The sequence below is a fragment of the Capricornis sumatraensis genome, chromosome 18, assembly GCF_032405125.1.
Source record: "Capricornis sumatraensis isolate serow.1 chromosome 18, serow.2, whole genome shotgun sequence".
NCBI classification, from domain to species: Eukaryota; Metazoa; Chordata; class Mammalia; order Artiodactyla; family Bovidae; genus Capricornis; species Capricornis sumatraensis.
In genome coordinates this window covers 9,013,192-9,084,204 of record NC_091086.1, presented here as the reverse complement: position 1 = coordinate 9,084,204, position 71,013 = coordinate 9,013,192, and the positions used below count along the sequence as shown (strand labels likewise).

At 50.3% G+C, this 71,013-nt stretch overlaps 1 protein-coding gene across 1 annotated transcript; it reads left to right on the top strand.

The window, feature by feature from the left end:
- The first annotated feature begins 25,760 nt into the window (after positions 1–25,760).
- Positions 25,761–33,531, top strand: KCNMB1 (potassium calcium-activated channel subfamily M regulatory beta subunit 1). The gene is made up of 3 exons (XM_068990743.1): positions 25,761–25,894; positions 27,242–27,413; positions 32,615–33,531. Exons 1-3 carry the CDS (start codon positions 25,761–25,763, stop codon positions 32,882–32,884), a joined length of 576 nt encoding a protein of 191 aa, XP_068846844.1. The 3' UTR covers positions 32,885–33,531.
- Positions 33,532–71,013: the final 37,482 nt, after the last annotated feature.

The window sequence follows — 71,013 nt, the reverse complement described above, 5'->3', positions numbered from 1 at the left end:
CGGATTCCACTGTGCTGATGAGACGTGGGCCCTAACTCGAGCTAGCAATAAACCCCTTTATGCTTTTGCATTGCTGTGGACGTCTTATTCTCTCAGTTTTGGGGACTCGGACTCTGGGCATAACACAAACATTGACAAGGTTTTAGTCCACCAGGAAATTCTGAAACAGTTCTGATCAGTGTTTGCACTCAGAACCTGAAGACAAAGAAAATAGTTACAGAAAGACCAGTTGCATTGGTCATTGTGGACTGAGATTAAAAGTTAAAGTCCAGGAAGCGTCCCCTCTGTCTGTTCCACATACCACTCTCCCTTCATCCTCACTGGTATCAGACGCACCCTCACTCATAAACTAGTTATGGTACAACCTGGCCTCATTCATATAATAATCACATACTGTTTGGTTATATTTGTGTGATGTTCTCAAATCTATATCTCATTTCCGTTTACTCCTTGATCTTCACAACACCCTGCAACATAGCTCCTAGTATTGAAAGGTTGTTGCTGAACCACCAAAGACGCTGGGATTCTTGGCCTCCAGAGGAGAAGAATTCAATCCAGGGCCAGAAACGAGGCTTGATAGCTCAGAACTTTTGTGTAATGAAGTTTTATTAAAGTATGAAAGAAATAGAGAAAGCTTCTGACATAGACATCAGAAGGGGGCAGAAATGGTACCCCTGCTAGTCTTTAGCTGTATATTATATAGCTACTGCTGCTGCTGCTAAGTCACTTCAGTCATGCCCGACTCTGTGCAACCCCATAGACGGCAGCCCACCAGGCTCCCCTGTCCCTGGGATTCTCCAGGCAAGAATACTGGAGTGGGTTGCCATTTCCTTCTCCAATGCATGAAAGGGAAAAGTCAAAGTGAAGTCGCTCAGTCGTGTCCGACTATTTGCGACCCATGGACTGCAGCCTACCAGGCTCCTCTGACCATGGGATTTACCAGGCAAAATCTGCTAATTAAAGAAAGGAGATGTCTCAAAACTCAGAGAATGGCACCAGGCCCCTCACCCACAAGATGCGTTTTGAGATAAACTTGGGACCAGGTGAGTCTTCCTGGGGCCATAAAACCATAAAACGATTGATAAGAATCTTGAAGAAAGGCAGATTTCCGTACAAACATATTGTTTCATTAGCATAGATTAGGAGAACAATATGAGTATAACGTACTGGCTTGTCAAGTCAGTTCTGATCCTTTAGGCTAACTGACTTGAAGACAGAGTAGGGTAAATACATAGCACATTAACATAGCTTAAGACAAACATTTCCGTAAGAAAACTCCATTGGCTAGCTCAAGGTTTGAGAAAAGTTAAGTTCAGGTGGAACCAGGTGTCATTAAGGTAACACAGAATTTTAAGAGAAACCTGTTTTAAAATTTGTATGAAAGTGAAGTCGCTCAGTGGTGTCCGACTCTTTGTGACCCCATGGAATGTAGCCTACCAGGCTCCTCCCTCCATGGGATTCTCCAGGCAAGAGTACTGGAGTGGGTTGCTGTTTCCTTCTCCAGGGGATCTTCCTGACCCAGGGATCGAACCCGGGTCTCCCACATTCCAGGCAGACGCTTTAACCTCTGAGCCACTAGTTTGTTTCCTCCTGCCGCTTAGAGAGAGATAAAAAATATCTGAAACTGCAGCCCATTTCCTCCATTTGGAGACCCCTGGCCTTCCTGACTGTTACCCTGTCTGTATTATTCCGCTTTCACAGATGAGAAGACTGAGGCTCAGAGAAGTGAAGGGCTTTGCCCAAGAGAGACATGGGCAGATATTTGGGATACCTTCTGGCTTAAGGTCTGGAAGCCTCCTTCTGTGTTCTGGCCACTTGCCGGACTGCAGGGTCACAGCATGGGGAGGCTGGCCTGGGCACCTCAAGGCCCTGCTGGCCGGGGGTCAGGAGGCGGAGCTGCAGTTGCTCTCACTTAACACAGCTGCAGTGTAAGCGCTGGGGCATCTTAATTGCAAGTGGCTATGTTTTCAGTTCAGTCGCTCAGTCACTCTTTGTGACCCCATGAATCATAGAACGCCAGGCCTCCCTGCCCATCACCAACTCCCGGAGTTCACCCAAACTCATGTCCATTGAGTCAGTGATGCCATCCAGCCATCTCATCCTTTGTTGTCCCCTTCTCCTCCTGCCCTCAATCCCGCCCAGCATCAGAGTCTTTTTCAGTGAGTCAACTCTTTGCATTAAGTGGCCAAAGTATTGGGGTTTCAGCTTTAGCATTGTTAGGGGAAGTACACTGATTGAAACCCTGGCTAGGTGTCATAGTAACCATTTGCATAAGTTGTTTTATGACAGGAGATCCTGATACGGAATATGGAACTAATAAGCCACCACCAACTGGAAGAGTTCGGGAAAGGTCGAAAGGAGACACCGCGTGTCTGTCCACTTCCCAGAATCTCTCTCACTTGGCTGAGCGATGTGTGCACTACCAGGAATGACTCTGAATTAGAATGATTGGCCAAAGACCACCCGGAAACTAATCCCATCACCATAAAACCCGAGATGCGAGCCACGCAGCAGAGCAGTTCTCCTGGGTGCCCTAACCCTACTGCTCTCCACCCGGGTGCCCTTTCCAATAAAATCTCTTGCTTTGTCAGCACATGTGTCTCCTCGGACAATTCATTTCCGAGTGTTAGACAAGAGAGGGCCCTGGAAGGGGTACCCCTTCCTGCAACAGCATCATTCCTTCCAATGAACACCCAGGACTGATCTCCTTCAGAATGGACTGGTTGGATCTCCTTGCAGTCCAAGGGACCCGCAAGAGTCTTCTCCAACACCACAGTTCAAAAGCTTCAATTCTTTGGCACTCAGCTTTCTTCACAATCCAACTCTCACATCCATACATGACCACTGGAAAAACCATAGCCTTGACTAGACGGACCTTTGTTGGCAAAGTAATGTCTCTGCTTTTCAATATGCTATCTAGGTTGGTCATAACTTTCCTTCCAAGGAGTAAGCGTCTTTTAATTTCATGGCTGCAATTACCATCCGCAGTGATTTTGGAGCCCCCCAAAATAAAGTCTGACACTGTTTCCCGTTTCCCCATCTATTTCCCGTGTTCAGAAAGGCTCCTTATGACAGGGGATGACCCCCGAGTGCCCACATCAGGCCTGATTCACTGAAACTGTCCGTGGCAGCTCTGGGCTTCCCTGGTGGCTCAGTGGTAAAGAGTCCACCTGCCATTGCAGGAGCAGCGAGTTGATCCCTGGGTGGGGAAGATCCCCTGGAGAAGGAATATGGCAATTGACTCCAGTATTCTTGCCTGGAAACTCCCATCGACAGCGGAGCCTGGAGGGCTACAGTTCATGGGATTGCGAAAGAGTCGGACATGACTTAGTGACTGAACGACAGCAACTGCAGCTCCGCCTCCTGACCCCCAGCCAGCAGGGCCTTGAGGTACCCAGGCCAGCCTCCCCATGCTGTGACCCTGCACTCCGGCAAGTGGCCAGGTGCCGCCCTGGCCCACTCCCTGGTGCCCAAGTTGCACTCCTCTGCAAGCTGCACACGCACAGATCCACTCACCCATCACTCATTCATTCACTCATTCACAAATCTTTCTTGAACACTCACCCTGTGTGCCTGACCGAGCGACTAACACTGCACGCTGCTCTGTGCCAGGTACTGCTCTGCACCGGGGGCAAAACAACAATTCCACTTGGTCCATTTTACATGCTAGTGGGCACATGAGTAGGGGGTGGTACAAACAGAGAAATAAGCAAAATGCAGAGTATGTCAGATGGTTATATGTGATGGGAGGAAAACAAAGCGGCAGGCTAGGAAGATAGAGTAGGGTAGTTAGGGAGGTGTCACTGAGAAGGGGGCATTTGGGCAGAGATGGGGAGGCGGGGGTTACATCCCCAGGTGAGGGAAAGTATCTTAGGCAGAGTGAACAGCTGGTGTGCGGCTCAGAGGCTAGAGGGGAAGAGAAAAAGCAAGGATCCTTTGTGGGGGCTGGCTTGCCCGCTGCACCTGTAGAGCTTGCCAGTGTGGTCTATCCTCCACAGCAAGGTCCTCCAGAAAGTGTTTTGGGACAAATGTCCAAAGGTCTGGAAATAAAATTTCTGGATCAGAGGATCTGCACATATTAAATGGTAGGAGTCGCTTTCTGAAGCCCTCTCTCACAGCATTTTCCTCTTTCCTTTCTCCCACTCAGCGTGTTTTGCTTAGAGCCAGATGAATCTTCCCTGATTTTTCTTACCTTCCACTACTTGAATGCTCGGAGATCTTGGTGGCTCCTGCTTGCACACAGGAAAGCCCCGGCTTCCTCCCTCTGACCCCACAGACTTCCTCTATCAAACCCCACCTTTTCTCCTGCTGCGCCTCAGCACAGAGCCGACTCACTTGTCAGCACACAGCATGTGTGTCTGGCTCTGCTGCTACTGCTGAGTCGCTTCAGTCGTGTCTGACTCTGTGCGACCCCATAGATGGCAGCCCACCAGGCTCCCCCGTCCCTGGGATTCTCCAGGCAAGAACACTGGAGTGGCTTGCCATTTCCTTCTCCAATGCATGAAAGTGAAAAGTGAAAGGGAAGTCCCTCAGTCGTGTCTGACTCCGCGACCCCATGGACTGCAGCCCACCAGGCTCCTCCGTCCATGGGATTTTCCAGGCAAGGGTACTGGAGTGGGGTGCCATCGCCTTCTCCAGTGTCTGGCTCTGGAAAACCTAAAAAGCTGAAAACTGATGGGTGGGGTCACAGGTTAACTGAACTGCACATCGTGGGTGGCTAGAGGCTCAGTGGCCACCATCTCTAAGAGACCCTAGACACTCAGTCACATCTTACCTCTTAGCCACATCTCCTTTGTTTTCACTGGACACAACCTTGATCCATTCAATAAGCACACATCAGCACTTGCTAGAGGCAGACTGTCTGCTAAACACTGGAGATCCTGAAATGGAAAAACTAGGTCTTAGCTCTTTCTGGGTCCCAGGTGTCTTTCCCGTCCACCTTCATGCGGAGTCTCCTTAATCAGCCCAGAGTGTAGTTCACTCCCCTCTCTTATCTCCCATAGCACCTGGTCTCTGCTTGATACTTGGCATAAATTTATTAACAGTATCACTAATTCCTTTTTAAAATATTTCCTTGTCTCATCTTTCAAGCTAGACTGAAGCTAGAAGGCAGGGACTACATCTTATATTAGGTCTTTGCAATTCTCTCTGCCTAATAGAGTATCTGGCACATAACTTTTGCTAATTATATATGTGTTTGTTGAGGATATGATCATGCCTCACCTCTGCTCTAAAAACACTTGATAAAATCCCCCAGCCTGGCTCTCAAGCCCTTTTCTTTAGGACTACACGAGACATCACCTCCTCCAGGAAGTCTTCCAGGAGTGCTTATTTAAGGTAGACTCAGAGCTATTGCCACACACACAAGCACATATGTACATAGATACAGACACAGACACAGAGACAGACAGACACACACACATTGCTCCTTTGCCCTCTTCCATCAGAACAGCTGTTTGCAAGATGAGTGAGAACTTAGTCTTCAAAGTCACAACACCCCTGGGTTCTAACCCTGGCTCTACCACATACTGGCTGTGTGGTGGTTCCTGCACGTCTTTGTGCCTCAGCTTCCTCACCTGTAAAATAGGTATTGTAATCACATGGCTGCTGGCAGGGGTGAGGGAGATGCTAGGAGGAGAAGTGAGCAAATGCTGCTAAGAACTCCAGCACCAGCACCCACGTGGAGCACAGGAAATCAGCCTCATCCTTTCACTGGCCACACAGTGGGTCTGCGTGTTCCCCGAGGGCGGCCCAGAGCCAGCTTTGCTCCCCTGAATCACCAGCTCCTGTTGGGGTCGGGGACAGAGAAGATACTTCATTAACACTTGTTGGAGACTTCCCTGGCAGGCCAGTGGTGAAGACTCCAAATGCAGGGTCCACGATCCCTGGTCTGGAACTAAGAGCCACATGCCAAGTGGTATGGCCAATATGTATATACACATTTTTGGGGTGGGTGGCCATATACATTTGCCTTGAGAGAAAGCCTGATAAATGCGATTATCTGTCATCCCCGAACAGCAGCACTTTAGCCCATGGATAGGACTTTGGGAAGAGGAATGAGGCCAGCTGGGAAGCTGAACACGATTGCATTCGGGGCCCCAGGTCACCAGCCACCAGGCACCTTTGTGGAGCTGTGCTGAGCCAACCTCAATATCCTGCCAACGGAATTTCTCAGACTCCTTTAGACCCCATTAGGTTCTTCCTTCCTATCTTCATTTGAACAGCATATATTTTCCCATTTTAATTTTTCTCCCTTCCTCTCAAATCAGAGCACTTTGCCCACAGAGATACGGGCTACTGCTTGCATTTATAGCATCCTTGTTAATCCCGTCTGACCTCTAGGCTGAGAGAGCAGCCTGGGGAAACAACGCCAGTTCCCTTTCCACAGGGCTATTAACATGCCTTTCTTTTCATTGGTCCAACACAGAAGATGAGCTAAAAAAAAGAGAGCCAGATTTCCTTTTCCGTCTCAGGGTGTGGGAAGGACACGCAGGCTCACCTGCACTTTTGGCAGTGCCCTATGTGAAGGACTCGGGGGACCTGCTTGGGGCAGGGGCAGGCAGGGCTCTTGGACCTGCTTGTGGTCTTTCTGGATTTCTGGTGGGTACACTGGGACTTAGAACAAAAATTGTAGAATTGGATAATGCCACGGAGTCTTGGCCTTCAGCAAAACTGTCTTTCAAAAATGCTGGTCAGGTACTGCGGCTAATCGTTTGATACTTCCCGCATGTCTTTGAACATTTCCTGTGCGTTAGACACTATTCCAAATGCTCTGCAGGTATCCACCGCTCGAACTGTCACAACAACCTGCTTACCTCTGAGAAGTGTGTTATTTTTTCCATGTTTCAGATGAAGATATTGAGGCACAATGAGGGAATGAAGCTCAGCCAAATAACCTAGCTCCTGGCAGCAGACAGCCATAGCTGGCACATGTGGGTCTTTTCTAGAAATGATGTAAGACCTCCTGTTCTCTGGGTAGGGGCCCAGTGGCCACAGGTTGGTGACAGGAGCACTGAGTGCCATCCCCTGAGTCCCCCGGGCTGGGTTATGCCTTGCTCAGGGCATAACCCACCCACCTCTGCCCCCCAGTGGCTCTGGTGGCAGAGGCGGGTCTGGCATCTGTGTGCATAACAGCTGCCGTCTCTGCCCTGCCCAGCTCAGTCCCGGGGCTCTTTTATCCCCGAGTCACCGGAGCTGAGAAAAAAGTGGGTGGGGATTTAAGGGGATGGAGACTGGCTTAAAGTTGCAGGTTTGCTAAGAACAGTGGGGCAGGGAAATTGATGTATGCCTTGAGGACCTAGATTCTAAATCCTAAGGATGACCCACTGGGGTCTCAAGACCCTGAAGGCAGGTCCTCAGAGAGTCTCCATAACGATTTGTATGGGCTAGGAACCTGCTCCCTATCAAGGGGGTCACTGAATAATGCCATCCTGTTTGAGATGTCAGCTCCAGGAGATGACATGGTGGGAAAGGAATGGCATGGTCTTGAGCAGCAGATGGACTAGGGTGTATGACCTGCCTCTCACCTGACCTGGGCGACCTGGGTGTGTTAGCGACAGCGCTGAGTCTAAAGATGAGCAGAGTCGTGATTGCTGGCTGCCTAGAGCACAGGCTCGCCCCGCTCTGCGCCTCTATCTCTTTGGCTGTGCGGGTAGCTCATGCCTCAAAACCTTCTCGCCTCACCAGCCACCCCCTGGGGCCCCCTCTGCCACCCCTTTCCTGTGCGTCCTGGGCAGGGTGCACTGTTAGAGATCAGGCTCACTCGCCTTCCGGAGCCCAGATGTTCCGGGAGTGAAACGTTTCAGAGCAGCCAGACTCTCCCCATATCGCCTTCATCTTTATTTAAAATTCTCACGCAGAGCCCCACAGGCTGAGCAGAGCTTTCTGCTTCTCTCTCTCAGGGGAGCCTTTTTGACAAGAGCTGTGGGGAGAGCGGTGAATGCATTCTTCAAGAAGCCGGGGGCAGTGACAATACACTATTTCTGGTACAGATGGACCTATTTGCAGGCAGAAATAGAGGCACAGATGTAGGGAAAAGACCTGTGGACAGAGTGAGGGAAGGAGAGGCTGGGGCGAATCGCGAGTGTAGCATGGATATGTAGATACACCACCAAGTGTGGAGCAACTAGCTAGCGGGAGCCGCTGTACCACACAGGGAGCTCAGCTCAGTGCTCTATGAAGACCTAGAGGGGCGGGATGGGGGCGGTGAACGGGAGGCTCAGGAGGGAGGGATCGTATGTACACAAAAGCTGATCCCCATTATGGCACAGCAGAAATTATCACACCGTTGTGAAGCAATGATACTCCAATTCAAAAGAGAGAGAAAATACAAATTTTCCTTTGCCCCAATAATAATCAGCAAACCAAACCAAAACATTTGGGATTTTACTGCTTTTTCCTTGGCTGGTCCCCATGGCAGGCCTGGGGTCATCACTTGGGGACAAAGGTGGTTTTGCCAGGGCCTCCTGTACTCTTGGAGTTTGGGCACAAAATAATTCTGCTCACACACTTGATCCTATTGTGTTACATGACAAAGAGCTCATTCTTTCAGCTTTGGGCGAGAGCAGGTTATAGATGAGGGTCTGGCTGAGCCCTGCAGATGCCTGGAAGAATAACGAGTGAGCTCACAGCAAGTGACTCATGCCCCTCCACAGTAGCCGCCTATTCCACGGAAGCCCCACCAGCTGGTGACTCCTCCATAAGCTGCTGTGTGCCGGCTGATAATTCTAATCTCCTTCCGTCACCCAGTAACCATCTTTCATCCAACAATTTCCTCCTCCAATTAATACCTCCAATTAATTCAAGGATTTCAAGATGACGATAACAACCAAATGACGGCAGCAGCTAGCATCTGAGCTCTTATCTCTTGAGTGGTTGCAAGAGCTTTCCCTGTATTTTCTCCCCTAATCTACCCTAGAAGCTAGACACTGTTCTTCCAGTTTACAGATGGGAAAACCAAGGGTCAGAATGATTAAGGAACTTGCCTGAAGTTATGCAGCCAAACAAGTGGTGATTCAACAAAGCCCTTGCCTTTGAAGGGGCACCTCCCTCCTGGTGATGGTCGCTCTTCACTGCCTTGCTGAGGATGAGGCAGTATGCTGAGCAACAGTGTAATTTTGGGTCATCACTATTCTTATGAGTGATTTCTATGAAGATTGTGTGTGATCTAGGCAAGAAGGCAAGATTAGCAAATGTGAAATGATCGGAGAAACAACACAAAAGGTAAATCCTAAAATTTCCATAAATGAAAAATATTTGGGGAAATTCTTTCCAAAATGCATTTTATAGAAGTGTAGTTTGTTAAAGTGTTACCATATCTTTTAAAAAATATCCAAGAGTCAGCTTCCATTTGTGAAGCATGGGACCCAGTGATGCTAATTTGTTCCTTGGCTGCAGGACTTGTCAGGAACTTTACTCTCCTAACCTGCATGGCACGCTCTACACCACGTTTCCTTCATTACGAGATGTCATCAGTAGTAAGATGCCCCATTTATTCCCTAATAACTTTCCCAGAGAATAAAATTTTTCACATTTGTAAGGCAGGTGCTCATTTCCAAAGCATTAGTAGGTGGAAATCAAAGAAATAGGTTATTAGACAGTGTTTCCCAAAACTTCCGACCAAGGAACCATTTTATGCAGGACTGTTGCTCTTCAGAAAAGTCTCTGTGAATCGCTGGTTGGAGGAGAAAGCTGCTTCAGATTGAGGGAAGCCAAAGAGACCTGGGAGGAGGCAGCCTGGAAGTGGGTCTCACAATCCGGGCAGGAGAGGCTGAGTGGAAGACAGAGGCAGAAAGGGGTGGGTCCTGGAGCCCATTAAAGGGCTGTGTCTCACCCCCAGGACTGGGTCCCACCTGGCACCCCATCATAACAGGAGGAGAGCTGGATGTCTTAGAACAGGCTTTCCCTATAGCATCCGACAGTGCAGGGAGCAAGACTCCACATGTCACAGTCTGTAATGGAGACAGCGCAGCCAGCAGTTTCAGCCCAGGCCGGGGTCTGTGGAAGAGGGAATGTGGGCTCTGTGAGAGCCCAGAGGAGGGCTCCCCTCCTTTCTGGGGAGCAGTAGGAGAAGTCTTCCTGGGGGAGGTGGTTTTTAAATCGGTGCTTGAAGGGATGGGAGGAGGTGAGCATGACTAGCAATAGTTACTAGATGCTGGGTTCACGAGCAGGGCTCTGGAGGACTTGAGCAGACTTCAGTTAGTGGGAGTGGGGGCCTGGTGGGGAGTGGGGAGCAACATGGGAAAAATTGAACTAGGGCCAGCTCGTGCCGGACCCCGGAGGCCATGAGAAGACACGGGGCTCGCACAGCGCCAGCAGGCAGTGGCGACGCGGCTGCTCAGCTGTGATGCTTCTGCGACCCCATGGACTGCTGCCCACCAGGCTCCTCTGTCTGTGGCATTCCTCCTTGAATCTGGGCTGGTCTTTGATGAGCTTGGACTAATAGAATATGGAATAAACGAGACAGCACAAGCACTCACCCTGGGCCTTGAGAATGTTTGCAGCGTCTGCTTTTCCCATTGCTCTTGGAACCAGCACCATGAGAAAAGGCTCATCGAATCCACTAAGAAACGCATGGCACAGTCACCCCCTGTCACCGCAGCTGATAGCCAGCCAGCTATGGGGAGAGCCAACTAAGTGGGCTATAGAGAGGCCTTCCAGGGGGGCACTGACGTCAGATAACACGAGTGATGTTAGCATCAACCAAGCCCGGACTAGACCAGAAGAACCACCATATAAACTCTCTTCTTATTTGCAGCCTCCTCCATTGTTCTTCAGCACACCTAGGGAAGAGCCATGCAATCAGAAGCACGCATGTTGGACTTTCCAAAGATAAAAAATGTACTGTTATCGGTAAAAGCCATTAAGATCTTGAGGTTGTTGCAGCAGTTAATTTATCCTGGCTACTTCACCTCTGTCTTGGGGTTGTTCAATAGATTAAATAAAATGAATGTAATGGCTTGAATATTACTCCTGCCCTGCAGTGATATATCTATGTCCAAACCCTAGGATACTGGGAATGTGGCCTTATGAGGTAAAAGGGTCTCTGTAGTTGTCCTTAAGGATCTTGAGGTCATCCTGGATTACCTGTTACATGTGTGGGCCCTAAATCCATTGATGACTGTCTTTATTTTTTTAATAATATTTATTTATTATTTATTAGACTGCTTTGGATCGATCTTAAGCCCCGTTGTGGTGCGGGGGCTTAGCTACCCCACGGCATGTGAGATCTTGGTTCTCCAACCCAAGTCCTCTGCGTTGCAAGGCGAATTCTTAACCACTGGGCCACCGGGGAGGTCCTGATGACTGTCTTTATAAAGCAGGAGAGTTTTATAAGCCACAGATAGACAAGGAGATGGTCATGTGAAGATAAGAGGCAGAGATTGGAGCGAGATAGCCACAAACCAAGGAAAGCCTGGAGCAGCTGGAAGAGGCAAAGAACAGATGCCTCCATGGCGCCTACCTGTCATGGCCAAACGCTCCAGGAAACACTCACTCAGAAGGACAGCGTGGATAGTGGAGTGCAGTTTATTACACCGTGGGTCCGAGGCAGTTTCCTCCTTAGCCAGGGCCCCCGACCGACTTCCGTGAAAACCTTATAGACCTTAAGTGTACTGCTCAAGCCCACATCCCCAGATTCCTTAAACCTAGCCTGGAAAGTGTTAAAGGGAGATACGATCAGGTTACAGCCCCGATTCGTGATCAGAAGGGTCAGCTGGTTATACACTGTAGCCTACACCAGTGGGTGCCACACAGATTACAAGGGTGACTGACTACACCGGGGATTATCACATTCTTTTTGGTGACAGGAAGTCTTGGTATGGAATCTGGTGTTCATCAGTCCGGGAGGCCAGTTTGGCCGTGGGTATGTTATCGCCATGGCTACCAGGCACACAGCCCAAAGCTCACTGAAAGTGCAAGATGGAGTTTCCTTCATTTTCAAGATGGAGTCAGCTCGGCCTGTCCCTTCCCTCCCTCGTTCCTAGGGAATAGGGCCCTGCCGACCCTTTCATTTTGGATTTCTAGCCTCCAGAATTGTAAGAGAATAAATTTCTGCGGCTTTAAGCCACCCACCCAGTTTGTGGGCATGAGTTATAACAACCCAAGGAAACGAATAGGGTGAGATATGCCCAGGGCTTAGCACGAGGCCCAGCATGAAGAAGCACCCAGAAGATGGTGACGAGAAGAGAATCAGCCTGTAACGCCTCCACAGTTCCCTCCCTAGAGACAGGGTCTTCTGGAAGCTTATGTCCCCTGGGAGCAGGCAGAGTTCACGTCTGTATTGTTAATGCTGGGAGAAGCTTCTCGGTCATAACGGTATTGGTACTGAGATTAAATGCAGACCTGGGAGCAGGCATTTTCATTAATGTGTAACCAAAAAATGAAAAAGCCTTTCTCTGCAGTGTCTCTTTTTAAATGCCTGTGGAAGCAGCTCCTGGGACCATCTGCCTGGGGCAACCTGAAAACCAGCCTCAGGCAGAAGGGGTGTGATCCCTGGCCCTTCAGGAAGGCCACCCTGAATCCCTCCCCAGGCCGAGGTCCAGAGGAGTTCAGGAGACCTCTCATAGGATCAGTGCGAGGCAGCAAAAAAGGTAACGCAGACTGAGCGGGGAGGCCAGAAGCTCCCTGCTGCTGCTGCTGCTGCTGCTAAGTCGCTATAGTCGTGTCCGACTCTGTGCGACCCCATAGACAGCAGCCCACTAGGCTTCCCCGTCCCTGGGATTCTCCAGGCAAGGACACTGGAGTGGGTTGCCATTTCCTTCTTCAATGCATGAAAGTGAAAAGTGAAAGTGAAGTCGCTCAGTCGTGTCTGACTCTTAGTGACCCCATGGACTGCAGCCCACCAGGCTCCTCCGTCCATGGATTATCCAGGCAGCAGTACTGGAGTGGGGTGCCATTGCCTTCTCCGGGCCAGAAGCTTACGGCTCTGGAAACGTCTGTCCAGTAAGGTAGCATCCATCAGGTGTAGCTATTTAAATTTAAATTCTTTACAATGAAATAAAATTTTAAAAACTTAGTCCCACAACTCAACTGCATCAGATGACTGCAATTTACAGAACATTTCCGTCATCACAGAAAGTTCGATCAGGCCGTGCTGCTCAGCCAGGAGGTTCTGTCGATTGCCAGCACTGTGACCTCCGACATGTAGGTCTCCGCTTGTTTCAGACACCATCTCTGCCTCAGTGTCCCCATCTATAAAAGGAGGGTAATGACAATACTTACTTTGTAGGGTCAGGATCAAATGAGATACTAGATTTCAGGTACTCAGCTCAGTGTCTGACATGTGTTAGTGCTCTTTATGGGTAGAGAAATAATGTATGGTAGAGGAGTGAGGTAAGCTCACAGCTTGGGAGTGAGGAGGCCTGGGCTCCAGGCTAGGTTTTCTGATATTTACCAGAGGCTGTAGAGAAAGTTCCAATTCCTGCTCCATCAAAGTTGTGTGGCTTTGGGTAAGTCACTTCACCTCTCTGAGTCCATATATCTTAGCAATCGAAGGGAAGTTCGAATTTTATTGGATCCTACGCTTCCAGAAAAAGAGAGGATTTTAAAAGCCTAATATTCTTTGACCCTGATCCCTGCTTTTAGAAATCTTTCAGAAGAATCAGAGAAATAAGCAAAGATTAAAGTTCAAAGATCATCTTTGGAGAATTAGCAAATAGCGACAAAATCTTGAAATTAGTTTAAATTTCTCCTAATAAGAAAATAAACACTTTATGGCATATCTGCATGATGAACAATTATACACATGCAACATCATTTTGTAAAATATTACTAAAAGGGAAAATGTTTCTATTTAAAACAAGCAGAACTTATTTAAAGTTATACAGTGTGTTCGTAAATTTATTTTTTGGAAGCATTTGCCTCTATCTATAGGCTGGAATACACCAATATTTTGAACAGTGACTTTTTTTCCAGGATGCTGGACCTTGATTGCTTCTATTTTCATCTTTCTGTATTTATCAGATTCTCTAAAATCTAGTTTGCCTCCACTAGTTTGCAAATGGAAAACCTTACACATGCAGAAAGCTGATGACCTAGATGGTCTCTAAGGGCCCTTGGAGGCTCTGACAATCTACGACTCAGCAAAGAGGTGGGGATAATCTGTTTACAGCCTCGAAACCTCTGCCATGCAGGGGGCAGAAGACTGGGTGAGAGAATGTCATTCAGTCTTTGGGCTCCGTCCTGACAGGTGTCACTGAGAACAGCTGATGCAGAGTGAGGCCCTGAATCTTGCCAGAAGAAAAGTCCAGACATCCCATTCACCCCGACCACACTCAGGGCAAAAGCCGTGGATGCACCATCGGTGACTGGGAAGGTGTGAGCTGTAAACAGACAGTGACAGGAGCTCGTTACGCGCTGGGTGCTGTGCTAACTGCTTTCACAGGTTCTTTTCTTTCAAGTCTTTAGAAAAGGAAATTTGGGACAAATAAACTTTTCATTTCCAATAAGCATGCAAAGAACAGTTCAACCTTGCTGGTCATTTAAGCAAAGCAAATTAAAACTGGGACTAAAGATTTTTTACCTAGCCGAGAGGCGACTATTGCTAAATTTAACAGTGCCAAGTACTGGTGAAAACGCGTGCAATCAGTCATGCTGATTATACACATTTATCAATTGGCAAAAATGTTCTGGAAAAAAGAGTACCATAAATATCAAAATCTTTAAAAATGTGGAAACCCTTTGTTCTAGAATTTTTGCTTGGAGGCCTGGTCTTTATCCTAGGGAAATGGAAGTGGGAAAGAAATCATACACAAAGAATATTAAGTGAGATCTCATCAACCAGAGGGTGCAAATGAGTAGCACTCACTGTGAGATACTGAAGTTTCAGCTCAGAGGCCCCATAGGCATTTCTGGGGTTTTCAGTGGGCCCCGCATGTGCTCAAGCACTCTGCTTCAACCTGCTTGCTCTTCTTCTGCCCAAAGCCACCTAAGGGAGACGGCATCGAACCCTCCCATGTGAGCCCCAGACCGACTCCCACTCTTCTCCAGACTGTTCCGCACCCTGGAGGCTGACCAAAGGGCTGTATCTCCTCTACCAACTGGATTCAGCTAGCGGGGCTGTGAAGCTCAGAAGACTGGTCTCTGGACAGTGAGGTCAACTCTTCATTCCCCAGCTGCCCCCTTAAGGGTCTCTGGTTGGAGGCAGCCCCTCTCAAGGGAAGTCTATTTCTGATGCTGGCCCAGCCCCCCCTGCCCTGCCCCAGCCCACCTTGGCCCCAGGGTACTGCACCCCCTGTGTTTCCCTAGTCCCTAAAACCTCCTCAAATCTCCCAACCTCCTCTGAAGTGGTGTGCTGGGAAACCAGCTCTCCAAAAAGCAAAAGCCCTGATTTGCAGTGTTCGTAGACCTCCATGGGAGAAATACCCCCACCGGGGCTGTGACCAGCTTCCTGTAGTTTAACAACTGGCTTACAGAGGCTCAGCACTCCAGGGCCCTGCCTTGCAGGGGGACTCTGGCTGGACCTGGAGTCTCGGGCCCTGCCTCTGCTGCAGCTGCTGTCAGCGATGATGCAGATTCCCTTTCCAGAGGGCCACTGAGTCACTCCGAGCCCTCCGTTCTTATCACTCCTGAGCCTGAGTCACACAAGTTATGGCATACAAAGAGCTCCATCCGCCTACATCCACCTCTCTCTCTTCCCCTCCCCCTCGCAGTCTTGAATCAGGCTGAGGCAGGGCTAGGAAACTCACAACCGGCTGCCATCTTCCACTTCTACGGCTCTCTCTTCTCTCTCACCAAGTTCTGATTCCTAAACTGTGTCCTTATAGATCCAGCCTCCTCTGTACCTATCAGTTTAGGGAAAATGACGTTGCCACTTTGGGTGAGGGTCAAGGTGAAATACATCTGCGGACCAGCAGAGGGCGACTCTGAGTCCCATCAAACAGGCAAACACGCACCATTTCTAAACATCCAGCAAAGGCATAGTTAAATATATTATGGTTTACTCATTCAATGGAATACTGTACAACCTTTTAAAAAAAGTCTTATGGTATGGTAAAATGATTATAATATTGCGCCATAGTTAAAAGCAAGATTTTTTTTTCTCATCGATGCTACAATATAAAAGAACCTTGAGGACATTATGCTAAATGAAATAAGCCAGACACAAGAGGACAATTACTATATGATTCTGTTTAGACGAGCTATCTAAAGGAATCACACTCATAGAAACAGAAAGTAGAGTGGTGGTTGCCCTGACCTGGGGGAGCCAGAGAACCGGCGTTCTTTAATGGGTATCACGTTTCAATTGATGCAAGGAGAGGACTCACTGGAAAAGACCCTGATTCTGGGAAAGACTGAGGGCAGGAGGAGAAGGAGGGGCAGAGAGTGAGATGGTTGGATGGCATCGCTGACTCAGTGGACATGAGTTTGAGCAAATTCCTGGAGATGGGGAAGGACAGGGAAGCCTGGTGTGCTGTAGTCCATAGGGTTGCAAAGAGTCGGACACAACTGAGTGACTGAAAAACAACATTTCCATTTTCCAAGATGAAAAAGTTATAGAGGTCTGTTTTATGGCCATAACAATCTAGTTAACTCTACTGACTGTACACTAAAAAATGGCTAAGATGGTAAAACCAACTTTTTTAAGTAAGGGTTTTCTTTAAGCCAAATAACAGAAAAACCCCAAGATTCTCTATTTACTTGAGTGTTAGAGATGTGACAGTGAGTAGGAAGCATTCTTGCCCTGGGTCTCAGGAAGCTCACATCCCCACGGGGAGGCCTGTCAAAGGAGAAGGCGCATGAATACATGTGAAGTTCAGAGAGAGGCAGTGCCGTGGCGGCGGTGCCGGCAGCGCTCTGCCTGTGCCGAATCAGAGCGCTGACCGGCCGCAGAGGTGAGGGGCATGGCTAAGGGCGCAGGAGGTGAGGTGAGGTGAGGACAGCGCACTGGGAGCCTCGGAAAGGAAGAGCTCAGCAGAGGAGGGGGCGGGGCGCCGTGCCCCCCGGAGGGAGAGCGCCTGCGCCCTCTGTGAGTGTCTGAAAGCAGGCGCGCTGCCTCCCCGCACCAGCAGTTCCCTCCGCGTGGCGAGTGGTGTGGCAGGCTTACCTCTGTGCCTTATCTTCCTCCTGCCCCTCTGAGTTGTCCATCTTGTCCATGGTGAGCTTAGGTGATTTTACAGAAAGCAAGCGGCATAACCCCTCCCCAACCTGACTGCTCCGACAGACGGCAGGGCTCTTCATGAAAGCTCCTCCTTGTTTCACGGAGCTTCGCAAACTGCTTACAATGATGCAGGCTAGAACACCTTGTCTCTAAACAAGAACAGTGAGGCGAGGGGGAAACGTCGCTGGAAGACTCAGAGGAAAAAGGAGCGCGGTGTATTTTCACTCACCCGTCCTGTTCCCCTCGGGACTCGCCTTGTCAATTGCTTTGAATTCTAGCCCTTAATCGTCCTGGGTTTGTACTTGGTCTTCTCAGCTTCATAGAAAAATCTTTTGTTGTGATTTCTTCTGCTCCTCATTATTCTCTCTCCCTTAAAATATATCATTTTTTCTTTTCTGTGGTGATTTTTCGCAGTGCTAAAACCCCCCCCCCTTGCTCCCCCGCCGGGGAGGGGCTCAGTCTGACCACCTCAGCACAGTGTCAGATCCAGAACCTCTGCGCAGCAGGTCCTCAAATATTTGTGAGCCAGAGGCTTAGCCAGGGCGAGAGTCACTCACACGCTCCGCCGTAGCACTCGGCCAGCGACACACCCTCAGCAGGGACTCAGGACACGGGTTGCCAGTTTGATTTATGGGGCTTATTATTCCAAGTGGCGGCAGAGAATAGATATTGATTCACAAGGGTTTAAATACGTGAGCGGATGCACAATCCAGAAAGCGCTACAGATGGAGGAGAAGGGGTCTGTAAAGCCCTGAAGCAGACGTCATAAACGCTGGTCCTCAAGGGAGCCTGGGGGAGCTGTGGGGCCAAGGCCGGGTTGTGGAGCCAGGTGCACATCCCGCGGCATCACCTCACGTGCTGGGGGAGTGCCCTTGGGCAAGCGAGATGAGAAGGCCTCCTGTGAGCATTGCCCAGAGGAGTGTGTGTGTGCGCGCTCGTATGTATATGCGTGCAGGTGTAAACGTATACGCATGCGCGCGTGTGCCTGTCTATATGCATATGTGTGTTTGTGTATGCATATGTATGTGTGTGTGCATATGGATATGTGCATATGTGCACACGTATGAGCATACAGTTGCACGTGTGCCTCCTAGTCGCTCAGTTGTGTCTAACTTCTTGTGACGCGCCAGGCTCCCCTGTCCATGGGATTTCCCAGGCAGGAATACTGGAATGGGTTGCCACTTCCTTCTCCAGGGGCTCTTCCTGACCCAGGAATCAAACCGAGGTCTCCTACATTGCAGGCAGATTCTTTGCTGTCTGAGCCACCAGGGAAGGCCCTGCACGTGTGCATATATATGTACGTATGTTTATGTGTGTATATATACATGAATGTGTTTGCATATGGGGCTTCCCAGGTGGATCAGACTGTAGAATCCACCTGCAATGTGGGAGACCTGGGTTCGACCCCTGGGTTGGGAAGGTCCTCTGGAGGAGGGAAAGGCCACCCTCTCCAGAATTCCTGCCTGAATGTGAATATGTGTGCACATGTGTGTTTGTGCATATATGTGTATGTATATGCATGTATGTATATTTGCATACGAATGTGGCTCTGTCCTGGCACATAGTGGATGCTTGATGAGTAGAAATGCTCTCCTATACTGCTGCCCTTCGCTCTTTTTGTGCGGCAGTGAGTAACTTCATAGAAGAGTTCACAGAGGATTTCTAATTCTCCCCCATACACGCCACGCAACAGTCTCAGGCTTCTTAATTCTCAGTTCTGCAATACCACCATCACCAGCAACAATAACAGTTCCCTCTCTAAGTCACTCCCAGCTTGTTATGGCTGCATTACAAATCTTCTCAAAACACAGGGGCATAAAGCAACCATTTAATGTGTTCATGTATTTTGTGGATGGGGAATTCCTAGAGGGTACAGGAGGGGTGGGTGATGTCCGAGGCCTCAGCTGGGGGACTTGAAGTCTGGGGGCTGGAGTCGTCTGCAGGCTCCTTCACACACACATTTGGGAGGTGCTGTCCGTTGGCCGAGAAATGAGTTGCGCTGTCAGCTGGAACACCTAAGCGTGGCCTCTTGGCTTCTTCACCGAGAAGAGTGTCGAGAGAGAGCGTCCAGTGAAACCCGCCCCCCTGTTTACCACTTAATCTTGGGAATCACAGTGTCACTTCCAGCACATTCTGTTGGCAAGGCAGTTACAATCTTTGCCAGATTGAAGCGGGGAGGACAAAGAAGCACCCTCTTGATGGAGGTGTGTTCATGGCACGCTCAGAGCAGAGTGCACAGGATGGGATGTGTGTTGGTATACCATCCTGGGAAAACGCGATCTGCCACGTTGCACGTCAGGCAGCTTAGATGATCTCTTATTCCTCAAAAACCACTGAGGGACTCACCATACATATCTCCATTCTAGAGGTGGACCAACTGAGGCTCAGAGAGGCCAACCACTTGCCTTGGGCAGTATATTTAACGCCTCTGAACCGCAACGACCACCCTCCCCTCTATAAAAGGGGTAGGACGAGCCCTACCTGAATATGACTGTGAGCCTGCAGTGCTTATTACCTTATGGGGTTTTTGGAAGGTTGAAGTCAGGCAAGCAGTTTTGTGATCTCTAACCCTCTGTGCCAACGCAGAGCACCAGCCTTTATCAGTGTAACATCATTGTTTCCTTCCTTCTTCCTACAATCATCTGCCCCACACAAACCCCACAGCCAGCCAGGGAGCAGGGTTTCCACCCACATACCCTCAAGAGACAGGCATGTCAAAGAATTTTGGCAAGAGTTTGCTTCAATGCAGCAGAAAGATATACCAGCCCCTGTCTGTTCCCATTTTCCAAGGGGAGAATACTTGGGAAGAAGGCTTGTTTGCTTATAAAGTCCAAATGTGTAACTCTTAACACCTCTTAATACCTTTAGTCAGTTACAAGCATGTAGCCCTTTAGCCATACTTTTAAAAGGCTGTCTGTTGTACTGAGGGTCTCTCCCCCAGAGGAGAAAGAAGGATTTTTGCACTAGATCACAGGCAGGAATCTTCTGGCTCCTGCGTGGGCCAGGACCATCTTGGAAAATCACCCCTCTGGGATTCATTCTGGGCCATGTCCTTCACTGCCAATGCTGCATCTGCAAGGTCTGAGGCCTTTAGACACCCCCTTGGCTATGGTGCCCGTTAAACAGACGATTTACTCTCCTGTTAATAGGATTCAATTATGAAAAGGGGTGGGGGAAGGGAGCTCACTGCTGGGGAAAGTTTAGGGGCCTGAGCACTGCTCTCGTTTTATGGCCCGATAGGCTGGTTGTCTCACAGCAACAGAGGCAGAAGTGAGGAGGGGCCAGAACTCTTACAGTTGGCAGGACTGAGCTGTGCCCACCTCCCCAGGAGCTCTAAAATATCAAGTGGCGGGTGTCTGCACAACAGAGGTGAGCTTTCAGGTCTTAAAGCAGCACCAGGCTCAGGAGAGAGAGCCCAGCTCTGTAATCTGGCAGGACCAGCTTTGACGCTGGCTCCTGCACTTGGGGAATCCCCAGGTGGCTCAGGGGTGAAGAGTCGGCCTGCCAATGCAAGAGACCCGGGTTCTGTCCCTGAGTCGGGGAGGGCCTCTGGAATAGGAAATGACAGCCCACTCCAGTATTCTTGCTTGGAGAATCCCATGGACAGAGGAGCCTGGCGGGCTACAGTCCACGGGGTTGCAAAAAGTCGGATGCGACTGAGCACACACACGCATGCATGCATACATGCAGCCCGCACTTAGAGCAGCCAACTGTGGAAGAGCAATTTAAGGCTTCTGAGCTTCAGATTCAGTTTCTTCAATTGACCGTTGAGTAAACTGAGGGGCAGAGATGCTAGGATCATTCCTGATACTTAGGGAAGGCCCTATGCTCGTGTTTATTTTTGTCACTGCTTTTTAATCCTTCCAACAACTTTAAGGATGAAAGAGTAGAGAGAAGTATGTTTTTGCCTTCAAATGTTATTTCTCACTTGTCTCTTCTATTGATGAGAACAAATCTCTGCCCATGCGCCCAAACTGTACAGTTTGACCACCGGGAGGTCACTGGGCCAAGCAGGCTCTTCTTAGATCTGGCTGGCTGGAAACAGCCGTGAAGCTCTCACTGCTCCCCGCTTCTCCTTGGTTGGTCTTTAAAAGGTGAGTTTCTCTTTTCCTGCCCCAAATCTCCACCATTTCTAACTCTTATCACTACTCTGTACAAAGTAAGGTTTAAAAACCCCAAGAGGCTCAGAGAGGCATCGTGACCTGCCTGGGGTCACACAGTACACAGTTGTCAAAGGCTGAGGGTTTTGGCTGCTGGGCGGGTTGGAAATGCCAGCCCCTCCAGCTGCTGACGAGCCCCACCCCTTAGAGCCTCCACTCCTCCTCCCTCCCCTCCGTCAGCAAAAAGAAACTCATTTCCCATCCCAGACTTCTCTGCCAGCCCAGAGAGATTAAGTGAAGAAGAAATATCTCCAAATATACCGAGATGGTCTTTCCTGGCTTCTCAGATTTGCTGTCTGTGGTTTGAAACCTTTTGCCCAGTAGATTCTGGGAATTGCAGGGCAGGGGCCTGGGTAACAGCTGCCAGCCCCTGGGCTGGGTACCTGCCCTCTCAAGTTTGTGTCCTGGGGCTGTGTGCTCAGACTTGACCATGTTTGGGCATGGAGGCTCGTCTCAGACGAGAACCAAAGGCCGCTTCCCCAGAGACGGGCTGGGAGCCCAAACTTCCTGCTGCAGCTCAGGCAGCTTCTTTTGGGTGGGGGCTGGGGACCAGGCAGAAAAGGGTCTGCCGAAGACTCGCAGGACACCCAGGAGACTGTGAGTATTGAGGTCAAGGACACTGGGGAAGTGGTTTCTCCAGAGACTGGGGCTGGGGCTGGACCTTTGCTGAGGGGACCGGCAGTGGGAACTCCCTGCCTCGAGGGGCTGGCCATCAGGACTCTGGGCTCCAGAGGAGCTGGTGTTAAGTCACACAGGACTAGAACTGCCGGACCCATGGTCTGGTGGCCTGCGGGGGGCTGGAGGTGGGAAGGGGGGTCCTTGGCCCCGTCAGTGGAGTGGCTCAGTGCCCTGGCCCTTGTCTCAGCCTGCAGAGCAGCCAGAGGGCAGCAGCCTGGAGATCAGGACCAGCCCTGGCCCTTGTCACCAGGGGAGGGGTGGGGCAGAAACAGGCCCAGCAAGAGCACTGGGGACTTCTGATCCAAACCTCAGGGTTTCTTTCTTAATAGTAGCAGTTAATATTTATCAAGGGCTTGCACTGGGCCAGGCAATGTGATGTTTGGTACATCATTTGATCTTTATCAGAATTCTCGAAAGTGGGCACTATCATGCTTGTTTTACAGTCACAGGTTGCTAGGTGACAAAGCCAGGATTTGATCCCATGCCTGATGATCTCAGAACACCCCCTGTCCCTCACTCCATTGGACCCTTAAACAGTGTCTTCTATGCCCTGAAAAGGATGTCAACTCAAACATCAGATTACTGAGGACCCCCCCAAATCCCACCTTGCTTGGCCTTTCTTCACCTTTCCTCAATCTACCCCAGACCTCCAGTGACATTTCCAAATGGAGAGCTATATCTCAAAAGTTCAGAGATATTTAGCAGTTCTCAACTGAGGAGTTCTTCTTCGAGTCTAACTGAAATCCCCCATTTTACAGCTGCAACCCATTTCTTCCTGTGCAGACCTCAGGGGTCTCAGCGGTTCCCACCCTTCCTGCTGCCTAAAGGTTCTCACTATGGATGTTGAAACTTAGGACTATATCTGTATTCATATCCTCACCCTACGCTTTTATCCTGTGTGGTCTTAGGAGGATTTATCAAAACTGCTAGCCCCCTCCCTTGGGCTGGGTGACAGTTTCACTAGAGCTTTGCAGACAGGAGGGATCTGAACAAGCGGCCGGGTCCAGACTGCTTCATTTGCTTTCCTCCTGAGTGCCCAGACCTGGTACACTGGGAGTGCCCGGGGGAGGGGATGTTATGATGGGGCAGACGGGCCTCCCCGGTCTCAAGGATGCTCTGACTCTCCCAGGGAAGGACTGGTTCTGTTGTGGGCACTCAGCCTAGGTCCTCCCTCCGAGGCATGATTCCGTGTTGACCCTAGAACCTTGTGTTCCACAGTCGCAGGGCTAGGGCCAGGCACCAACGACCTCAGACAGTCCTGGGAAGGAAGGCTGTGTAGGATTTTTGCCCATCCCTGGGTGGCTGTATTCTTTAGCCTGCAAAAACATGTGTGGGCTTGTTAGACTGGCCCTAGGTAAATCATGATGTGGGCTGCCCTATTTCCCACAAGATGGAAGGACAGGACAAAAGTAATAGGAAAAAGAGGTGAATAGCATGTCTCTCATTGTCAAGAGAAGATTTTTTCCTTTGTGACTTTGTAGTGTCTCTGTTGGAATGTAGGGAAACCACACTTCTCAGTGCCCCAAATGTGGGAGAAAATGTCATCATTGGGTATCATCCCTATCAATCACCTTGGAGGGCATGACAGGGCTGTAACCTTGGCATCTGACCCTGGAGTCTCCTTTTTAGGATAGTGGGGGGCCGGGGACACCTGGAGTGGGGAAGAAACAAGGCGGAGATCTCTGACTGGACACTTGAAGCAACTTAACAGAAGAGAAGTTGAGTAGAAAATAAGACACTTTGTTGAAAATCCCTTTGAATTAATAACGCCTATCTTGGGAATACTCACTCATTCAAAAAAATAATGTTTATTACCTTGGGGACCTGGCAGGGAAAATAAAATCCCTCCTGATAGCTCACTAACATTTCCCCTAATTCAGGGGTCACAGAGAAAGGCCCCACAGCCCTGTTATCCTTGGTAGAAATGTTACCTTAAGCAACAACCAAAAAGCAACAACAAAGGAATTTACTGAAGGCTGTGGGGCAACTCTGGAGAAGGCAATGGCACCCCACTCCAGTACTCTTGCCTGGAAAATCCCATGGACGGAGGAGCCTGGTGGGCCGCAGTCCATGGGGTCGCAAAGAGTCGGACACGACTGAGCGACTTCCCTTTCACTTTTCACTTTCATGCACTGGAGAAGGAAATGGCAACCCACTCCAGTGTTCTTGCCTGGAGAATCCCAGGGACAGGGGAGCCTGGTGGGCTGCCGTCTACGGGGTCGCACAGAGTTGAATAGGACTGAAGCGACTTAGCAGCAGCAGCATCACAGGGCAACTCACTGACTGCACGGGAAATCCATACCAGGACCGAAGCCGGGACGCTCTGGCTCCAGGAGGTGCCTAGGGGACAAGAGTGACCCTCCTGGCGGGGGTTCAGGGAGGAGGGGCTCTGCTTGCTCTGGGAGAGGCAGGTCCCGGGAGAAGGATGAAGGGCCCCAGGCCCAAGACACAGGGAGGCAGGAAGCCGCCCGTCACTTGCGCCATTCTGCTTGGGCTCAGGGGGGCTCAGGTCCCCAGGTAAGAGAGCATCTGCTGAGGCCACGTGATGCCACCTGCCCTCGCGGAAAGCAGGGAGGCGGCCGTTTCAGGATCCCCACGGCTGAAACCCTCCTGTCACCCCGATGTCTTGGCTGCCCTCTGGCGGACCTGCTGCCCCTTCTCTGCATGCTCCCCCTGCCCAACCAGCCCTGCTGTGGGAGTGGCTTTCATTTAAGTTAATTAAGCTTTGACGTGCTGGGTCGTTGTTGCTGTGTGAGGCCTTTCTCTGGCTGTGGCGTGAGGGGGTTACTCTGGTTGCAGCGCACAGGCTTCTCATTGCCGCGGCTTCTCTCCTGGAGCGCAGGCTCCAAGCGCGTGCGCTTCCGTAGTTGCACCGCGCGGGCTGAGTAGTTGTGGCTCACGGGCTTCGCTGCTCCACGGCATGTGGAATCTTCCTGGACCAGGGATCGAACCCACGTCTCCTGCATTGGCAGGCGGATTCTTATCCAGTGCGCCACCAGGGGTGTCCTGTGAGACTGTTTCGGCTCCAGGTTTCTCTGAGACAAGTGTCCTCGGAGGACGTGCATGGGTATTCCCCCTCTGCTGATTACAGTGAGTTTATCTCCTGTGTTAGTTTCCTATCGCTGCTGTAACGAATTAGCACAAACTCGGTGGCCCCAGTAGACATCTACGCATACACAGTTCTGGAAGGCAGAAGTTCAAAATCAGCAGCACGCTGGCAAGGCTCAGTCAAGGTGTCGGCAGGGCTGCACTCCTCCAGAGGCTGCGGAGGACAACGCTTGGTTCCCTGCCTCTTCCAGCTTCCGGGAGCTGCCAAACGTCTGATACATGACCGCATCACTCCAGCTTCAGCCGCCCTGGTCAAAGCCCCCTCTCTTTTCTGCCTCATCTCCCTCCGCCTCCTTCTTGCAAAGATCCTTGTGGTTATCTTTAGGTCTGCGTGGATAATCCAGGATAATCTCGCCATCTCAAGAGCCTTAAAGTCTTTGCCATGTAAAGTAACGGTCACAGATCCTGGGGCTGAGAACATGTGCATCTTGAGGGCCATTACTGAGCCTGTCACACATTGTGTGACCTTGCGCAAGTCACTTTATCTCTCTGAGCCACAAGTCCTTCATCTGTGGCTAGGGGATGATAATATTTGCCTCTCAGAGCTGGTGGAAGGCTTACATGGGGCCCAAAAGCCCTCTGAGTTTTCCAAGCTCTGCGCTGAAAATAGAGACGATGTTGATGGCTGATCACCCTCTCCTCTCGAGTGTCACTTGTGCTGATTTCGCGTCTGTTTGCCTCTCTGGTCCTAGCAATGTCTGCAGTCCCCAGTGGCCATGGGAAAGAAGCTGGTGATGGCCCAGAAGCGGGGAGAGACTCGGGCCCTCTGCCTGGGAGTGGCCATGGTAGTGGGCGCTGTCATCACCTACTACATCCTGGGCACCACTGTGCTGCCCCTCTATCAGAAAAGGTACCGTACTCCCAGGCCTGCTCCCACCCTCCAGTCTAAGGGTCTGGCATCTATCGTCGTGTTGTGTATCTCAAGTGACAGGGAGCTCACCACTTCAACTATACACACCGTTTCATTTGAGGGCCTTTCTGATAAGTAGGGGGCTTTCCAGGTGGCACCAGTGAGGGGGCCCGCCTGCCAATGCAGGAGACAGAGGTTCGATCCCTGGGTCAGGAAGATCCCCTGGATGAGGGCATGCAACCCACTCCAGTGTTCTTGCCTGGAGAATCCTGTGGATAGAGGAACCTGGCAAGCCATGGTCTATAGTGTCGCAAAGAGTTGGACAAGACTGAAGCGACTTAGCGTGCACAGGTAAGTAGGAAGTGTCTACACTGAGCTAAACTCTGTTCCCCTGGAGCTCTGCTCTGGAATCTCAGAGAATGTCCCATGCCTTTGCTTTCCAACATGTCAACCACATGAGCTTTTAAAGGAAAGACTGGGAAGTTCCTGATCCGTGCTCTAATGAGAATGAATACGCTCCGTTTTCTCAGCCTGATCTTAGGACAAATCTCAGACCCTTGCCTCTGGGCACGTTCCAGCAGCCAACAGCTCCCTTCTGTCTGGCAGTGTCTCCTGCCTGATAGATGGAGATGAGTCACGATTGATTTGCTGGTGTGTGGATGAGCCCGTCAGCCTCTCCGGGGTCTGCTCCTGCCCCATTTTTACGGTGCTTGAGCCTTTCCAGGCCGGAATCCTACCGAGTGAGGCACTGCTCAGCGTGGCCATGTGCCTCCAAGACATTTCCTCCAGGTTCAGCGCCATTCCTCCCATCTTCCCCACCTGGGCACAAATCAAGCTCCTCCTCCATCTGCTTTTTCTAAGGGGAGGGGCATAGATTCTGAAACCATCCAGACCTGACTTCAGAGACTGTGAGCCCTTAGCAAAGTCACTTGACCTCTCTGAGCTTCTCTTCCACTCTCTGCAAGATGAAGATTGTGTGGACAAGGGGTCTGAGGTCTGGCTGCAGACCAGAGTCACTGTGAAGAATGTTGATAACACATCAACCCATCTTAGAAAATCTGATTCACTTGTCCTGGAGTGTGGCTTGGATGTGAGGATCTTTAAATCTAACCAGGGTTTGGGGTGAGCAGTGGGGGCCAGGCTAGTTTATGTAGATATTGGCCAAGAGGCCAAAAAACCGATATTCTGAGTTTATGATAGCTCCCCGGGACCCAGGGACTCGGGGGTCACGCTCCGGCTGCTAACGGCAGATGGGTCTTGGTCCTGAGTCTCTCTAAATGGGTTCGTGCTGGGCGTTCTGTGCCACCCGGGTTCTGAGATGTGTTTGTGTGTGCACGGTCTCCCCAGCGTGTGGACCCAGGAATCCACGTGTCACCTGATTGAGACCAACATCAGGGACCAGGAGGAGCTGGAGGGCAAGAGGGTGCCCCAGTACCCATGCCTGTGGGTCAACGTGTCGTCCGTGGGCCGCTGGGCTGTGCTGTACCACACGGAGGACACTCGGGACCAGAACCACCAGGTACTGACTGGGCGGGGAGTGAGGACGCATCCTTTTAACCCTGGCAGGTGTGTGCTTGTCCCCAGCTGGCTCCCGAATCCCACTCTGAAGGGGAGCAAAGACTGGAGAAAGATAAATCCAGTTGACCAGGGGCCACAGCTGGTCTGAGGCCCAGCCAGTCTTAGCCCTTCTGTGCTGAGTCCAACAGACCTGCCACCGACTGGCTGTGTGACGGGGGCTTGGCCCCGCCAAGCCTCAGTTTCTGTTAATTGAAAATTGAAGTGCTGCTATGAAGTCAAGGACTGTGTATAATGTGCCAATCTTGGTGTTGGCTGGATAGCAGGCACTCAGAGGAAGCAGCTGTAGTGTTCTTATTATTCTATAATGTGGGTCAGATGAGAAGCCAGACCCAGAGCTGAACCCCTGTGACTCCTCGACTCCCCACTCTAGGAGGCCAGAGGCCCAGGTTCAGAGCAATCTTTAGAGGCCAACACTTGCTTCTCAGTGCCCCCCTCACACCTCCTAATCTACCACTGCAGTCCTTTCTGTAGGAAACACAAGCTGACCCATTTTCATTCATTCATTCATTCATTCATTCAACCATCACTTCCTGTGTTAGGGGTTGGGTTCAAGAGAAGAGAGCTCATACACGAACAATACCTAGCAGAGAGGGCCAGTGCCATAGAGAAGAACAGTGAGGTGAAGGTGTCAGAAAGGCACTGGTGTTAAAAATCAGGCAGGTACTGGTCACACAGAAATGCAGAGGTGGGCGTACGTGTCACGAGGACACAGAGAGCAAGGTATGGGGAAGGAAGGCGGGGAGATGCAGCATTCCAACCCCCGCAGAGACAATGCTACAGGGTAGGGTATAGCGAGAAAAAGCTTCAGAGGCAGCTTAGGGTCTGATCCACAGACCAACGTGTGCACCAACGTGTGCAATTAAAATGGGTTTTTTGGGTAGTTTTTCTCTTTTGTTGTTGTTTTTTGAGAGAAGCAAAACTTTAATGAGGAATGCTACATGTTATTGAAGGTAATTAGCTCTCATATTAAAAAACTATTACTGAAAACATTTTACTAAAATTTTTTTTTTTGCTCAAAAGACAGTCTTCAAAGATGTCTGAGAGAAATAGCTTGTACAACACAGTAGGAGAGAAGGAGAGGAGGTTTAATTCCAGCATAAGACACTGACACCACACACGTAGGGAAGCAACCATTTTAGAGAGAATGGGATTGGATGTTTATATTCAATCAGGATTTTTTTTTTTTTTTTCTTTTTTGAGCTCTAACAGCTCAACCGAAGGAAGGAGATTGGGAAGAAAAGACGGGGGAAGGGCTAAGCTCATTCACAATCACCATTTTACAAAACACCACACTGATTCAACCACATGAGACATGGAGGTGAGTTGTAGCTGTGTAGCCCAGCAAATACGTAGAGCAAATGCCAAGGACACAGGGTTGATGTAATAGGCACACGGTTTTAAAGAGACTGGTTCTGTCAGGGTGGTCTCTCATTGACCTGAGCCGGGAAGACATGAAGCTCCTTCACATTTTCATCAAAGGCCAGAGCTTTGCTGGGAACTAAGTTCACTCCAAATAATGCTCCTGGCGCTGGCTTTAACAGGAAGTGAAGTTATTTGCAACTAATAGAATTCACCATTTCCTAGGGGAAGTTCTACTGATTACGAGGGAGTTAAATTCATGCAAACCATAAAGAAAGGGAATACTAATTATATTCTGGCGCTGTACGAGCTGTGTGTCTGTTTTCTGCCAAGGACTACCAAACTGTGGAATTAAAATGTGGTCAGGGAAGCTGGGGCTCCTCACCTCTGGGTGTTAGGTCCTCCTGGGGGTCCTAACAAAACCAGGGTCCTACACCAGACCCACGGAAGCAGAATCTCTGGGCTTTCCAGGTCATTCTAAGTTTCCTTGGGAATTACTGCTGTGAGCAACTGGAGCCTTTAAAAGGTGTGGAGTGCTGGCAGCATGATCGGAGTGATATGGAGGAGTGTGGGGTCCAGTTACTAGGGAGAGAGGTGGGGGTCACCACAACTGGGACAGAGCTGGGACAGAGCTGGGACAAGCATGGATGCTGACAGTCAGAACTTGGCAGCTGATGGGGTGGTAACCGGCAGGGTGCCTGGGGGGATGGTGGGATCGTGAACAGGGCTGGGGGCTCCTGGTGAAGTGGGCCTGGGCAGGCAAGGCGGCCTGGCTGTCCTGTAGTCACTAGCATGACTCAGCCACACCGGATGCAGCTAGGGCCTCCGAACCCGCCTGAATCAGCTCCTCCCAGGACCCCTGCCTCTTCCTTGGCATCCAGGGCCTCCTGATTTATCCCCAGGATCAAGAAGCAAATTTTCAAAGACAAACAGAAGTGGTCACTGGTGCGATGGGAGTTGGGAGCAGGCTGCCAGCTCGGAGGAGCTCGAGGTCAGATCCTCCCCCGAATGGGCTCCCAGCAGCCTGAGGCCTGCCTGCTGGGTTCGGAAGGACAGCACAGCCACCACCACATGTTCAGTCTTTTCTCCCAGAGCACCCAGGTGCCCCAGGAGTGGTGCTGAGGGCAGGCTGCTGCTCTGGTGTGACGGGGGAGGGGCCTTCATGGCTTTGCCATGCAGCAGGGTGGTGTACCAGCTGCTCTTCCCACCTCTGTTCAGCTCTGTGGTGCCAGGACCTGATGCTTCAGGATGGCTGGGTGTCTTCTGGAGTGGCATGTGCAAGGCTGTCTCCCTCCACCTCTATTCTGAGGAAGGAGGTCACCAGCTCACTCTTGGTTTATCTCATGAGATTTAGCCTGAGAGGTTCTAAGCTCCTTTTCACTGTCTGCGCTGAAGACAGTGACACCATGGGGCTTGGGAGAGAGGCTGGATCATTTAAGATCCTTTAGACAACTGGCGCTAATGGTAAAGAACCCGCCTGCCAATCCAGGAGACATAAGAGACGCAGGTTCGATCCCTGAGTCAGGAAGATCCCCTGGAGGAGGGCCTGGCAACCCACTCCATCCTAACTCAATTGGCTAGGTTAACCAAGGTCACAGTCAGTGGCAGTGGGGAGACTCGGGCCAGGCCCTTTCAGCTCAGGATTCAGCATCCACTTGCTGCTAGGACCCTGGGCTTCTCTGGTGGCTCAGATGGTAAAGAATCTGCTTGCAATGCAGGAGACCCGGGTTCCATCCCTGGGTTAAGAAGATCCCCTGGGGAAGAAAATGGCTACTCACTCCAATATTCTTGCCTGGAGAATCCTGTGGACAGAGAAGCCTGGTGAGCTACAGTCCATGGGGTGGCAAGGAGTCAGACACGACTGAGCAACTAAGGCAAGGCTAGGACCTTAGAGTCCCCAGCAAACCTGAATGCCAGATTCCTCGGGAGACAGCGGCTCCCCAGCCTCGGCTGCTCCCTGGCTGGCTGGGGATGTGGGTCTGACCTGGATGCAGCTCCGCCCTCTCTCCAGGCTGTCAGAGCTGCAGCGTAGCCATCTCCTCTACTGCTGGACTGCGTGCTGTCAGGGCAGACAGCCTCGGGGCAGGACCTCACTCAAATCCAGGGAAGAACCCAGGCCTGGGGAGGAGCTGGCCCGACACTGTCTCTCATTTTGACTCGTGTGACATGATTATATAGGGCAGTGGTCCTCAAACCAGTGCCTGAAGGAGTCCCCAGGTTGCTGGACCCTCTCCTCAGAGATTCAGAGTGAGCAGGGGGCCTGTGCTTGTGGCCAGCCCTCCAGGTGGTTTGCTGTGGGGGCTGCGGGGGGACCACCCTTGCTGAGCATGTGCTGGAAGCTCGCATAAGCCACGTGCAGACCTCCCAGGATGGGAGAGAGATAAAGCCAGGATTCTCCTTTCTGCCTTCTCTGCAGAGCTTTCCAGCCAGACCTCATCTTTCCAGGCTGCGAGGTTCCTAATCACAGTGATCAGTGTCAGAATTAAACATATACCAGGCTCTGTCTGCACAAAGCTCTTTTGAATGCATTCTCTTTTTCCTTTGAATCCCAGTGTCACATACCAGCTGGCCATCTTGGGTTTTGCTCACACAGAGTTAGACCTCATAGAAGTTTCAATTCAAATTTTCGCCAATATTTTAAAATTGTGAGAGTCCACATTAAAATCCGGTATTTTGGCCTCTCTTACTGTTTTGGAGGCCTGGCTACAGTCAGCCTTCTGGATGGCACAGCATCCGTTGTCCAGGTGGAGTGATGACTGCCAGGCTGGGTGTGTCTGGCTCTCTCCATCACCCCAGGCCCCACCACGCCCTGACAGTTCCCCCTGGCACCAAGGCGAGTGTGCATCGGCCCCTGTCATCTTATTCCCTCGCTACTTCACTTGCGGGTGTTACCTGTGTGAGCTTTGTAGGCAACTGAGCGTATGGCCTCTGCCCTGGATCCAAATACAGAGCCCACTCAGCCTATGTCTCCCATTGGTCTTCTTAGACAGATAAGTTTGAAGTTCTTTAGCAAACTCCTTTGAAAAAGATACTGCTATTAATCCACTTAAGTGATGAAGACATCAAGGCTCACTGTGTGTGTTAATATCTTAGTCGTGACAACTCTTTGTCACCCCATGGACTATAGGCTGCCAGGTTCCTCTGTCCATGGAATTCACCAGGCAAGGATACTGGAGTGGGTTGCCATTCCCTTCTCCGGGGATCTTCCTGACCCAGGGATGGAACCCAGCTCTCCTGCATTACAAGCAGATTCTTTACCATCTGATCCACCATGGAAGCCCTGTTAAGCAATTAGCCTAAGGTTCCTCAGCGGCTCAGCTGTAAAGAATCTTCCTGCAATGCAGGAGATACGGGTTCGATTCCTGGGGTGGGAAGATCCCCTGGAGGAGCAAATGGCAACCCACTCCAGTATTCTTGCCTGGAGAATCCCATGGATAGAAGAGGCTGGCGGGCTACAGTCCATGCAGTGACACAGGGGTGGACATGACTGAGCAACTGAGCTCTGCATGTGATGGGAGCAGGGCCAGGGCTCCAGCTGGGGTCCCCGCCTCCCAGCGTGCAGTGTGTATCCTGGACAGCTCCAAGGCCACCACCCTCCCAACCAACACCGTGTAGGCATCCCCTCAAACACTGTGTAGGCTGCTGTGTGCAGCCTGCTAAGCTTTGGACAGTCCTGAGTCGACCCAGGCGCGCGAATCCAAAGCTGCTGTTTTCTCTTATTCCACACCAAGCCCTGAGAAACAGGGATTTCAACCCCATGCGTGCTCTCGATTCTCCCCACAGTGTTCCTACATCCCAAGCAGCCTGGACAACTACCAAGTGGCCCGGGCCGACGTGGAGAAGGTCAGAGCCAGGTTTCACGAGCACCAGGATTTCTTCTGCTTCTCCACGACTCGGGAGAATGAGACCAGCGTCCTGTACCGGCGCCTCTATGGGCCCCAGAGCCTCCTCTTCTCTCTCTTCTGGCCCACCTTTCTGCTGACCGGTGGCCTGCTCATCATCGTCATGGTGAAGATCAACCAGTGCCTGTCCATCCTGGCGGCCCAGAGGTAGGTCCACGTGGGCCCATCACCTCTCGGGCTGTTCCCGCTCGTGTCCCGTGCTCCCCCGCCTGCCTTCGCCCCCGCCCCCTCCGGCCTTCTGTCTTCCACTGCACAGATGGTCTTTGGGAAATCCCTTAGTTAAGTCATTTCCTGCTCAAGACTGTTCAATGGCTCCTCTGGACCCAGGAGAACTGAAGGTCAACCTGTGGTGGTTCTCCATCCCTGACCCCACTCAATCCATCCATTTAACTCAAATCTGTTTTCTGCTATTCCACTGTCCACTGGACTGATGCCAGTGATTCTCACTTCTGTGCCCGCTGGGCCCTCCCAGGAAGTGCTCCCCGACAAGCCTCCATTCCTTCTTGGAATTCCGAAGTGAAAATGGTAGCAGCCGCATAGACAGAGCACGTTCATTAGTGGGACATCGCTTGTTTGCAGCAGTCTCAGATCTGTATACATTCTTATACCAATATTAACAAGTACAGGTACAAACTTCCAGTCTTGAAGTCATGGGGATATAACTGCAACATGGTAACAATAATTAGTAATATTTCGCTGCATATTTGAAAGTTGCTAAGAGAGCAGGTCTTAAAAGCTCTCATCATAAGAAAAAAAACTGTCACTGTGTGTGGAGATGGGTGTTAACTAGAAACTTTTCTGGTGATGATTTTGTAATACATACAGATATTGAATCATTTTGTTACACACTTGAAAACTAATATAATCTTGTATATTGATTATACCTCATATACCTTATATACTGATTATACCAAATATATACAACATATATAGGCTATAAGGAAACGATACTAACATATATAAAAAACATTAACAGTGGGATTTATTAATTGTAATTTTCTTCCTTCCTTTTATTTTTTGTACTTTTCTAAATTTTCAACAATAGGCTTGGTTTCACTGTGTTTATTTTTAAACAGAACAGTAACAACAGATGTAATTTTGGAAAAAAGTTTGAAAGGGTGAGCGCCCCATCACCAAACAGATGGAAGTGACCTGGTGGACAGGTTGAACTCCAATCAGATACAGGCTTTTTTTAATATTTATTTTTAATTGGCAGATAATTGCTTTACAGAGTTGTGTTGGTTTCTGCCGTACATCACCATGAATCAGCCATAGGTATACCTAAGACACAGAGTTTTGAGAACACACAAGTTTAAGAATCCTGGACAGAGGGAAAATAAACAGAGATGGGGATTCATGGTTTTCAATGCAGATTAAATACAAGGTACCTGGGACTGCCCTGGTGGTTCAGTGGTTACGCGAGTGGTTAAGCAATGTCAAAGCAGGAGACACAGTTCTGATCCCTGGTATGTGAAGATTCCTTATGCGCTGGGCAACTGAACCTGTTCACCACAACCACTGAGGCTGCTTTCCAGAGCCCATAAGCCAGGACCACTGAGCCCAGGCGCCAGAGCCGGTGCTCACAGCCAGAGAAGGCACTGCAACAGGAAGCCCCTGCGCTGCCCCGGAGAGCAGCCTCCACGCGTTACAGCTAAGGACCTCCACGCGCAGAGATGAAGAGCCCACACAGCCAGAACAAAGGGGAGACACAAGCCACTGGGATGCAAGCCACTGGCCCTGCGGGGGAAGCCGGCCTCAGGCTTGGGAAGGGATGACTGGGGGAATGGCACCCCACTCCAGTGTTCTTGCCTGGAGAATCCCAGGGATGGGGAGCCTGGCGGGCTACCGTCTGTGGGGCTGCACAGAGTCGGACACGACTGAAGCAACTTAGCAGCAGCAGCAGCAACTGGGGGAAGCTGTCATAGATTCACTACCACTACAAAAACTTGTCCTAGAGCAGTCCTTCTCAAAGTGTGGTCCCTGGACCGGCATTCCTGGAGGCTTGTGAGAAAGGCATGCTCCAGGCCCTCCGCCCAGCCCCACTGAGCCGGAGACCTCGAGGCGGTGGGTGGGGAGAGGTTGGTGGGGTAATGAGGAGCTGGGCAGTACTCCGTGTTTTACCAGTGACTGCAGGGGGCTCTGTCGTGTGCTTGAGCACGACAGCCGCAGGTGTAGAGAACCACGGTCCTGTCCGGGACTTTGGGGAGGGAGTCAACGCCTTTTTCAGGTCTAGTCCTCAGCTGGGCATGAAGTTAGGCTGGTGTCTCTGAAGGTCCCCCTGCAGCTGATTCCAGGCGCAGCCCTGGGGGTGAATCTGCGTCTGCTTCCACCAGACTGCATCTCTCTCATTCTCGGTTATTTCGTCAATAAAAGAGAGAATGCCCCTTTTGGGTGGTTGGGAGAGCTGAATGAGGGTTTGACACATACTGGGTGGTGAAAATGGAAGCTGTTCTTAGTAACAATAATAAGGAATGAATATTCAGAAACTTCCAGAGGAAATTATACCAACAATAATGTTAACTAGCATTTTTTGCTGCTTATTTATTCCATGCTGGACACAGAGCTAAAAAGTTTGCCTCATAAAAATTCAGTGAGCATTACTGAACCCACCTCATGGATAAGGAGAAGCAACTTAGGATAGAGGTTATATACATGGACTGGCTTCAAATACCCAACCGTATTATTCCCTAGCTGTGTGGCTTTGGACAAATAACCTTTCTGTGCCTCAATTTCCTCACTTGCAGCATAGGAACTAATTATAATATTTCCCATTTGGGGGTTGTTAGTATTAAATGAGTTATTGTATAATGTTCCTAGAAGAGTGACTTACACACAGTGAGTGCTGTATATTATGAAAAACTGAGGCTCTAAGAGGTCATTGGCCACGGTCAACCAGATAGTAAGTGAGGAACGGGACTTGAGCCCTGGGCTGTGTGATTCCAGAGCCTGACCTGTGATTCTTTAGCTGACTCAGTCACCGGAAGCCCCAGGGTCCAGGTAAGGAACAGTGTTGCATCCTAAGATGCCCAAGGTGTTCTCATGAAAGTCAGGCATCTGGGAGGAGGGCCACCTTGAATCTGTACCAACACCTGTAGCTTGCAGCCAGGGATCCCTGATGCAACTTCACACCCTCCGGGTTCTTACTAGAGACAATCCTTCCAAGGGGGAGTAACACCCCACTCCCTGGAGCTTCTTCCTTCTGGGCTTGGGGACATCTTAAGAGTCCCGTGAATCTAGCAAGTCTTGTTGGGATATTGTCTTATAGTTTGGTAAGATATTTTCTTTGGGGAAATTAGGTAAAGGGTACATAGGATCTATCTGTGTATTTCTTTACAACTGCATGAGAATCTACAATTCCCCCCAAATTTAAGTTTAATTTTTAAAAAAGAAAAAGAGTATCTCCATCATGAATCTCATTTATAGGGTTTTTTTTGCATATGGTTTTCATGCACCTGCATTTGGGACTGAAATACACCAAAATGGAGACTATCCCAACAGCCCCTACAGGGGAAAAAGCCACCACCCTCTAGCAAGAGGTACCTGGGGAGGCCCAGCCCTCACTGCCCCATGCATTATTAGCAATCAACTTTCTTTGCTTGAGACAAATGCCTTCTTCCTGTCAATGGAGTTCTGTAGCCTCCACAGCTTCCTGTCAATGGAGCCTACTTCTATCAAATCCTGTATCTGCCTACTGTTCGTGGAACTTCAAGCCCAAGATGAGCATGAACTAACGGGCATTTAAGCATGATGGAGTTAGACACGGAGGAAAAATGTTTCTGGAACAAGGGCGGCCTGGGAGCAGAGAGCCCTCGTTAGCTCTTTAAAAAATCACTCTACTAATAAAGTCTAGTGCTGGCGCTGTTTTTGCCTTTTCTCCCACGGGCCAGTGAGTCTCGCCTGGAGAGGTGTGCCTGGATCACTTGCCCAGAACTCGGATGGCTTGGTGCATGGAGATCAGTGGCAAGAGGACAGAGAGGGGCAGAGATGAAGCAGACACAGCGCCTGCCTCAAGGAGCTGATCATCCTGTTGCTTTCTCCCTCCTTTCCCACCGTTATCAAGGGCTTCCTTCTCCACAGCGAAGAACCTGATTTATGCAAATTCAAAATAATGCAATGAAAAATATTACTAAAACCTCAGTTTTGTGACTTCCTGAAATAAGGCTAGCCTCCCCCACCTCTGTCAACAATTCACCTAAAATTCCTCCTAATTTCAAAACCCCTTGGGTGTGCAGATTGTAGGCTGCGTTCACTCTATTGCTACTTGGCAGCCCAGGCTGGTGCAGAAGAATAGCCAATGTCTTTTGCATTTAGAGGAATTTGAATTGTATGCTTGCAAAGATACTGTTTGATCACAGTGCAGCTATCTTATACCTCATCAGCCACTGCCCTTTCATATGTAGGGAAAAGAGACCAAAGCAAAATCAGAAAGACATGAAGAAATTCACCATGGTCTAGGATAATGGTTCTTAAAAATATATATATATATTTTTTAATGTGGACCATTTGTTAAGTATTTTTCTGTTTTTTTAAAAAATATTTTTGGAATTGATAGACTTCAAATGCTGCTTCTAGAGAGGAGGCAAGGTATTTGAAGATGTGCAGCTGTATCCGTAACGTTAATATGAAGCAAATGTGACAAAATGCTAACACATTAGTTTTGAGGGGTGCTTTCTGAGGAGCATATGGGTGTTTTATATCATTTGTTCTATTTTTCTGTGTTCAAATGCTTTCTCTAAAATAAAAGAGTGAATGGAAACAAAAATATTGTTGGTTTTTTGGCCATGTGGCATGTGGGATCTTAGCTTCCCAACCAAGGATTGAACCCTCACCCCCTGCATTGGAAGGAGGAGTCTTAACCCCTGGACCACCAGGGAAATCCCTAGGGTAATGGGTCTCAAAGTGGAGGCCTGCAAGGTCAAAATTATTTTCATAATAATATTTACATACTGCCTGCTTTTTTCATTCTCAATCTCACCAACACGTGCGGAATTTTTCAGAGCTTATGTGTGTGACGTGTGATATCACAAAAGACTGAACACAGACATGAGAAACCTGTTGTCTATTAAGCCGAACACTAAAGCAGTTTGCAAAAAAGGAAAACAATGCACCCTTTCTCAATAATGTTTTGAAAATGCAACTGTTTCTCATAAAATATAATCTTTTGTTAACCTGGAATGGGTTTATCATTGTTTTAAAATAAATTCATTTAAATGAAACATTCTGAGTTTTCATTCCTAAAATGGTAAACACTGGTTAATATAACCCATATAAACCCAATCTCTTTTGGAGTTCTAAGTGTGTTTTTAGACTGTAAAAGGACTCTGCGACCAGAAAGCTTTGGCGCTGCTGACCTTGTGCGTCCAGAGACCTTCAGGGTCCTCTTGCTCTTCCCCACTGAGCCCTGCATGCATTCAGGGCCTCCTCTAAGTTTCATATGATCCCTGGTTGGAGCCAGGAGGAAAGCTTCACTTTTCCCCATCTCCCCTGGCTCCAGGGTCTCTCTTCCAGCAACGGATTTGTTCATGAATTATCTTCCTGTTCCTTAACCTTCATCATGTCGATTCAGACAGAATTCATCATCTTCCTAGATTTCCACAGCTCTCCCTTCCCACTCATATAAAGCACATGCTCATCAGACAACTTCCTTAAATGCTAAGGAGGATGGGGAAGAGATGTATATAATTGCAGAGCAATCAACTCCGGCTGAATGTTGGACAAAGTTTGCGCCTCCCTTCTCAGATACAGAGACTTCAACTTCCCATAATCTCCCTCATCCCACACCAACTGCCCTCCAGCTACACGAGCTAAAAACAGGGGCTTCTGTAGCCTCCACAGCTTTAAGACACGTTTTCTGTCTCCAGTCCCAGGGAGACGGTTGCCCTGAGCCTCGTCTGTCAATTCTGGAGCCCTTGCTCTTTGACACTCCTTTGTTTTCTTATATGCAAACATAAACTCATTTTCTCTGAAGGTCAGCAGTTCTTTAAAGACCATTTAACTTTCCCCACATTCCAGTCTGCTGCTTGAGCCCTCCCTATAATGTTTCTCTTGATCAACAACTTATGTCAACATCTTTGACACATAACTCACTGTATGGGGAGGCAGCTCCTTCTATTTCAGGATGTATTTAGCAAATTACTCCTGGGACTATAATCTATCATCTGCAATAATAAAAGCTAACATTTGTTGAGCACCTAGGCCAGGATCCAGGCTAAGCTTTAGTAAGTGTGGTTCATTTAACCCTAACAAGGGTTATTAACGCTAACAAGGCTGTTATTATCTCGACTTCATAGATGAGGCAATGGCAGTACAGAGATTTAACTTCCTGAAGGTCAAAAGTTAGCTAATAGCAGAGCTGGAATTCAAACCTGAACAGTATTTTTTCAGACTTACGCTCTAACCACTGTGCATCCTTCCCCTTGTTGTTGTTCAGTCACTAAGTCGTGTCCAGCTCTTTTCAACCCCATGGACTGTGGCACGCCAGGCTTCTCTGTCCCTCACCATCTCCTGGAGCTTGTTCAAATTCATGTCCGTTGAGTTGATGATGCCATCCAACCGTCTCATCCTCTGTCGTCCCCTTCTCCTCCAGCCTTCAATCTTTCCCAGCATCAGGGTCTTTTCTAATGAGTCAGTTTTTCACATCAGGTGGCCAAAGTATTGGAGCTACAGCTTCAGCATCAGTCCTTCCAATGAGTATTCAGGTTTCATTTCCTTTAGGATGGACTGGTTTGAATTCCTTGCTGTCCAAGGGACTCTCAAGAGTCTTCCCTAGCACCACAGTTTGAAAGCATCAATTCTTCAGTGCTCAGCCTCGTTTATGGTCCAACTCTCACATAGGTACAAGACTACTGGAAAAACCACAGCTTTGACTAAAGGGACCTTTGTCAACAAAGTGATGTCTCTGCTTTTTAAAACACTGTCTAGCTTTGTCATAGCTTTTCTTCCAAGGAGCAAATGCCCTGCCTCTTAGTCTCTGCCCGATGTCAAAAATGGAAAATTCTTGACAGGACTGATAGCTTGTTGGGTGCCTCTGTAAACCTTCCCACAGAGCCCAGGCTCTCAAATGGCTCCCTGGAGCCACATCTCTGAGGAGCTCACAGATGTGGAGTGACATGCAAGCATAAGCATCTGGAAGTGAAGTGAAGTGAAGTGAAGTCGCTCAGTCGTGTCTGACTCTTTGCGACCCCCTGGACTATAGCCTACCAGGGTCCTCAATCCATGGAACTCTCCAGGCAGGAATACTGGAGTGGATTGCCATTTCCTTCTCCAGGGGATCTTCCTGACCCAGGGATCGAACCTGGGTCTCCCACATTACAGGCAGACACTTTACCATCTGAGCCACCAGAGAAGCCCCAAGCATCTGGAAAAGCCCTGCAAAGATTCAGATGGAGAGCTGCCAACATGGACAGGCAGATGGCGTTAAGCTATGCTCTGCCTGATGCTGTGATAGCCCAGCCCACAGCCCATCAAACACCCGGCAGCAAGCCAGGCATGCTACAGCCACAGCAATCGGTGAACTGGTCACTGTATTAAAAAGCAGAGAGGAAGAGAGGCTGTGCTGACTTGTCTCATTCTTAGGACCTCACACTGCTCTTGGTTAACTCTGCTTTCTTCTCCAGGTGTTCCCAAACCACTGGTCCCATACTTCATTCCAGAATTTGTCCAGGAGTGGGTAGCATGCTTATTTATACAGAGCTTCAGAATTTTCTTTTGTGATCATCAATAAACATTGGGCCATGTGCTGCCCTCTTGGTATCTAATTTTTCTGTGACTCTGTCGGCCATGCACGTGGTATTCTTTGAAACATCTTGTGCACATGTGTCTTTAAACACTGTTTTGTATGCTCTCTGTTGGTTCTTTCCAACTCCCAGAACTGAAATAGTCTGAGTCACAAGCCAGGACCTCGTTGGTCTGGAGCAACCTGAGCCTCTGACTTCCTGTGAGCATCTTAGCCACACCAGTCCGTCACGCTGCAGGGAAGATGTGAAAACCAAACAGAAACTGGTGCCATTTGCCCCTCCATCGGGTCATGTACCCCAAGCAGACTCAGCTATTTTACTCTCTCTTTCAGAACATGTTTTAAAGCCTTTTTCTTATTCTTAAATTTTGGGGGAGGTAAGTTTCAGCTTAGTGTAACCTTATTCTTCTTGTTCTAAACTATGTGTTTTATTTATTTTTGGAAAGGGGGCCTGCAGGGAGGAATGTTCAGAAAGGTGAGAGTTCGAATCTAGATTGTCTGTGAATCTAGGCAGTTGAGACTCCATTTCCTCAACTGGAAAATGAGGGACTTCCCTGGTGGTCCAATGGTTAGGAATCTGCCTTCCAATGCAGGGGGCATGAGTTCAGTCCCTAGTTGGGGAACTAAGGTTCTACATGCTGCTAAGGTGCAGCCCCCTAAAGAAAGGAAAATGAGCATAGCATCCTTTGTCTGACAATTCAGTGCAACGCTGAATGTGAAGTGCTCAGCACAGCCCTTGGTATACAAAAGATGCTCAGCAAATATTCACTGTCCGTTTGAGCAAAGGTGTCTCCTTCCTCTGATGATATAGATTCTTCTCTGAGCTCGGAGAACTTCCCACTGCCCTCTTTTTCTCACAAGCAACTTCCCACCTTTCTTTCTTGTGAGCATCAAGGACCATTTTGCTTCTCCCTTTCACTCTGTTAACTGTGCTCTGTCTTAAAATTTTCTGCTATGGATAGTCTGTTTTGAACTTTCTTGAATCTACTTGTATAAACTCAGTTCCAGGGGAAAAGCAGTGCCTGGTTGAACCATCTAAGGGCCAAAGGACCAGTTTCCATGACAGCCTACTTCATGGCAGAACCACCAACATTGACAATATATCTGGCTGGAATAATCCTCCCAGAGTGAGGCAGGCAAATCCCTCGGCCCAGAAATCAGGCTTAATTGGAAATTAAATTGCATCTCCATGCCAACTGCAGGAAGCTTATATCCACAGCTAATTTATCAAGGTGATGCCTTATTTCTGAGAAGCACGTGGGAATAGGGTGGCTACATCAGCAAGGTTACAAGCTTGTATCTGATGACATGAGCTTTCTTTAAAGTGCAGATTGAACCCTTCCAATTCTTCATTTTGGGATTCCTGCCCTTACTGGCTGCCTCCTCTGTGCCAGGCACCGTGCCAGGACCTAGAGATGTTGATGCTGTGGGAACCCGCACTGAACGCTCACTGCTCTGAGCCAGGAGCAGAAGGATCCCCAGGCCACAGCGCTTCACTCAGTTATCCAGAGGTGAGTGTTAAGGAAGGTAGAGAGCATTGCAGATAACTTCATGGTTAAGAATCATTGTTTAACACTGAAACTAGTAGTCCACACTGGTCAGGGTGACCAGACTCTTCACTAACACCTTCACACCCATTTATTCCATTTATACAATTCTCCAGGAAATGGTAGTAAATAAACACATGATTTCATTATCACCACTTTAGTGATGAAGAAACTGGGACCGAGGAAGTACTTAACTTGCCTGAGGTCATTGTCACTCAGTTAACAGGTGGCAGAGCTGGGATTTATTTATTTAGGCTGTGCCCCACAGCGCATGGAATCTTAGTTCGTTGACCAGGAATTGAACCTGTGCCCCCTCCATTGGAAGCATGGACTCTTAGCCACTAGACCACCAGGGAAGCCCTAGAGCTGGGGTTTAAACTAGGGTCACTTCTGGGTAGAGCCAATGCCTTTAAACACTGTGTGATACTGCCCCTTTGTTTCCCCCGACTATGAGGTTTTTAAAATGTCCAACTATAGAAGAGCTTCCTTGGTGGCTCAGAAGGTAAAGAAACTTCCTGTAATGCAGGAGGCCTGGGTTTGATTCCTGGGTTGCGAAGATCCCCTGGAGAAAGGAATGGCAACTTGCTCTAGTCGCCTTGCCTGGAGAAACCATGGACAGAGGAACCTGGCAAACTATAGCCCATAGGGCGCAACTGAGTGACTGACATTATGGAAGAGCTGCAAAATTAGGATCTAGGAGGTGCATACCCCTCACCTTGGTTCACAAATCATTATCAATATTTTGCCATAGTTGCACTCCTTCTCTGTGGTTTTTTTTGTTTTTTGTGTTTTTTTTGACTCATTTGAGGGTAGTTTCAGGGATATAAAACACAAGTCTGGTTTGGAAACCAGGTGGGGATGAGTGTGGCTGGAGGAGAAGGTGTTTGTGTTGGAGGAGATATGAATATGAAGTGAGGTGAGACCACAGGGTACGGGCTTTGAGCTCCAGGCCCGGAAGTTCGGCCATGCTCTAATATGAAGAGGACAGGCAATGACATAATGCAATGAAGACATAGCTTTTACTGAAGCTATTGGGAAGAATTAAAAAATTAAAGACGTGTATTCGGTGAATGACATTTTATGGTCTGATTAAATATACATGCTTATTGAAGACAAAGCAGAGAATATAGTTCTTCTATCAAGAACTTTAAAAAATAACCATGTATCTCAGCTAAAACCCAGGATTTCTGTTTGTGTCTTTTCTGTTTTACTTTTTCTGTCCATTTATCTATTCACAGTTTGGAGTCTCATTGTACATATAGTCTTATAATCTGATTTTTCTCCTGATATTATGTCAATAGCATTTCTGCTTGTTATTAAGTAGTCCTCAAAATAATTTTTCAAAGCTTTAATATTATTGCACCAGATGGATGAATCAAGTTTCATTTAACCCACTATTTTTTGACAAGTTGAGATCATCTCCAATTTTTCACTACTGTAATGCAGTACCCTGAGGCACACCCCTGAATAAAAGTCTTTGTGTACATCTCTGATGATTTGCTTCGAGTAAATTTCCAGAAGTAGGGCTCCTGGGTTAAATGAACTGTCTCTTTGTCTGCCCTGGTGTGGAGGAGACAGGAGGGGAGAATCGAGAAGAAATCCGGCCTGCCAGCTGCATCAAAGCAGTGAGACATGATGAGAGCTTGGACTCTGGGGACAGTGCTGAGAATGGAGACAGTGGTAGACCAGAGAACCACAGGGAAGATAATCAATGGGACTCAGGGAGCAAGATAACTGAAGGTGCAAACTGGAGATGTGAGAGCTGGACTATAAATAAGGCTGAGTGCAGAAGAATTGATGCTTTTGAACTGTGGTGTTGGAGAAGACTCTTGAGAGTCCCTTGGACTGCAAGGAGATCGAACCAGTCAATCCTGAAGGAAATCAGTCCTGAGTATTCATTGGAAGGACTGATGCCAATACTTTGGCCACCTAATGGGAAGAACTGACTCATTTAAAAGACTGTGATGCTGGGAAAGATTGAGGGCAGGAGGAGAAGGGGATAACAGAGGATGAAACGGTTGGATGGCATCACTGACTCAATGGACATGAGTTTGAGCTAACTTGGGGAGATGGTGAAGGACAGGGAAGCCTGGCGTGCTGCAGTCCGTGGGGTCACAGACACAGATGAGCTACTGAACAACCGCACACTGAGGACATGTATGGAGAAACAGTGAAGTCAGTAGCGAGACGTTTGCTTGGCTTTCACGAGTGTTGACTAGAGGCCACAGGAAGACACGCAAGCAGAAAGACTTGTGATCTAGCCTCCCTTCCTTTCTTCCTTTCTCCATTCCATTGAATTAGGATCACTGGCACCTTGCTAAGGAGTAAATGTGGGTAGAAAAATGGACGTGAGAAGACAGAATGCAGAAGCAAAGGCTTTAATGGGCATGCAGGGCAGAGACCACCAGGAAAGGAAAGCAGACTCAGAGGCCTAGGTTCCAGAGCCAGCTTTGCTTCCCACTGCTTTGCCCCTTCCAGGCAGAGCATCTCACCTGCCTGGTGGTCTGCTCACTTTCTCTGGCCCAGGTGCTGGGAAAGCAGCTACAGCCTGGACAGCCCCTGCCCTTGAGGAGCTGGACTGTCAGTGAACGAACCAGGGCAGAGACAAAGGAATAAACGTGTGACGGAATTGCAGGAAAGGGAGAAAGCCTCAGAGGGTAGAATGTGCCATTGTGTGTAGAGGGAGGTGAGGACCTTAGGCAGGAAGGGGTTTGAATGGAGTGCGGGAGACAGGCCCAGGAGAGCTGGTAAGCGTGTCCAGATAGAGGGCAGAGTGACTGCCAGGACCCGGGGGCTAGGACCTGGTGTTCCAACAAGAACAGCATGGCCCGGTGGTGGGAGGAGAATTTCAGCAGAGTTTAGGAGGCCAGAAATGCAGGGACAGATCATGCAAAGGCCGTAGGGATTTCCCTCGTGGCCCAGTGGTTGAGAATCTGCCTCGCGACGCAGGGGACGAGGGCTCGATCTCTGGTCAGGCGCAAGCTGCTGGGTAGCTGGGTCTGCATCCCGCAGCTACGGAGCCTGTGAGCCTCAACGCAGACCCTGCCTGCTGCAGCTTGTTAGGATCAAACAGACGCCATGACAGGCTTCAGGGGGCCAAGGTAGGCCTAAGTCTCCTTCACAGAGGGGCTGAGTTACTGCCAAGGAGGAGCTGAGATCATCCTCTGCCGGCGCCAGGACTCGACCAATCAGTGTACTCCCTGTAGCCTGGTTCAGGCTTATCAGGACGAGGATGAAAACCCCCTGAGGAAGCCCGCGCACGCGAAAATCTAGCCAATTAGTAGATGCTAAAGAATCCTTGCAACCAATCCGCCCCTGCCAATTCCCTGTCTTTGTCTTAACCCTATAAATACTGCTGTAATTCAGGGCTCGGGGCCCTTGTTCCACTCCACTGCGTTGGATGAAACTTGGGCCCTGGCTCGAGCTAGCAATAAATTCCCTTTTTGCGTTTGCATTGCTGTGGATGTCTTGTTCTCTCAGTTCTGGGGATTGGGACCTTGGGCATAACACAGCTAAGGTCTGCCGCACTCAAATAAATAAATAAATACAAATAAAGTCAACTCTTTATTAAAAAAAAAAAAGAAGGCTATAGACCACAGAAGAAAGTCTGCATTTGACTCTGAACCTGGCAAGAAATCACTGGAGGCAGAGTTGTGAGGAAGCGGATTATGTATTCTAAAAATATGGGAATGGATGAAGAACGATGGTTGAATGGATAAAAAAAATTATGATTAATCCCTCCTCTGGAGTATTATTCAGCCTTAAAAAGGAATGGAATTCTGACACATTCTACATGGATAAACCTTGAAAACATTATGCTAAGTGAAATAAGCCAAGTACAAAAGGGCAAATACTGTGTGACCCCACTTACATGAGGGACCGACAATAACCACATTCATAGAGGAAGTAAAGTGGTGGCCAGGAGCTGGTGGAGGAGGCGATGGGGCATCATTGTTGAATGGAGACAGAGCTTCAGTGTGGGAAGCTGGAAAGTTCTGTAACTACGTGGTGATGACGGTTGTACAACAATGTGAAATATAATTGATGCCACTGAATTGTACACCTCAAAATGGTAAAATTTATGCTACATATATTTATGACAATTAAAAAAGGTGGGAAAGAATGCTATGTAAAAAATTGTCTGTGGGGCATATTAATTTCCTAGGGCTGCCTTAACAAAATACCACAGACTAGGCAACTTAAGCAATAGGAATATTTTTCTTCATGGCTCTGGATGCTGGAAGTCCAAGCTCAAGGTGCTGGCAGAGTTGGTTTCTGGTGAGGCTCTCTCCTCTGCTTGCAGATGGCTGCTGTGTTCTTCTCGCCATGTCTCCACATGGCCTTTTCGCTGTGCGTGTCTCATCTTATAAGGACACTGGTCTCATCAGATCAGGGCCCCACCTCATTTAATCTGAAATACTTTTTTTAAGTTTTATCTCAAAATATAGTAAGTCCCCTGGGTACTAACGAGTTCCTTGTTGAAAGTGTGTCTGTAAGCCCAATTTGTTTGTAAGTTCAACAAAGTTACCCTAGGTATCCAACTAACACAATTGACTATATGGTACTTTTCCGTAATAGGTTTATAATGCTTTTCACATCAATAATATTTTAAAAACGAACACAAAAAATAAAGAAAGCGTTTTAAATCTTAAGTCGCTAAGTCGTGTCCAGCTTTTGTGATACCATGGACTGTAGCCCGCCAGACTCCTCTGTCCCTGGGATTTTCCAGGCAAGACTACTGGAGTGGGTGGCCATTTCCTTCTCCAATTTCAAACCTTATAGTACAGTCTCTTGAAAAGCACAGCAGTACAGTGCAACCGCTGGTGCTTCTTAGCAGTAGCAGCTCCATCGCCACGGCTTTTACACTTGCTTCTGAACGTCCTGGGCTTGAGATAAAGATACTGTATTACTGTACTCTGTACAATATTGTCCAGTAACGGGCACAAAGGCACAGCCACTTGCATAGGATGCACACCTGTGCCAACCGTGACACAGGACTCAACTTACATGACCGGGCATGCGGACGCACGTTCGCATCTTTGAAAGCTGGCAACTTGAAGGCTGCTATGCAGGGGACTTACTGTATAGTCTGAATGCTGTTAGGGCCTCAGCACGTGAACGGGGGTGGGGAGCATGAAACCGTCCATAATGGAGGACGTCAGTGCTGAGGGATTTGAGGCAGAGCGTGCTTCTTTAGTACTGCATGGGGGCTTCAGAGTCATAGCTCTGGCTTTGTCATCTTGGGCAAAGTAATCAACCTTTCCCAGCCTCAGGGTGGGAATAACAAAAGTAGGTAACTCATAGTGCCAGGCTGGATTGACTGGAGGGATCCTTGTAAAACCTTAGCAAACAAATAGCATACAATGACTGGACAGCGGCCATTATTATCCCTCATATGGGGCCTGTTGGGTTTGGCAGGACAGGCTGCTGCTTTTAGAGTGGTGAGGCCAGGACAGGGTTAATCAGTGCAAAGACGGCAGGAGGGTGCTGCAGTTCAACACGCCCGGTGGCTGTGGTTTAGGAGTATCCCCGCTCCAAGGCACAGCCGGTTCCCAGCTGATGTTTTCCGATAGCGAGCTGCAAGCCTGGGCTTGGCTTTGCCTGCCAAGCACAGATGGTTTGAAAAATGCCACCCCAACTGGCCCAAGGTTAATCAAAAGATTACAGAAAGAAAATTGGGTAGGCTAACCCCCGCCTCTCAGACACAAGCCTCTGAATCGCAGCTCCCTTTCTGACTCCTGCTCCATTTCTGCCTCTGCTTCTAAACCACCTCATTCCAGCAAGAAATGAAAACGGGCTGGGCTGGAATTACAATGGGAATGCTTGCTGTGTGGTATTTCTTTGCTTCCCCCTCTGTGCAGTCTCAGCTATTGGGCTCGTTCTCCCATATGTTTTGTGGTGGGCTGGGGAAGGGGAATCTGCGCGTGAGGATTTGGGGTGTAGTGGAGGGGAGGGGTGAGTCACAGATCTCAGGGGAATTCTCCAGACTGGTGCTGCTTCGGTCAGAATGGAGGCCTTCAAACATTTTGTCACCTCTTTGTTAAGCTGGGCAAGAACCAGTTTTGTCTTTATTACTTTCCTACACCAGATCTGAGTTTCAGAAATGAAGGGAGTGTCATGTAGGGAGTAAAACCGGAACTTGGAGGCAGACAGCCTGATTTCTAAGTCTGGCTGTGTTCCAAGCTGGCTGTGTGACCTGGAGCCAGACACTTCCGCTCCTGAAGCCCAGAACTTCTCAGCCGTAAAGAGGGTTAGTGGGAGCTCTCCACCTCCTAGGGTTCTTGTGTGTATTCAGTGAAACTGTGTGCAGTGCTCACAGCGATGTCAGACATAGAGCAGATGCCAGGCACAGGGTTACAAGGGTTGCTATGAAATCTTAAAATTCTATAACTGGAAGGGACCTTTAAAACCAGCCACTCCCTCATTTTAGTGATGACAACACTGAGGCCCAGAAGAGGGAAGGATCTGGAATCAAACCCAAGCTCCCAATCAGCTGCTCTTTGTAGCTCTAAGACCACAAAATGGAACTTCATGGCTTTAGGAAGACAGCACCACGGTTGGCTTTGCATTCATGGCCCTCCTGCCATCATCCCAACAGGAAGAAGGCTTTCTCGTGGAGCGTACAGGGAGGGCGTTGATGGCAGTGATAGACATCTTCACTGGTGTCTTTTCCTGGAGTCCTGGCTTCCATTGCATCCAGCTGGCCTGGGGAGCCTGTGTGACCTCCCCTCTGTGCATCTGGCCAGCCTCCATGGACGGGCAGCAAGGGCAATCCCACAGAGCATGCGAGAACTGGGGTGGAAGGGTGGCCAGGCCCTTGGTCTTGCTTGCACTGACCCTTCACCTCAAGGTCACTGTGGCTGGTGACTTCAATCAACCTCCTGCACAGAAATTCAGAACAGGAAGATGGGGCATGGGAGGCCCCCAAACTAGCCTAATAAAGCCCAGGCCTCAGGAAAGGACTCCAGTCACACTTTTCTGAGTGTTGCTGGGCAGGGAAAGCAGTCGGTCATCATTTATTCAACATCCATCACAGCTCAAGGCATCACCAATAAGGCCCATGCAGCGACTGTGCCTGCTCTCAGAGGGACAAGGGGATGGTCAATACAAACATAAAACCACCGAATAAAAAGGATAATTTCAGCTGTGGACAAATTCTTGTTTACAAAGATGTAATTGAGAGCGGCTGAGGGTGGAGGTGGCAGCTTTGGAGAAGTGTGTCTGGAGAAGAGCCTGCAGAAGACTTGCAGGGCTTGTTTCTTTGGCCTCTGCCTCCTTCCTGCCAGCTCAGAGTCCAGGGTGTAGCCCCAGGAGAGGAAAAGAAGGGTGGGGATGTGACTTCTCATGGGCAGCGGGTCCGTGCTTTGTACTGGGTGCGCACAGGCGCCCTCTCCTTGCAACCCCACGAGGAGAGAGAGACTGGCCCCATTTTTCACGGGAGGACACAGACTCAAGGTGGGACGTGGCTTGCCCTGGGCTGCCCTGCCAGGCAGTGGCAGGACTCGAAGCCGGGGCTGCCTGGCTCCAGAGCTGTGCGTCCCCTGCGTCTTCCTGCCTTCTGTGGCTGCTTCGCCCGACCACATCTGTTCTCACAAATCAACAGTTCTCTGGGACGTGGGACTTGAAGTCTGGTGGGAGAGGTAATCCAGGGAAGATTCTGCCGCCTGAGCAGAATGGGGAAAGTGAGGGTCACACTGGCATGGCCAGGGACTGCCGGACCTCCCAACACTAAGACCTGATTTGAGCCACTGTGTCTTTGCGCTGCAGCCTCACACCTGCCAGAGGGGCCCACTTCCAGCTACTTTTAATTTGAAGCAAACTAGGTGCTCCCCCGTGGTCTTCAAGTTAATAGGATGTCTGCGCAGCTGGGCTGGGATAAGCAGCCTTGAACAAATCCGTCCTGCCTGGTATCGGTGTCATCTGGACCAGAGGCCCGGGGGCCCCAAGAGGGACAGCCTGGGCAAGGGGAGGAGGTCCCACCCTCCCCTCTCCTCTGCTGTGGGCCTAAGGGGACCCCTGAGTCCCAACCCCTGTGGAGAGCGCCTGGCCAGCAAAATGAATCAGGGAGTGATGCGTCTGCCACAGAGGGACAAGGATAAGAGACCTGGAGGCTGGGATGAGGGCTGCTGCACAGGGGAGAGCCAGAGCAAGCACACTGCCCACCCTGGCAGGCTCTGGCTTGGGACTGAGGAGGCAGGAGTGGACCGGAATGATGGAACTTTCTGCTGATGGCAAGGTACAAATGCTCAGAGGTTGCCAGCTGCAACCAGGAAAGAGGGTGTGCTCACATGGACTCTGCTAACCTGCATGGCTGGGACAGCAGGCTAGCTAGGACTGGGGGTGGTGGGGACCTTAATGTTCCCAGCTAAGATGCGTGCACACAAGTTGAGCTTCTCAGGAGGCAGGTGGTGTCCTCCTTTTGACAGAGGGCATTGCCACATCTCACAGGTTCCAAGATCCCCAGAGTCAAGGTCATTGCTTTCCTCAATAATTCTAGTAAAGAGTGGATGTCTCTCTTCTGGTCTGTCTGATGACCTAGAACTTGTGTATTTCTCCATGACCTGTGTATTTCTCCTGACTTGTGTATTTCAGGCATGACCATGTCTCACACTTGCCCTCTGAGAATGGAGAGTGGTGAGGGAGGGCCCCTCATGGGTGCAGAGTTGGCTCACCACTCAGTAGGTGCCCAGACCCCAGAGATGATGATAGGGAGGCCAGGTGGGCACACGTGCATCTGTCTCTTGGCCTGTGGGGGTGTTCCCTTTACCCATCAGTGTTCCTTAATCCAGGCCATGCCACATTATGGAATTTGCCCCAACTCCTTGCAAGACAGGTGGCTGTCCTGAGTTGATCCAGCAGGTACAATCATTTCCGACAAACACACCTACAACATTAATGAGAAGAGGGGGAACTCTCCTGGTCACAAGGTGGGGAGCAATGCCTGCAGGGGCGTCTTCCTCAGCCCTGGGGACAGGGAAGCACCTGGTCTTGACTCCACTAGAACCCAGCTTCTAATTCCAGCCCTGCTACTCATTGCCAGCTAGGCCACCTGGCTTAGCTAAAGGTCAGTCTCCTTAAAATTGTAAAGATGGTTTGAAATGATTGCAAGGCCTACTTCCAGGGTCAGGAGGGACTTGCTCTCAACTCCCTCCAAGTGCAGAGTCACCCCCTTCCCTGCAAGCTGCCAGCCTGTGACTTGTATTATCCTTGTTAAATGAGAAAACAGCCTTTCGTGGTTGATATCGCTATCATCTCCAATGAACAAGGAGGGACTTTGGTTTGGGGAGGTTTTGCAACTCACCCAAACTCACACAGCTGGTGGACCGCAGGGTTGGGACTCCAGCCCAGCCTGCCTGAGGGCAGAGTCCTCCCCAACTTCAAGGTCAGTTTCTTGAGGCTCATGAACAGCAGCGAAGAGACAGCAAGAGGCACAGCTTGTCTCTCCAGTGGGTCTGAAGCTGAGCTCCTGCGGTGCAGACAGAAGTGACCTGGGCCGGGGCAGGAGGGGGAGTTGGGGCTCCAGGTCAAAGTCCTTGGGATAAATCTGACAAGATCAGCACCGCCCCGCCTTTGACCCTGCAGCCACGCGGGTGGTCAGGACAGCTGAAGCTCTCCTGCATTGGATTCCTACCTCCTGCTTTGCTTTGCCTTTGCCATCTGCGTCTGGGGTGACAAATGGGTTCCCCAAATGCAGAAGGAAATGGGCCTAAACCTCCTCAGCCAGAGGGGAGCCTGCATGACCTCTAGCTTCTGTCTCCGAGTCCTGGAGTCTCTGAGCCAGACCTGAGGGCCCGGCTGCACGGGAAGAAGAGGACGCAGGTCCCCCCGGGGGCTGGAGCTCTGGGACTCCTGGCAGGGAGCTGGGGTTCTGCTAAGTTCTTCCTTAGAGCAGGGGAGGGCCTGGCTCTGGGAGGCACACTCCTGGCTCCTGATCAGGGAGTCAGGTGTAAGAAATGTCAGTTTCAGCCCTGGGTAGGCCATAGGAGAGAAAGCTCAGGAGAAGGGAAGTAGCAGAAGTTGCTCTCAGAGTCTGTGTCAGGGGCTCAAGAAACAAGCAGGAAGTGAGACATCCCTGCCCTCAGATGCTCGCAGCCCTGAGAGTACCAGTTAACCACTGCGGGAGCACCACGGAACATTTCCGGGAGATCCGTTGTGCAGGAAGCTTTAGGCAGACAATCTTGTGTAATCTTATGAGGAGGACACTTATGATTCCGCTTCAGAGTAGGTAACTGAGGCTAGAGAGAGGGACGAGGCTCCCCAGCAGAAAGCCCAAGATGTACTAGTCTGGCATCAAATTGCCTTTTCCACTGCATAATCGGCTTTCAAACATTTTTTTTAAAGTAAGAAACTCGTGTGTTAAATATCAATAAAATGCAGTATGTAAAGCAAATCAAAGTAGAGCCGGAGGGGCAGGAGTGAAGGTGCCAGACGCTTTCTCATCCCCACAACTCACACACATCCGCTGCTCTGTTGACAATTGAAACGCCCTTCCCAAGACACAAAGCAGCTCAGGCAAGGTTCTGAGTGATTTGTCTGGCTGGAGGCTTACCCTCTGGCCATAGACTGAGCACCTCCAGGACAGATGTGTGCGCGGTGCTTCCTAGAAACTCAAGCTACTCCAAGCATCACCTCAGGGTGCCGTGTAGCCCTGCTTCACTCATTCAGCCCTACTGGTGGTGCACCCACTCTGGGCCAGGCACTGGATGCCTAACTCTGGCCACAGTGGTGGGTAAAAATGCACCTGGCCCCTGCCCTCATAGAGCTTAAGTGAGGAAGACAGCCTTTAGCTAAGGTGTTCCTAAAAGAAAAGACAGATCACATATTGTGATCAAAGCTATGAAGGAAAGGATCGAAGTCAAGGAGGAGGACCTGATCTGTTCACATCTGGAAAGGGCGCCCATGAGAAATCTAGGCCACCAGCCACTGAGACCGCTGGGACAGGGGAGGGCTGGCATCGGAGGGAGGTGACCAGGACATGGGCATTCGTGGGCCCTCCCTGTTCCCCAATTATTCCCAAGGCAGGCAGAAATGGTAAGCTGCTCCCAGGACCAGCTGGAGGTCCCTGGGAGTCTTGACATTCCTCAGTCACCAAAGGAGCAAAGAGAAATTCTTCTAAAGATTGGATTATCGCAAATCTAGGGCTCAGTGTGACGAACAATGAATGAGTGAAATCACAACGAAAATCAGAAACCATGAAGCAAATGTCACGTGTCCACATGGGCTCGACTCTAAATTCACCTAAGGCTGGTCTGTACATTAAAAAGACCTTTCTCCACTCCCCTGCTCTAGGCTGGGCCCTGCTTTCTTGGTTGTTTATTTTTAAAATATTTACCGAACACCTGGGGTGGGCAGAACGCTGGTTTCCCAGCATGTGCCTGGCGCAGAGCCAGGGCTGTGTAACCACTCAGGGCTCTCTGCAGAGCCAGGGGCAGTGTGCCGTCCTGGTGCCCGCCACGTCACCTCGCACAGGGGTCTGCACAAACTCAGCACCGAGGCGGGTCCAGGGAAATGCAGGCGGCCACTCGGTCCCCAGCGCAGGTCCCGTGGAGCCCTTTCTGTGCCACGTAGATCTCAGTCTCTGGGATTCTGCGTGGAGAGAGGGGGCCATCCTGACCCACCGGCTGGCTGCTCTGCAGAGGCTGAGGCTTCAGTGAGCTCCCTCTGCCAGCGCCAGCCTCACTCTGCTGCCCAGCCCCGGTGCACCTTCTGGACTCGGCTGAGATGCTGCCTTTGGAGGAGCTCCCCACTTGCCCAGTGTCTCTTCTCTGACGGCTCCCTCCGTCTCAGCACCAGCGAGGCAGCCCCATGGTGTCTGCGCCTTGTGTCTGTGTCTTTGGTCTGTGTCCCCACCGGTGTGCATGTTTCTTGACAAAGGGCCTGAGTCTTATTCATCCACGTGTCCAATGTCTAATGAGTGTGGCGCAGAACAGGTGCTCAATAAATAAGTGTTAAATGAATGACTGTAGGTAAATATGCAGATGGAAGTATCTTCATGCTCATTTATTCAAATGGCCATCCACCCTCTGTCTTCTATATACACACTTTTGCACACCCTCTCTCTCCCTGACGGGCCTCACCTGCTCACACCTGCCCCTGCTTGCTGAGTTAAGTCCTTCTGAGATCTCTCCCTGCTCTGATGCTGCCCGGAGTATACAGACCCACCCGAATTCGGATACATGAAAGAATTTGTGAGCCTGGACGGGCAGAGGGGATGGTCTGGGTGGCCTCTGCAGCCCCATGCCCATCTCTGTCCTTGGCGGCTCCTTCATGTGGGGTCACTGCAACATGCCCCATAAAGCAAGCCCATGTCTCAGCTTCCCTGGATCCTTGCAACAAGGTTGGGAGGTAGATGGGTTAGGTTCACTTTACAGATGAGGAAACTGAGGCTCAGAGAGGCTGTGGCTTGCGTAAGGAGCAAAGCTGGAGTTGAGACCTAGGCTGCCTAAGTCCAGACCAAAGCTCTTTCCATCATGTTCTGGGAAGCAGAGACTGGGATAGGACGCTGCACACCACCCGTTACCCCCGAGAGCCAGAATCGCTGACATGAGAAGAAAGCGCTCCATTTGTGTCAGAGAACCGAGTGGGGCTGCACTGCGTGGTCCTCTAAGCCCTCTGCTCTCTCCCCTCACCCCAGTCCATCCTGCTTGGAGCCCCTAGGAATTCTGCTCGGCAGCTGACTCTCAGTTTTGAGTTTTCATTCCGCCTGGGGTTCCAGGAGGGGCAGTAGCCTGTTTCACAAGTGCAGTGGGGGACAGAACAGGGGCAATGAAAGGAGCAGAGAAAAGAAACAAGCAGGATCTCACCGTCCCTCCTTCTATACCCGCCTTACCCTGTCACCAGGCTAGACCTGCCGGGCAGCCTTGAGCCCGGTCACGAGAGAGGCTCACACACAGCCTTTATCGTCTCTCACTGTCGTTTTCAAAACCCCCATCACAGCCTGTGGGCCTCGCTCCTTCTCCAAATACCCTGCCTGCTGCTTCCCCCAAGACTCTTTTCTTCTGAACGAAGGGCATGAATATTTAAAGACATTTTTTCAGCCAGTGCAGTCACATCACGCTGCTGCTCTCTCTTCAAATTTTATCTTCAGAAAGTTTGCCAGAGTCTCTCTGAGTGCCTCACACTCCCTGGTACAGAGTGCAACAAGGGGCCCCAGACACAGGGATGCCCCAGAGAAGTTAGCCACCCCTCTGTGTCCTGAGGCTGAATGGCACAGACGGAGCCCTAATTCTGGTCCACAAGCACCCTTTGTGGGCTACCTGGGCAGTCAGACCTGAAAACTCCCTGCCACCCCAGTTCTTGGGGCATGGGCTTAGGTAGGAGACACAGAAGGACAAGGGATCCCAAACCACAAAGAAATGATGAACAAAACCCCAGAAATGCAAGACCCTGGAACCCAAGAGGAGAAAGGTCTGGGCACATCAGACCCAGAGCTAATATAGATCCTGTATTCACCAGCGCACCATGGATCCCAGCCTCGCAGCCGCTCCTGCTGGCTCCCTCCAGCGTCTCTGATCTGCAGAATTACTCACAGCCCACCGCATCAAATCTCTCTTTTATCAACAAGACACCACTCTCCTCTGTGGATAACTTCTTGGAACTCTAGTCATTCTAAGCCATTTCCAGTGCTCTGGGAAGGGTTCTGTCCCTCTGCCCGCCTGTAACCAATCAGCCACACACCACCAAATCCATTTCCAAAGTTCCGGGCAATTACAGCCGCTGAGCTCCCTGGCCTGGTGCCGGGCTGCTCAGAGCCAGGACCCAGGTTGTCAGCAACCCCGAAACCCAGCCACCAGTTTCTCCTCCAGCTTCCTTGGAGACCCAGGTGCACCGAAATGCCATGCTTACTGCGCCGAGGCACTCGGACCGGCCAGACCACACCAAGATAGAAAAGGCAGGTCAAGGCCAGGCTCCCTACCTTTGCTGAGGGTCCCCGTGATGAGCTTAAAGATGGTCTGGGCAAATTTCACGAACCCAAGCTTGCATCTTTTGGAGCAGCCGCTCATGGTGGCAGAGGAAAGGCAGGTTGTGTTGTCAGCGCCCAGAAGGGAGGCACCCACCTTGCGTGCCCTGGAACTTGGAGCCTGCCTGCTCGGATCCTGAGAGATGGATGCACCCCAGAGACTCCAGGAACAGCACAGCTGCCTCTGCAGTGAGTCCAGCTTCTGCATCCAGAGAGCCCACAGGGCACGGTGTCTGTTCCCTTCCTTCCTCCCCCTCAAGCCCCTCCCGCTGTTCCCCAAGTCCTCGACACGGGAGGACCTCCAGATGCCAGGCTGGGCCAGCACCGCCAGGGCAGAGGGCGCTGCGAGGGGATGGAGGAGGAGAGGGAAGCTGAGCAGAGAAGGGAGGGAGGAGCTGGAGCTCTCCCAGGCTTTGCTGACTGTCTTTCTTACATGCCAGTGGTAATGTAGCAATTAATACCCAAGTCAGAAGGGAGGGGACTGCGACGCAAAAACGCTCCGCTCCACAGCCTCCCGGCTCGCTCTCCCGCTCTTTCCTTCCTGGTTAATCTAATAGATCAATTCTCTGAGCTGTGCCTGACTGGGACCTGGGAAGACTCCCCCCAGAGTGGGAGATCGCTGCTTAGCACTCAGTGGAAAGTTTGCAGGCAGCCTCTGAGTGGCCTGGTTTGCATCACGGAGAAGTCGGGCCAAGCGGGGAGTCCCACGGGAGCTGAGCTTCGTGGCTTCGTGGCACCAGCAGCGGGGCTGCCAGACTCTGCAACTCGGAGAGTCATGCCCTTGCTGCCTCCTGGCTCCAGGTGCCTTTTCACCGACACCCCAACACACGCCCCCTCAAAGTCTGCCGTTCAGCTCCAGCTCCCACCCCTGCAGAGCAGGCAAGAGTCTCCTCTCTCATCAGGGCAGCAGAGCAGTGCAAATAGGGCATTTCTGGATGAAGACAGTGTTCCTCAGAGATGCATAGAGGAATGACTGAAATTCAAACAATTTGACTACAGCACAATACTCTTAGAAGTAAAACTACAAGGTAGTCGGCAAACGTGAACTCCAACTACGGCTTAACAAAAAGTCCGCTGCCGTCCAGTACCATAGATTGTGTGGACTGGACAGAACGTGAGGGGACATCTCATCCCATGCTCTAGATGTGGCCTGAGCCTTCCCCATGACACCCCCACTTTACTTTCCTTGGTTATTTAAGGGTTCCTATGGGCCACCACCATGGGTACCACCCATCAATGTGCTGTGGTTTCATTTGAATAAGTAAATAAGTGAAGTCACTTAGTCCTGTCCGATTCTTTGCGACCCCATGGACTGTAGCCTACCAGGCTCTTCTGTTCATGGGATTTTCCAGGCAATAGTACTGGAGTGGATTGCCATTTCCTTCTCCAGCGGATCTTCCCGACCCAGGGATCGAACCTGGGTCTCCTGCATCGTAGACAGACGCTTTACCATCTGAGCCCCCAGGGCAGTCCTTCATTTGAATAGCAGATACGAAATCTACCTAGAGTTGAGCTAAGCCACGCCTTGAGAATGTCTTTCTCTTCCTTGCCATCAGCTTGACCATTATCTGCTTCTCTAGGATGTTTGAGAGAACTAGATTGCTTAAGAGCCAGAAAAGGGAGAACACCCATTGATTAAATGCCATATATGCCAGAACTCAAGCTCCATGTCTAGTTTCTTCCCCATCTTCTGTGAGTCATGGGAAAGTGAATCTTGAAATGAACCTCAGCCCTCAGGGAAGTCACCAACGAATTCCAGAGACAGCCCGGTAGCACAGAGCCTTTCTCCAAATCCAAGTGCCCCGCACTCCTGACTTGCTGGGACAGTGTGACTCACACACATTGCAGGAAAGAGCCTTGGTGGAAAATACCCCCTGCATCTGATGTCACAGAGCGGGGGTTCCCAACCCCCAGGCTTAGACAGGACCCAGCCTGCACAGCAGGAGGTGAGCGGCGGGCAAGCAAGCAAAGCTTCATATGCATCTACAGCCGCTCCCCATTGCTGGTGTTGCTGCCTAAGCTCCACCCCCTGTCAGATCAGCCGTAGCATTAGATTCTCACGGAAACGTGAACCCTCCTACGAACTGTGTGCATGAGGGATCTCGGTCGCACGGTCCTTAGGAGAATCTAATGCCTGATGATCTGGGATGGAGCTGAGGCGGTGATGCTAGCGCTGGGGAGTGGCTGCCACCGTCTCCCATCACCCCCCAGGAAAACAAGCTCAGGGCTCCCAGTGATTCTGCACTATGGTGAGTTGCATAATTATTTCATTATATATCACATAAGACAGTAATTGAAATGAAGTTCACAATAAATATAATGCACGTGAATCATCTGGAAACCATTCCCCCTGACCCTCAGTCCATGGAAAAATTGCCTTCCACGAGACTGGCCCCTGGTACCAAAAAGTTGGGGACCACTTGTCGTAGACCTTGAAATTGCCTCCTTGTTCACTCTGTGTCTTAAAGTGAGGAAGGCCCCAACTAGAATGCATATGGTATCTGGAGATGTTAACGGCACTTAGTCTTCTGTGCACTTGCTCACATTTCCAGGACTTAGCAACCTCACAGTCTGTAGTGTGGGGCTGAGCAGCCAGGATGCAGAAAACACCAAGCCAGGCACACCGCACACACACAGCTGGCTCCGTTCTGGACCTAACGGCGGAGGAGATTCATCATGAGATGCGAAGCCCTTGTCAAGAACCATTTATCCAAAGAATCTGGCTCGTTCTGCAGAGTCTTAGATCAGCTGGAGATGCAGGACACGTTAGTGTGGAAAAGGAGGAGGAAAGAGCCAGTGGGTGGAACAGCACCTATTAGGCAAGCAGCTGGCCGAGGGCAGCGCTACCTGGGCACCAGAGAGGAAAGGTTAGAGAAAGGTGAAAGGAGCGTAAGGTGCACATCTGATTGTTTTGCCAAGGAGAGTGCTGGCCTCTGGATGGAGAATTCAGTTCAGAGGACAGGGAACTCTCAGCTACGCCCAGCTGTTTCTCTCTTCCATCCCACAGAAGGGGAAGACATTGAAAACTGAGAAGACCCCCCCCAAAGAAATCAACCAATCATTAAAAAGTAAAGCCGGTGACTTTACGGACATCAGCTGACCCTGAGCTTGATCTTTCAGCTGGAAACCTGGCCAGGAATCCGGCTGGAGCAGGGACTCCTGGAAGGCCGTCAGCAGCATCTAAGTTGGAATGACATGAGATGACCGGGGAGTCACATGGGGGCTCCAGCTTCAGCTCAGGAATCTGGAACCCCAACCTCTGAACACATAGGAGGAAAGAAGCCAACCGTACCTGTTGTTTGAAGGATCAGGACAACCTTATAAACAAGTACCTCATGAGTCCTCCAAGAAAGACAGGTAATGGTTAAGTTGGTGGGTCTTTGCACCAGGAATTTAATCACTCACCTGTTCATTCCATACCTGTATATACTGAAAACATACTATTACCATGGCCTCGATCCAGGCACTGAGTATACAGTGGTGGGCAAAACACACCAAGTCCTGGGCCTACCAAGGTCCCATTTACGTGGTGGAAGGACGAACACGGTCAGCCATCATGTGTGTGTAAAACAATGCTTCTAAGAAAAAGAAAGCTGACTAAGTGGGTGCTGCTATTTTACATCATCATCAAGGAAGCTTTCTCTCTAGTAAAATGACATTTAAAAAGAGATTCTAAACCAGATGTAAAGCTCCCTGGGGTAATAAGCAACCATTAGGGCTGAGGAACAGCAAGTGCAAAGGACAAAGACAGATATGAGATTCTAAGGTCGGCAATTCAGCAATTATCAAGCAAGCCAATGAGCCTCAGTTTTTCCTTCTGTAAAATGGGAAGAATAGTCTTGGGAGAGACTTACATGAAATCAATGTGATTAATTTGGCTTCTGGCATAATAAACCACTCTGTTAGGGGCAAAGGTCATTACCGACACTCGACTGCTGCTATTCTTGGTGGGGCCGCCACCCCTGCCCTGCTCCCTAGAGCAACTCCTCACTCTGCAGGCGAAGCTTCACGCTCACTGGGAATCATGGAGCCAGGTGCCGATGTTTAATCTCCCCTAGTGGTAGCTCAAACACTAAGCATTTCAGATCCTCCTCTGAACACAGCAAGGCATCAAGTATCTGAATCCTCAATCTTAGATAAATGACTCAGACCCAGAGAACGTCAGCAGCGTCTGAAACACCACCCAGCAAAATCCCCGGGAATATGGGAAGGTGTTTGGTGTGCCAAGCACATCCCCAGCCAAGGAAGGCAGGTTGTGCCCATATTGAATTCATGATGGGAGAGCATAGAGAGGATCCTTCTCTGCTCAAAAAACACGCTATTCTGCAAACAAGCAACAGAAGAGGCCACATGGAATTCAGATGGCATCAGGGAAATTAAACCATCAGTGGGCTGATAATTAGTCAGCCTCCCTCTACAGATGTGCCCTAGGCGAAGGAACTCAGGAAGATAGTTATCTCTCCACCTGAAATTGTTTATGGGGATCTTCACAGGCTAGTTCCAGGGGGAAGGAGAGGCAGACGGTGGCTCCAGATGGGCTCTGGGCCGGGGAAGGTGCTCTGACCTCTCTGAGTGCAAGGCTGAGAGGGTACAAACATGCTGGTCTTTAAAGGGAGGAAAGGCTGTCCTCAAAATGATAATGATGACAGCAGGGCTTGTTGAGTGCCTTCTACATGTGGGGCGACTACTCTAAACACTCACTTTCCGCATAGCTGATCCTTAGAATTCAATTGCATTTCCTATTCTACAGGTGAGGAAATGGGCCCAGAGAGGGAAATTAACTTGTGGATAGTCACAGAGACATCCTGAGTCAAGACCATTTGACTTTAAAATTCGTAGAAAGTTATTTAGTATCTCATTAGGGTTCAAAATTAAAGCGACTGGCAGTGTGAAGGAGACATGGCTTGCCTGATTATTAAAAGAGAAAAGCAGCTCTCCATTAAAATCATAAAGTCCCCATCCCTGGAGGCATCACAGAGACAGGATGGAGACATTCGCCCTGGAGGGAATTCCTGCCACCATGGTCGTGGGGTGGGAGGCAGGTGGAGAGTCGGCACAGATTCAGTCACAGAGCATCCAGAAGACATAAGCCACTCCAGCTATTTTAACAGAAAGCATTTCCTATAAAGACGTGTTCAGCAGGTGTCGGAGGACGGGAAGGGCACACCCCAGAGGTGGTAAACGTAGGAAGCAACTTCTGCTGCAGTGCTGGGTGGGGTAGGGGGCGACCAGGGAAAGCGCTGGGGTCCTCGGGTCCTGGAAGCCTGGAGGAGGTACTCCGTGACGGTGAGACTCCGACCTTTGAGGAAGGGGCGCCAGCTGACTGGTGCTGGCATCTCCGAGGGGCAGCTATGAGGTTGATTCTGGGAGAGTTTGGAAAAAGCGTACTGGATGCTGGAAGCTGCTACCGCCAGTGGACAGTACTGTTGCCTGGGGACACGGATGGGAGCAGGAACAGACTAGAAGGAATAAACACCCGCTGCCGCTTGCAGAGTGCAGCCCAGAATCATGCAGCAGGGCAGGGCAGGGAGCCTTGAAGCTGGGGGTCAGGAGCCAGTTGACACAGTCTAGGTAACTTTCCTTCTAAAATTCTAGAACCCCACTAAGTGCCAGGCATCGAGGATGCACCAGCAAATAAGACAAAATCCCTTCCCTTGTGAAACTGCACTTTCATTGAACAGCTCATAATAGAACAACCACTAAGAGGAAAACAGCAGATTCCCCTGGGCTCAGAATCATCAATAATCACTAGTTTCTCTGTGCCGGGTGTTGTATTTGTATTAGCTGGGTTTTGTCACAAATTTATGATGTTGGTAGTGTGATTTATTATGGCCATTTTACAGATGGGGAAGTGGAGTCTCAGGCAGACTTGATGGCTCATCCCAGGGGAGGAGGTGGAGCCAGTGGAACTAGTGACTGACTGGAGTCTGGGGAGTAGGAGGGAGTCAAGAGCCACATGTATTTCTAGAAACAGAAGCAGGAAATGTACAAAAAGGATGAGTTTTGGGGAATGGAACGGTTACAGAGTCCGTTTGTTTTGGGGAGAGAAACGTCAAGCTCGTTGATGGAAGTGAAAGTGAGGAACTCAGGAGAGAGGGTAGGAGCTAGAATTCTCATAAATAAATTATTTTTCTTCCTGCTTAGGAAGAAAATAAATGTAGCATCCCAGCAGGCCAAAAATATTAGCATTTAAATACAGGCTTACACTGGTGGGGAAAAGGGGCGATTTCCTTGGAATTAAATCAGACTTTTTCCTTCCTCCAAGGCTCAGAAAAGTCCGTTCTGCTCGTGTGGTCTTCAGAGTGTTGCTCCACGTTCTCAGTGGGACTCCTGTCCTCTCCCCATTTTCATCATGAGCAAATGATGCCTAAGAGCTGATGGAAATTCCTCAGTGTTGTTGGCTGGAAGTCTCTCAGACTCATTTGTCCCTTGTGTTAGCAGGTCTGCAGGGCCTAGAGAGGGACTGGAGGAACCATGGTTTTGCAACGGAACTGGTGAGAAGGGGAGTGGGCAGCTGCAGGGGCTTCTAGGGAAAAGACGGGAAGACACCAAGGGGATCCTTGAAGCTGCCCCTTCTCCATCTGTTGCCACTAAATGCTACCCCTTTGCTACCCCACTGACACATCTTGCCCAGTGCTGTCCTCCCCTGTCTCCTCCACCCTTGCTCACTATGCTCAGGTGGACGTGGGGCCCCTGTCGAGTGTGATCACGGAAACAGAAGAGCTAGCTTCAGTTAGATCCTGAAGATCCCAGGTGTGGCCTGGCTGTCCCAGGCTGACCATGGATAGCCATGCGAGTCAGGCTCGTCAGTCTCACGGTTGCTTCCCCTCTGCCTCCCAGAGCCCAGGAAAGCAGGGCACAGCTCCACAAAGTGCTGACTTGGGGGCTGGGGTTCCAAGTCCTAGAAGCAGTAGATTCTGGATTATTCTTTACTCTCGTTTCCTGGATTCGCTGGATCTTATTTTTTGCAAATAACCCAGATGGCTTTTCCCATATTCTTTAGCTCAGCAAACCACATCATAGCCTCCCAGGACACGGAAGTCACAAGGGCAGGAATCATCGTTGGTTTCTCCCCACCCTCCTTCCCCTCTGTATTATTGGCAGGACTGCTCCTTCCTGAGGCTCCTTGCCTCCTCCCAGCTTCCAGTGATGGCCGACATTCCCCACCAGTCCTTGGCTTGTAGACACATCCCCCTCAACTTGGCCTTGATCTGTGTCTGTGTCTCTGTTTTCTCTTCTTATAAGGACAAGTGTCACTGGTCAATAGTCCCAAGGCATATGACTCCAGCTTGAATTAACTAATTACATCTGCAAAGACCCTATTTCCAAATAAGTTCACATCCTTAGGTTCCTGGTGGACACGCAGTTTGCGGGGGACACTACTCAAGCTTCCCCTCTTTCCGCGCCAGTTCCAGCTCCATCTAAGCTGTCGCCAGTTCATGTCACTTCTGCTTCCTTAGGATCTCTCCAAGTGGCCCATTTCTCCCAGTGAATCTGCTTAGTCAGCCCCTCATTTACAGTCCACTGATGACTTCCCATTGCCTTCAGAATCACACCCACACTGCTCAGCAGTGCTTTCAAGGCTCTGGGCGATTCCACCACTGTTTATCTCTCCAAGCTCATCTCTCCTAGGACGCACGACTGTATTGATTCGCATATAGATGTGGAGTCGTGTGTCTATTTGTTTAACGACAGCCTCTCTCCCTGCATGTAAGCGGCTCAGAGAACAGGGAGAGTGGCTCTCTTGTGCACTTTTCTACCCCATACCCGACATGCACAGTGAATAAACTCCACGCTCCCTCTGGTCCCAGTACAGTGCTGGGCAGTGCTGAGAACTTCAGTGATCTAACAGAAGGACTCCGACCCTGAAGTGACGCTGAGACTTGGGAAGACGGACCTGAGAAGCTGAGCTACCCGGCCAGAGACATAGGGAGAGGGTGGGGGGCTCCCCCACTTTGATGGCCCTGATGAGCCATCTGGCCAGAGCGGCCACAGTCCCGGGAACTGTGGAGACACTGCTGCTGCGGCTGCGAGGCTAGGGTGGGGGGCGCGGTGATCTCTGTCACCTCTAGCCCCAAGTCGCATCTTTCTTCCACCCTAAACCCTCCTGCAGCCTCCTTGCAAGGCCCAGGGTTAAGGTCTCAGCAGCCTCTCTCTCTCTCACTCCTTTCCAGCTCCACTGGCTCCTGGCTATTCCTTACATAGGCCAAGTATGTTTCAGACTTTGAGTGTTTGCGCTGTGCTTCTTTGGCCTGGAACACTGTACTCACACAAAATCGTTCTCACCTGCTTCACGTGTTTTGCTCACATGTCATCTCTGCACAGAGGTCCCTCCAACAACTTTACTGGGAAAGCGCCCCTCCCACCACTGATTCTTTTACTGGGTGGTGGCAGGTTATAGCTTCCTTCAGGGCACTTGCCCTTTCCCACCTCTGTGATATATATGCGTCCCCCTGGTGTCTATCCCACCAGCCTGCAAGCTCTCACACAGGGCCAGGTCTGTTCTCTCTGCTCCATCCACAGTGCCAAGGAGGAATCCCCACGTCCTCACTGGTCACAGAGACAAGCTTCCTCTCCTTGGGGTTCTCTAGCTGCCATGCTCTTCTGAATGAATTTACCAGAACATGCTGGAAATTTTGGTCTGGTAGGGATCTTGCCTAGTTTAGAGCACCCACGGATAACATGGGTTTGGAGCCCATGGACTTGAACTCACCATAATCACTCATTAGGTGTGTGCACTTAGCCAATTATTCCAACTCCCTGAGCCTCTGTTTCCTTATCTTTAAACTGGGCATAATCGGAATCGATTCTGGCGTTAAACAGGAGGGGGCGACTAACTGTCTTGGTTTCAGAGAACTGAGGGACTTCCGGGAATGCAGCTACTTTCAGTGCTGAAATCACAATAGTCTTGGTCACTCCTGGGTCCTGCACAGACAGACAAAAACAATGGCTCAGATGGTGAAGAACCTGCCTGCAACGAAGGAGACCCGAATTCAATCCCTGGGTCAGGAAGAGCCCCTGGGGAAGGGAATGGCAAGACACCACTATTCTTGCCTGCAGAATTCCATGCCCAGAGGAGCCTGGGGGCTACAGTCCGTAGGGTGGCAGAGAGTCAGACAGGACTAAGTGACTAACACTTTCACTTCCTTCAGTGAGAGTGCAGAGCCTGTGTCTTTAACCCAAATTCTACACTGTCAGATTTTGGGTCACTTGATATATTTCACTGCATATATTGTCACAAATGACCCAAATCTTCTACGGCACCGAGGAGGGCGTCAGAGATAGTGAAGAGGTGCCGAGCCGTGGGTGGCCAGTGCCCTTTGCCTCTGTGACTGCTCCCTCTCCTGCGCCACTCACCGCCCTGTCCCCTCAGATCCACTCATGGAGAGTAGAGGGGTTGACCCTGGCAAGACCACAGCCAGGCCAGGTACCCAGGCTCCTTCTACCTTCAGGCCACCCACCAAGGAAACAGCCAGAAAGGCCACGTGGCCAGAGCCAAGCAGCAAGTCAGAACCGTCCTTCTAGAGCCCATCCAGAGGCAGTGATGGGGGGAACGGGGAAAGGAGGCATTTACCAGTAAATGAGTCCCATGAAAGATTCATCTTCATATTGGCAATTACGTCTGTGCCCAGTGGGGCTGGCAGGATCCCGGGGAGCGGCAGGCAGTGGGGCGTGTGCATCGGTGGGGTGCTGAGTAGGGGCTGTTTCCCATACTCTGGTGACGCTCACTGCAGGTCCCAGAAAACCACCCTTGTCCCTGTGCCCAGTGCCTCAAATGGTGAAAGCAACTCAACTCCTAGAGGCATTCAAGCTCAGTGCCAAGCTGGCATGTTCCCGGAAAGGCAGGAAGCAAGGGCATGCCAAAGGGGATGTGAAGTCTTTTGGGCGAGGTTCGTGTTGTTTCTCCCCACCTAGCACATACGCTTGCCCAAAGCGGGGAGGGAGAGGCTCGCTCCGTTAGCACACCCCCACCCCTCTCCCCCAGGGTGCCTTTCCACTGCAGAATGCCCACACCTTCTAGTGTGGCATCGCCCTCGCCTCCTAGTGAGCAAAGCAGAGGGGGACGTGTCGCTTGTCTAAGCCCCCTCCCCTTGTCTGCGACACGGCTGTAAAGTAGCTTCCAGACTGGCAACATCCAGGTGAGGAGTAAATAAAACACCTGAGCGGTTCATTTCTAAATTGAGAATACGGAGTAGGATCACGTGATGGGCCTCCTAGCTGTATCACCTTTCGACAAAGGAAAGCTCTTAGGCGTCAGTTCTTCCATTCCTCACTCTGTAAAATGAGGGTACCTATAGCCTATGATTACCGTATTCAGTGGAAAAATGTGTATAAGGACCTGGCATATAATAAGCACTCAAATAAGGGCAGTTATTAGTATTCACAGGTGCCGTTGCTGTTGTTTTGATGTTGGCCACTGTACAGATGAAAATCCTGGAAGCCGTGGCCGCTCTTCCAGGATGTTCTGATTCCTCGGGGAGTGCTCTGGAATCTGGAATGACGGTGAGTCCCACTGCCTAACTTACAAGCTCCATTCACATCCCTTGACTCTGGCCAAGGGTCTGAGAGCTGGGCATCCCTGGGCTTCAGAGGTTCCAGAGCAGGAGGACAAAGGCCCAGACGCAATGGGTCTGGAGGCATTTCTAGGGCCCTTTTACTTCTGTGGCTTCAGCCTGAGTTGGAAAGTGTATAGGTCCTGCCTCCCCTAACGTGTCAATAAGCTAGGTCATCTCAGGACAAACCTTTATTAGATGAGAAAAAGCCTAATTAAGTTGGATTTCCTGACTTGAGGAGCTGAGACCCCTCCACTTATGGGGATGGAGCTCTGTGCAGCCTAGGAGCCCCTCTCTGTGGCCTCCACACACCCCTCCCTGAAGTAGTATCGGCCCCACTCTTTCCTGTCCCTTACACACGGACAGGAAGTGCAGAGACAGACGCAAGAAGAGGAGAGAAGGAAGCTATTGTCCTCTCAGCTGGCACCCACGTTCCTCTCGGGGAAGGGATTGCCTTTGTGGAGGTTAAGGTCCCTGAAGAGATCTGAACTGGGGGTGGGAGAGAGCTAAGAAGGCTTAGGAGAGGGGGGATGGAGGCTGGCCCCGGGGATTGGGAACAGCTGAGGGATGTTCGGGGAGACGTCTGAACTCACCTTTCAGTTGCCTGTGGCCATGAGGAACACTTCCTCTGTCTCCCTAAGCTTCCTGTGCAGGCCTTGGCTACACACCCGGGACTTGTCAGAATTTTTAAAAGTGAAAATTAGGAGAAAAGATTGAGTTGCAAATTCTGATAGATTTGATGTGGAACAGGATCAGGGCACCCATGAAACCAAGCAGGCCCTAAGCCGGCCTAGCTCAGGGTCCACAGGCGCTCAGAGGCCCAGGTGTCTGGGAACACCCCGCCCTCCCTCTCTCCATCCCCCACCTCTTCCCCTCCCTCCAACATCTCCATAATGGTGAGAGCTTGAGAGTGGAAGGGACCCCCTAGGTGGCAGTGAAGGGGAACATCCAGAAAAAGCCAGTGGAATCTTAAAGGATAAGCCATCTCAGCTGATTTCCTGGCTTCAAACATAGAAATACTAATATCAGCTTGTGCATTTATTATCCTTTCCAAAGTGCTTTCCCTTATTTTGTCCCTTTTAACCTCAGCGTTTTGTTTCAGTTTTCAAAGGAGACTGCAGCCCCGAGAGGTCACATGACCCGTGGAAGTGGCATTGCCCAGGGGCTGCTCCCTACTGCTGTTGGGACCTGTGCTGACTCAGCCGAGCCCAAGCCTCTGGTTGCAAGTTTGCTAATCATTAGGATGTTAAGTGACTCCAAAAATACTATGGGGGTGGCTTCCAGGAGACAAAGCTGAGCCTGGAAAAGGGGTTCAGGACCAACCTCTGTTATGACCCACCCCCAGCAGGTAGGGAGCAGGAGGGTGAGCAGGAAGGGGCCAGGGGCAAGCCCAGCTCAGCTGCCCAGCAGGGGAAGAAGTGCTTGTTTGGTGTAGCAAAGAGGATGGTGAGGAGCCTGAGGAGGGCTACAATGGGGCTGGAACCTAGGGATTTGTGTGCGCACAGCGAGGGGAGGCCTGGGTGCAGAGACAAGAACCTCAGAAGAGAGAGCAGTTGCTGCTGTGTTGGTTGGCACTAGAGGGGCTGTTTTGACCAAGACTCACTCAACCTCACTGTTTTCTTGATGGGGAAAGTGAAGGTGAAAGTTGCTCAGTCGTGTCTGACTCTTTGCGACCCCATTGACTGGTCCGTAGAATTCTCCAGGGCTGAATACTGGAGAGGGTAGCCTTTCCCTTCTCCAGGGGATCTCCTGCACCCAGGGATTGAACCCAGGTCTCCCGCATTGCAGGCAGATTCAGGCAGATTCTTAACCAGCTGAGCCACCAGGGAAGCCCAAGAATACCGCAGAGGGAGTGGGTAGCCTATCCCTTTTCCAGTGGATCTTCCAGACCCAGGAATTGAACTGGGGTCTCCTGCATTGCAGGTAGACACCAACGGGGCTGTCAGGGAAGCTCCTGCTTGAGGAAGTCACACAGAGGCTGCTCTGTGCCTAGAGTGGGTTTCCCCCTGTTTCGCTAGAGGGAGCCCAAGGTCCTACCCCTTGCTTGCAGCCCGCCTGGCCAGAGGTGACCTTCCCTGGTGCTCCAGGGAAGATGCGAGTCAGGGGCTCAGGGGAGGAGCAGCTCTGCCCCCTAGTAATGGGGAGATGTCAATGGACATTGGAAAATGTTTTCAGGAAGCAGCAAAGGCTAGATTTGACTGGAAAATGAGTGCTGTTTCTACTCAGAATTTGTGAGATCCTACACCCCTTCCCTGAACCTGGTGGTGTGTATTCTACCCTCAGTCGGCTTTCGCCCCCCAGGATCGGTGCTCTTCTCAGCAAGTCCCTCCAAGTACAGAGTTCCAGGACCCAGACACAGTGACAGCGGAAGGGAGAGGCTTAGCTGTGTGCTTAATGAGGATCATAAGACCCACCACCTATCAAGAAGGCAGTATGAGTGGTGGTCAGACTTGTGGGTTCTGTAGTCAGGCAATTTTGTCTCCAAATCTCCCCTAAATAGACATGTCCGCCAAGGTACCAGGAACCTCTTCTATCTTGTTTACCACAAAACCCCCAGTGCCCGGAATAGAGCCTGGCACACACAGAGGAGTCAATATTTTATGAATAAACCAGCAGCTCCAACCTTACTGCTTCTTTAGCCTTGCACCAGTGACTTCGTCCCTTTGAGTGTCAGTCCCCTCCTCTGCAAAACGGGATGAAAACTTGCTTACCAGATGCGCGTGTGTGCACGCTCAGTTGCTTGGTCGTGTCTGACTCTTTGCAACCCCATGGGCTGCAGCCCTTCAGGCTTCTCTGTCCTGGGATTCTCCAGGCAAGAATACTGGAGTGGGCTACTATTTCCTCCTCCAGGGATCCTTCCTGGCCCGGAGATCGAACCTGTGTCTTCGGCATCTCCTGCACTGCAGGTGTATTCTTCACTGGTGAGCCACCCGGGAAGCCCCGTGGCGAGGATTAAAAGAGAACCCAGCTGCCGCACTCAGCACTGCGCTTAGTGTGTCTCCACTAAGCCTTCAACAACAGCAGCTGGTTCATAATTCAATGCAGCTGACACTTTGCGAGGTGCTGTGCATGTGGGCACACGCTTTTCTGCACACATGTGAGTGTGCACTGGTGGGCATGTATACACACTCTCAAGTCATCCTCCCAGGAGATCGTTCTACTATTATCTTATTTTTACAGCTGAGGAGGCTGAAGCCTGGAGAGGTGCCTCAAGAGACAAGTTGCTTTACTGGTAAGTGGTGGTGGAACCAGAATTTTAAGGCCTGGCGTCTTTGTTCTCACACTCAAAAATGTTTGCTTAGACTCCTTCTGGATCGGATACTCGGCAAACAGCAATGTACTGGTTTGGGTCACTCAGGGCAGAAGACAAAGCAAGTCTTCAGCCATCCTTTTCTGCATATATGACACTTACTTCCAAAGCTGGTGACTAAAGGTACCCAAGAAGTGATGAGTTGAATTGCCCAAGGAGCAATGACGGGTCATCAGGTATCAGACATGGGTGCAGCCTTGCATCTTGCTGCCTTGGGGAAACAGGATGCTCTCAAGGAGTTTAGACCCCACATTGGCAGGGCGGGGAGCAGGTCTTAGTTTTCAGCAACTCTGAGCATCTCCGAGCATCTCCCAGGTCACTAACCACATGCAGATGCCAGTGTCAACCCACGGGCAACAGAGGCTGATATTGTAGGTCTGCGGTGAGATGTTGGGGCCTGAATCTTTGACAAGCACTCTGGATAATTCTATGCAAGTGTGCTTTCTGCTTTTGGAAATTTGAAAAAAAAAGTAAGGATCTATCAAATAGGTTTGTTCCCTAGAGTTATCTGTTAAGCAGGAAGGGAGTGCAGACTCTGGAAGCTTTACAAGAAAGGAGGATGTCAAAGAGATGTCGGTTTACGGGTAACTCCCCACCTACTGCAAGCTCCCCTCCCCCCACCATCCCCAAACACTATTCCGGTGGCCGCCCTCCAAAGAAGCACTGAGTTGGCTCCCAGGCAGCCACCCAGCCTTGCCAATGGGGCAGAGAACATTAAGCCCAGAGAAAGGGGAGGAATAAGAAATCAGCTCCTCCTGTGTCCTGCTCCTCCACCTCCCCTTGCCTCCACTGGAAAAAAAGAAAATGGCCAAGTAATTGGTCTTCGACAACCCCTGCTGGTCTAGGTCCTTTCATTCTTGCTGAGATTATAATTAGGGACTCAGTAAATTTAAATTGAAAATCCATGAGCAGAGCAGAGCCTTCATTTCTCAAATGTTTTTTCATGGTACCTGTGTGCACGCTCAGTCGTGTCTGACTCTTTGCGACCCCACGGGCTGTGTTCCTCCAGGCTCCTCTGTCGGTGGGATTCTCCAGGCAAGAATACTGGAGTGGGCTGCCATTTCCTACTCCAGGGGGTCTTCCTGACTTAGGGATCGAACTTGCGTGTTTTTTGTATCTCCTGCATTGGCAGGCGGATTCTTTACCACTGAGGCACCCGGGAAGCCCAAATGGTG

Bases quoted from the DNA above. Each gene is read 5' to 3' on its own strand.
- KCNMB1 (XM_068990743.1), top strand. From the start codon at position 25,761: ATGGGAAAGAAGCTGGTGATGGCCCAGAAGCGGGGAGAGACTCGGGCC. The intron at 25,895-27,241 runs GTACCGTACTCC...CGGTCTCCCCAG, and splicing joins CTGCCCCTCTATCAGAAAAG to CGTGTGGACCCAGGAATCCA. The intron at 27,414-32,614 runs GTACTGACTGGG...TTCTCCCCACAG, and splicing joins CTCGGGACCAGAACCACCAG to TGTTCCTACATCCCAAGCAG.